This window comes from Equus caballus, chromosome 16 (assembly GCF_041296265.1).
Source record: "Equus caballus isolate H_3958 breed thoroughbred chromosome 16, TB-T2T, whole genome shotgun sequence".
NCBI classification, from domain to species: Eukaryota; Metazoa; Chordata; class Mammalia; order Perissodactyla; family Equidae; genus Equus; species Equus caballus.
In genome coordinates this window covers 91989786-92061874 of record NC_091699.1, presented here as the reverse complement: position 1 = coordinate 92061874, position 72089 = coordinate 91989786, and the positions used below count along the sequence as shown (strand labels likewise).

The following is a 72089-nucleotide window of genomic DNA, read 5'->3' as shown; positions in this document are numbered from 1 at the left end:
GAGAAGCCACTGCAGCTGCTGCAGACATGAAACAGATAAAACGGAGATGTCATGAATAAAGTTACAAATTCCTAGAAAAGTGCATTTTCTACAACATTTGACTAAAGAATGAATGGAAAATCAAAATAACCCTTTAAAGAAATTGAATCAAGTGTAAAAAAACTCTTCCCATGAGGAAAACGACAGGCCAGACAGCTTCATGACTTTAGCCAGCAGTCACTGAAGAAACAATTCCAGACTGCTATGGACTGAGTTGTGTCCCCCCAAATTTCATATGTTGAAGCCCTAACCCCTCAATGTGATGCTCTCTGGATACCTGGCCTTTGGGAAGTAATTAGGTTTAGATGAGGTCATGAGGGTGGAGAGCTCATGATAGGATTGTATGCTCTGGATTATGATGAGCTTTTCACCCGAGAAAGGGCTCTCTCTCTCTGATGTGAGGACACAGTAGAGAAGGTAGCTGTCTGCGGGCCAAGAAGAGGGTCCTCACCCCAACCCAACAATGCTGCATCCTCATCTCAGATGTCCAGCCTCAAGAATTGTGAGAAAATAAATTTCCGTTGCTTCAGCCACCCAGTCTATGGTATTTTGTTATGGCAACTTAAGTAGACTAAGACACAGACTTATATAAATTCTTCCAGAGAATTGAGAAACATGTTATACTCTTCAACTCATTTTATAATTAACTTGATACCAAACTTGAAGGACAACATGAGAAAGGAAAATTAAAAGTCAGTTTCAAGCCATACTTTGAATACAAAAATTCTTTTTAAAAAAGGTTATCAAACCAAATCCATTAACATACAAAGAGGATAATATATTATAACCAGCTTGATTTTATCCCATAATGAAATATTGGCTTAACAATTAATGTAATTTACCACTATATCAACATATAAAAGGAGACAAATATATTGTTAGCTCAATAGATGCAGAGAAAGCACTGATAAAATTCAAAATCCATTGATGATAAGAATTTATACCACACTAGAAGCAGAAGTGAGCTTTCTTAACATGACAAGGAGTACTTCCAAAAAACCACATAGCAAACATTTTATTAAATGATGAAGCTTTGAAAACTTTCCCTTTGAGTTGAGGGTAAAGATTAAAATATCTCCTGTCAGAACATCTATTCAACATTTTAAAGGAGACCCTAGCCCACAGTACAAAAAGGAAAGGAAATAGTAAGGTTCAGACTTGACAGGGAAAAAAAACCAAATTGTCATTATTAACAGATGATAAAATTCAGTGTATAGAAAATCCAAGATATTCTATAGGTTGATTATTAGAATAAAGAGGTTAGCAAAATTGCTATATTTAAACCAATATACAGAAATTAATTTAATTTTTATATATCAGTAACAAATAGAAAACAAAATATATAAACAATTTCACTTAACACAATAAAAAATATCAAGTACCTAGAAACAAATCCAACAAAACTTGTGCAAAACCTCTATAGGAAAAATTATCCAAAAAAATCAAATTTTTGATAAACAATGAAGAAAGCCTAAATAAATAGAGACATATACCATAAAACGTCCCTATTAATAAGGATGATGATGAACTAACATATATATGAAACACTTTATTCAGAGACGAGACGCTCAGTTACTAGCATTTGCTCAGCCTAACAACCCTATAGGGTAAGTAGATTATAGGATGTTCAGGAATTGCAAGACTGGGTATTGTAAAGATGTCAATTTTTTCCTAATTTCTTTGCAGCCTAAATTCAATCCCAATTAGAATTCAAACAAGTGTTGTTTGTGTTTACTTTTGGTAGACCTTGACAAATTCAGTCTAAAAGTTATATGAAAACGCAAAGGGCAAGGAATAATCATTAAACACTTGAAGAACAACTTGTGAGGACTTGCTCTACTAGATATAAGTATTTATTATGAAACTATAGTATTTAGGATTGTGTTGTTTTTATACAGGGACAGATGAATAGAAAAATGGAATAGGACAGAAAGCTCAGAATAGAACCACACATATATAGACATTTGATTTATGACAGAGGTGGTCAGCAGAGCACTGGGGAAAGATGGTGTTGTTAATTAACAGTGGTAGGAAAATTGGATAGCCATATTGAAAATAAAAATGAAATAGAACCCATGAATCATACCATACACAAAAATAAATTCCAAGTGTGTTAAAGATCTAAAGTTGATAACCAAAATTTAAAATATTTAAAATGTAAGAGAATATCTTCATGACCTCAGGGTAGGAAATAATTTCTTAAACAAAACACACAAAACATTAACCACAAAGAACAAGATTAATAAGTTTGACTTTGTTAAAATGAATATCTTCTGCTCATCTAAAAAATCAGTAAGATAGTGAAAAACTTCAGAGTGGGAGAAGATATTTGCAATGTAATTAACAGAAAAAGGCCTACAATTCTATGTCTCAGTAATTTATATTTATAAACACAATATTGAGCAAAAGAGGCAAAACAAAAGTTTCTATTTATTGATGAGGGTTATAGTTAAGTATTGCTTAATAATTATTCATTGAATATGTGTAACTGTTGAATGCACTTTTTTTAAAGTATGTTACATTTTGCAACAAAAAATATCAAAAGAAAAAAGAGAGGAAGGAGGGAAAGAATAAAAGAAGGAGGATAGGAGAAAAAGAGGAAAAGTGAAGAAATAAGATTCAATAATTCCTACTTTCACAGAATAACATAAAGTTTATAAGGAACATACAAAAATATTCCAGTACCCTTATAAAGGTAATATACAGTTAGAAATACAATTTTATGAGCTAGACACAATTACAAATATTTGATTTTCAATATTTATTACAGATGAATATTTAGTTTTCTTTTGCCATTCAAGCTGAAGCAAAATCTAAAAAGTATTTGATGAATCACTGAAACAACCAAACATAAATATTTATTGATACAAATAAATATTGTGCACTTATACCACGTGAGAAATTGTACTAGATCCTAGGAATAGAAAGAAGCAAGACATAGACCCTGTCCTTGAGAATTTTACAGTCTATTAGAGGAAATGGGTAAGAAAAATAATAGCAATAATAATATATTTTGAAAGATGGAAGTTATTGGATCATTGATAATAACTCAAGAGATTGTTGGAAGGAAGAGAGGCCTAGACTTGACTCTTCAATCTTAAGAGATAAGGTAAACGTGAGGGATAGAGAATAGGAAATTCCTCACACTCTCCACCTTCTCAAGGTGCAGAGCTTCACAGTTGAGTGCAAGCCAACCTAAGGTATGCAGCCCTCCCTGGAGGAGCAAGGACCTTAGCAGGGGCATGCTACCCCTATAAGCATACTTTGGACTCAGCACAACCGAGATGAGTCTCATAATATCTGGCTTTGCTGGCTATTAACTACAACGGGGAATACCCCAAGAAAAGCTATCAACATAAGTGGAAAAACCCAGCTCTTAGAGGGCCCATGCACAAATTCACCCATCTCAGAAAGTAACCTAAAATCACCAGAAAGAAAGGTACATAGCCCTTTGGTGAAAAGACACTCACCTGGTAGGCTCTGGGTGCGTCTCAGTAAGACGTGAGACCTCTCCAGTGACTGAGACATTGGTGACAGCCATTGTTGTAACCTAGAACAGGTGTGCTGACACAGACACTGGCAGATACAATTGGACTTCTTCCCCTCGCCCTGTTAGGCCAAGGGTCTGCCACACCCAATAGAGCACAGATTTAATCCAGCTCAGTCAGGGCAGGCAGCCCACCCTAGGGACTGACCCCACCCAACAGCAAGCCCTCAGGCTACTTGTTGGCCTGCATAGACTGGGTGCCTCGATCCTCTGCAGGCAAGCAAGTATGTCTGCCCCTGCGAGGCAGGGCCTGTATGAGGAGCAAGTGAAGTGTGGGGAGTGATGGTGAAGAGTGTGGGGGCCTCTGCAGTGGGGCAACTGGGTACATTCCAGGGGTTTGGGAAGTGTGCATGGGCCAGGACTCTGTTGATAGTGTGTGTGGACTTTTGGGGGGTGGGGCTTATCAGTAGCAGAAGACCTGTGCTTCACCAACAGCCACAAAGGGGATCAGCCCTATCTTCCAAAGCCTGAGACAATTGAGTACTCCCAAGATGGGGGCCAGCCCCACTCAGTTGCAATCCTAAGAGAGTTGACAACAGCCTTGCAGGCCTGAGGCCTATAGCAATTGTAAGCCCTTGAGCCTAGTACCCATCCACACTGGATGCCTACTCACTTCACAGAAAAACTGCAACAGGAGAGTACTGTTAGATCTTGCAGTCAAGTGTGCTGGGCTCCCCAAACCCCATTTACAAACAGCCAGTCAGGGAGGGAAAGCCTAGACTCCTTGGGTACCTGCAGTAAGAGCAACCCTGCCACAACAGAAGGACACATGTAGCCCACACGGGGTCACTCCTGGAATATTTGGACTGCTGACAAGAGAAAAGCACACTGCTGGGCCTCAAAAGGCATCTCTTATATAAGGCCACTTCTCCAAGATCAGGAGACATAGCTGACTCACCTAATACAGAGATATAAGCACAAAGAAAGAGGCAAAATGAGAGGCAAAGGAATATGTTCCAAACAAGGGAGCAGGACAAAATCCCAGAAACAGAACTAAATGAAACAGAAATAAGAAATCTACCTGACAGAGAGTACAAAAAAAACGTCATCAGGGTGTGCACTGATGTTGAGAGAAGGCTGGATGAACACAGTGAGAATGTCAACAAAGAATTGGAAAATATAAAAAAGGACCAATCAGAAATGAAGAATACAATACTGCAAATGAAAAATTCACTAGAGGGACTCAATAGCAGAGTAGATGATACAGAAGAACAGATCTGCCAGCTGGATGAAAGGCTAGAGGAAATCATCCAAGCTGAATAGATAAAAGAAAAAACAATTAAAAAGAATGAGGATAGTCTAAGGGACCTCTGTGACAACATCAAGTGCACTAACATTCATATTATAGGTGTCCCAGAAGGAGAAAAGAGAGACAAAGGGGCAGAGAATATGTTTGAAGAAATAAGAGCTGAAAAATTTCCTAACCTAAGGAAGGAAACAGATATCCAAGTACAGGAAGCACAGAGAACACCAAACAAGATAAACCCAAAAAGGCCCACACCAAGACACACTATACTTAAAATGTCCAAAATCAAAGATAAAGAGAGAATCTTAAAAGCTGCAAGAGAAAGGCAACAAGTGACATACAAAGGAAACCCCATAAGGCTATCAGCTGACTTCTCAGGCAAAACACTACAGACTAGAAGAGAGTGGCACAATATATTTAAAGTGCTGAAAGGAAAAAACCTACAGCCAAGAATATCCTACCTGGCAAGGTTATCATTCAGAATGGAAGGAGAGATGAGTTTCCCAGATAAGAAAAAACTAAAGGGGTTTATCACCAAGAAACCGGTTATACAAGAAATGCTAAAGGGACTTATCTAAGTAAGCAAGAGAAAAAGAAGACCAAAAATAAGAATAAGAAAATTATCAAAAAAAAATAACAGGCAATAAAATCACTAGTAAAGGCAAAAATATAGTAAAAGTAGCAGATCAACCACCCATGAAGATAACGTGAAGGTTGAAAGACAAAAGTACTAAAATTACCTATTTTGCTGCTAAGAGGGTAATGGATAGACACACACAAAATAAGAGATTATATATGATTTCACAAACATAAAATGTGGGAGGAGAGGAGTAAAAGAGTAGAGCTTTTAGAAAGAAGTCAAACTAAAGAGACTATCAACTCAATATAGATTGCTATGTACATAGAATATTATATATGAACCTCATGGTAATCACAAACCAGAAACCTAACATAAATACACAAATAAGTAAGAGAAAGGAAATCAAAAGTATTACTAAAGAAAGCCATCAAACCACAAAGGGAAAAGAGCAAGAGAAGAAGAAAGGGACAGAGAAGAACTACTAAAACATTCAGAAAAAAAGTAACAAAATGGCAACAAATACACATTTATCAATAGCTACTTTAAATGTCAATGGACTAAATGCTCCAATCAAAAGGCATAGGGTGAGGGGCCAGCCCGGTGGTGCAGCAGTTAAGTTTGCAGGATCCATTTCAGCAGCCTTGGGTTTGCCAGTACAGATCCCAGGTGCGGACCTATGCACCACTTGTCAAACCATGCTGTGGCAGGCATCCCACATATAAAGTAGAGGAAGATGGACACAGATGTTAGCTCAGGGCCAGTCTTCCTCAGCAAAAGAAAAAGGCACAGGATGGCCAATTCTATGAAAAAACAAGACCCATATATATGCTGCATACAAAGAGACACACTTCAGACCTGCAGACTCACAAACTGAAAGTGAAGGGATGGAAAAAGATACTCCATGCAAATGGCAAAGAAAAGAAAGCGGGGGTAGCAATACATATATCAGACAAAATAGACTTTAAAACAAAAACTGCAATAAAAGACAAAGAAGGGCACATAATGATAAAGGGAACAATCCAATAAGAGGATATAACACTTATAAATACCTATGCATGCAACATAGGAGCACCTAAATATGTAAAGCAATTATTAACAGACATAAAAGGAGAAATAGACAGTAACACAATAACAGCAGGGGACTTTAACATTCCATTTACACCAATGGGTAGATCATCCAATCAGAAGATAAATAAGGAAACATTGGCCACACATTAGACCAGATGGACTTAGTAGATATATAGAGAACATACCATCCAAAAACCACAGAATACACATTCTTTTCAAATGCTCATGGAACGCTCTCCAGGACTGATCATGTATTAGGCCACAAAACAAGTCTCAATAAATTTAAGAAGATCAAAATAATACCAGGCATCTTTTCTGATCACGAAGGTATGACACTAGAAATCAACTACAGGAAGAAAGTCAGAAAAGCCACAAATATGTGGAGATTAAACAAAATGCTACTGAACAACAACCGGGTTAATGAAGAAATCAAAGGAGAAATCAAAAAGTACCTAGAGCAAGTGAAAATGAAAATACGGCATGACAAAATCTATGAGATACGGCAAAAGTGGTTCTAAGAGGGAAGTTTATAGAAATTCAGGCATATCTCAACAAACAAGAAAAACCCCAAATAAACACTCTAACAGTGCACTTAAAGGAACTGGAAAAAGAAGAACAAACAAAGCCCAAAGTCAGAAGAAGGAAGGAAATAACAAAAATCAGAGGAGAAATAAATAAAATAGAGACTAAAAAAAAAATAGAAAAAAATCAATGAAACCAAGAGCTGTTTCTTTGAAAAGATAAACAAAATTGACAAGCCTTTAGCTAGACTCACCAAGAAAACAAGAGAGGAGGCTCAAACAAATAAAATCAGAAATGAAAGAGGAGGGGCTGGCCCGGTGGCGCAGCAGTTAAGTTCACATGTTCCACTTCTCAGCTGCCTGGGGTTTGCTGGTTCGGATCCCGGGTGCAGACATGGCACCACTTGACAAAAGCCATGCTGTGGTAGTTCCACATATAAAGTAGAGGAAGATGAGCATGGTTGTTAGCTCAGGGCCAGTCTTCCTCAGTAAAAACAGGAGGATTGGCAGTAGTCAGCTCAGGGCTAATCTTTCTCAAAAAAAAAAAAAAGAAAAAGAAAAAGAAATGAAAGAGGAGAAATTGCAACAGATACCTCAGAAATACAAAAGATTATAAGAGAATGCTGTGAAAAGGTATATGCCAATAAATTGGATAATCTAGAAGAAATGGATAAATTCTTAGAATCATACAACCTTCCAAAACTGAATCAAGAAGAAATAGAGACTTTGAATAGACCAATCACAAGTAAGGAGACCAAAACAGTAATCAAAAACCTCCCAAAAAATTAAAGTCCAAGACCAGACGGCTTCCCTGGTGAATTTTACCAAAATTCAAAGACAACCTAATACGTATCCTTCTAAAGTCTTCCAAAAAACTGAAGAGGAGGGGAAGCTTGCTAACTCATTCTATGAAGCCAACATTATCCTGATACCAAAACCAGGCAAGGATAACACAAAAAAAGAAAATTACAGATCAATATCACTGATGAACATTGATGCAAAAATCCTCAAGAAAATACTAGCAAATTGAATACAACCGTGCATTAAAAAGATCATACACTGTGATCAAGTGGGATTTATTCCCAGGGATGAAGGGATGGTTCAACATCCACAAATCAATCAATGTGGTACACCACATTAACAAAATGAAGAATAAAAATCACATGATCATCTCAATAGATGCAGAGAAAACAACTGACAAGATACAGCATCAGTTTATGATAAAAACTCTAAATAAAATGAGTATAGAAAGAAAGTACCTCAACATAATAAAGGCCATATATGACAAAGGCACAGCAAATATCATTCTCAATGGAGAAAAACTGAAAGCTATCCCTCTAAGAAAGGAACCAGACAAGGATGTCCATTTTCACCACTCTTATTCAACATAGTATTGGAAGTCCTAGCCAGAGCAATAAGGCAAGAAAAAGAAATAAAAGGGATCCAAATTGGAAAGGAAGACATGAACCTGTCACTATTTGCAGATGACATGATTTTATATACAGAAAACCCTGAAGAATCCATGAAAAAACTTTTAGAAATAATAAATGAATACAGTCAAGTGGCAGGATGCAAAATCAACATACAAAACTCAGTTGTATTTCTATACACTAACAATGAAGTAGCAGAAACAGAAATTTAGAATACAATCCTATTTACAATTGCAACAAAAAGTATAAAATATCTAGAAATAAACTTAACCAAAGAAGTGAGAGATCTGTACACCAAAAACTATAAAACACTATCAAAAGAAATTGAAAGAAATTGAAGAAAACAGAGGCAGTATGCTCTTCAACATTGGTCTAAGCAGCATTTTTTTCAAATACCATGTCTGACCAGGCAAGGGAAACAATAGAAAAAAGTAAGCAAATAGGATTACATCAAACTAAAAAGCTTCTCCACAGCAAAGGAAACCACCAACAAAACGAAAAGACAACCTAAGAATTGGGAGAAGAGATTTGCAAACTATATATCAGATAAGGGGTTAATATCCAAAATATACAAAGAACTCATACATCTCAACAACAAAAACTCTAACAATCCAATTAAAAAATTGGCAAAAGATCTGAACAGAGATGTCTCCAAAGAAGATATATAAATGGCCAACAGACACATGAAAAGATATTCAACATCATTAATTATCAGGGAAATGCAAATCAAAACTACAATGAGATATCACCTCACTCCTGTCAAAATGGCTATAATTAATGAGACAGAAAACAACAAGTGTTGGAGAGGATGTGGGGAAAAGGGAACACTCATACACTGCTGGTGGGAGTGCAAACTGGTGCAACCACTATGGAAAACTGTATGGAATTTCCTCAGAAAATTAAGAATAGAACTAACATATGATCCAGCTATTCCACTGCTGGGTATTTATCCAAAGAACTTGAAAACACAAATTCATAAAGATACCTGCACCCCTATATTCATTGCAACATTATTCACAATAGCCAAGACTTGGATGCAACCTAAGTGCCCATCAAGGGATGAATGGATAAAGAAGATATGGTATATATACACAATGGAATACTACGCAGCCATAAGAAATGATGAAATCCGGCCATTTGTGACAACATGGATGAAACTTGAGGGTATTATGCCAAGAGAAATAAGTCAGAGGGAGAAAGTCAAATACCATATGATCTCACTCATAAGTAGAAGATAAAAACCAGGACAAACAAACACATAGCAACAGTGTTTGGTCTGGTGGTTACCAGAGGGGAAGGGAGGTGGGAAGAGGGTGAAAGGGGTAATTAGGCACATATATGTAGGAATGGATTGTAATTAGTCTTTGAGGGTGAACATGATGTAATTTAGACAGAATTTGAAATATACTACAATGTACACCTGAAATTTATATAATGCTATAAACCAATGTTACTGCAATAAAAATAAAAGTACTAAACAGCTAATGATATAGTAAATAATTACCAGCCCGGATTCAAAGAGGTAATTCTGGCACTCCTATTGTCTTTGCTCTGCAAAGCACTTACCAATCCTGAAGAGGTAGAAAATCAGCTGAGCTGCTCTTTTGGTGGAACTTAGGACTAGTGACAATAGTTAGAGTCCAGGGCTCACAAAGGGTGGACATTTTAATAAACTAACTCCCACTTGGAATAGGAGTCAAAGAGCTGCACTCTAGGAGTTGCTTAAGCCAGTTCTGTAATGAACCACTGCCTAATGTTGAGTCATTTCTTCATCGCAGAATATATCAAACTCTGAATTTGGATTAAAGTAGTCATGGATTGCTAGTGCTCCCATGTGCCAAGAAAAAGCAAAGAAAATCCTCTTTGGAGGAAGATATAAACCACAAACATTTTCTGCAAATAGTTTTTCAAACACAATGATCAACATAAAATCAAAGATAACCAGACACATGTGAAGACATAAAACTGTTTGATAGGCATAACTACTATTCTTGACATCTCTAAAATTCAATGGAAAAAAGAGCACAAAAGCAGATCATAAGTCTTGCTGGTAGCTTTATTTGTTCTGAAAAATTCAATCATCATTGTCAAAGAAAACCACAAACAATATCATCTAAGGCCTCCAGATAGAATACTTAGTAGCCTCAAATAGTAAGTATAATGGTATAAGTTTCTCAGTTATGTATCAACTTTCAAAAGTCCTGGAATATGCATTCTCATCATATTTGTATCATAAACCTTCAGTCTCTATTTCCAAGCAAAATCAAGCTTCAATCCAGAATTTATGGGTTTCCAAACGAAGCAAGTTTTCCTCCACCTTTAAAAGAAACTACAATGAAATCAAAAGTTTACCTGGATGTTGTGTATATGAATAAAATCAATGGTTACCTGATAAAAGTTTTAGAGAATCTTATTTTCCCCCTCTCTTTATAAGATAATAAGATAGATATATTTAGCACAGAATTTATTTGTGGTGATAATTCTATGATTAACATTATTTCCTACTTTTGCTAAATTATGATTGCAATTTATTTTACTTTATGTTATAAATAAGTTTTGTCATCAAAAATCTATGGAAATAGCACAGAGAAATCAATATAATATAAAGTAAAACTCTCTATATAAGTTTCCATGGCAAACTATTTTCAAAGAAAAAGAAACAAAGAAGGAAAGAAAAAAGAGCCTGCATGGTTTGTTCTCTGAAAGCGACTAGGTTAGTAAAAGAAAGCCACCCATTAGTCAGACAAGAGACTGACTCAAACATTTTTATCTTCTGTTAATTCAGCTTAATTAACTTTGTGTTAATTCAGCTGATTCAAATTACATGTCAATTAATCAACTGAGATTTTACAAATCATTGATTTTCTTTTTGGCTAGTTAACTAAAGAATGCCAATCAGAAGAACCATTGATTCTATGGAGTCCCTAAGTCCTTAAATTTCTTATATCATTCCACCCATATGACACTTAACTTCCTTCCAACTCAAAGGTCTTTGTTTATAACGACCTGTTGTTTTAGTCCCATTATTAAAGCCTCTATGTCACCCTATTTTCATGCAAATCTTATAGTCAATCTTTTTGCCAAAGATATATCCTAAACAATCCAACCTCATTAGAAAGAAGTCCTATGGTATAAATAGAATAAGGTATGTTATCAACACAGAAATAATTAGTAAAAACCTCAACTGCAAAGAATTTGTAAAGTAGTTTTATCAACATAACATGAGAAATTTTCCATATAGGCCAGAAATACTAAAAGGTAAATTACTTAATAGTTTCATTAGCTCATGAATAACTATTTACCTCCAACTGATTCACTTTCATTTTAGAGTAGAATTTCTCTTCAACCTAGTTACCATTTAAAAAGAAGATGAAACAAGATCTAGAGAATTTATTAAATATTTCTCTTTCTTTCTAAAAAATTAAACAGTAATTATTTGTCTAGCATAGCTAAGTATAGAATTCTATGTCTACTCATGAAACTTTTATGTTTGCACCAGAGAAGTGAATTCTATTCATGCTAAATGACACCTACTGTAACCCTGCATTGTAGGTTACATTTATTCATAATATGAAATTGTTTAGGAAAAGTTTTTCAAAATTCTGATTCCACTTTCTGCTACGTTTAAGCATTCCAATTTTTTTAATAAGATAATGTATGTTTAATTTTGAAGCTTGCAGAGATGTAACAATTGAGAGATCTTGAGCTGAAAAACTGGGAAATCCACTACAACTTGCACTTTGCTGCAAGCTGTATATATCCTTAGAATTTACTATTATCACTGTTCTTAAAACTAGACTTTTATTAGGAGCATTTGATCAGAAACAAGCTCTACTTGTAACTTTACTCAACACATAAGCATCCTTCAAATCTAAATTCAATACTTCAACAACTTGAAATATGACTCTTCCCACAACTAGAAGGACCTGCAACTAAGATATACAACTGTGTACGGGGGGGGGGGGGGGGGGGGGGAGGGGTTGGGGAGATAAAGCAGAAAAAAAAAAAAAAAGATTGGCAACAGTTGATAACCCAGGTGCCAATCTTTAAAAAAAAAAAAAAAAAGAAATATGACTCTTTTATTTATCAAAAATAAATTCCCAAGATAAAAGAATGAATAAACAAATTTGAAAATAAAATACAGTACTTTGCTTTTGATATGAGTAGACCTTTACTGGGGACATTGTAGTAATGAAAAGAACAATCTATCAATGTCACTTTAGAAAACGAGACAAGACAATAAACTAAATTTCATAGAAACTAAAGCCAAAAAAAAAAACTAGTTGTAGTCTATTAGTTTCCCATTCAACACTACCTGTGATTAAATCATTACCCGAACAAATGGCCATACAACTAGCAACCTTTGCAGTTTAATTACCTTTTGTATCATTTGGGGGATGAAATTAATTTTTTAAATCCCATAGAAGTTTTACAAATAAAATGGCTTGCCTAACTGACAATCCCATAGGACCCCTGACAGTCAGGGTGGGAGAGAGGTGGTGAGAGTAAACGAGCCAGTGTCTTAATTCTGGTGAAATTTACTTTTATTTAATGTAGAAAATAAAGTATATATAGCTCCAACATTTAGGAAGGATTTGTTTTACAAAATTAAAATAGGTGTAGGTTTTCTGGATTTTTAAATACATGCTCATTACACAGCCCAAACAGAAGAGTAGAATAAAAGATATTAAACATCACCTGTAATCCCAGCACCAAGGAAGATTCACTCAACATTCTGGGGAACATGATTCCAAACATTTCTCAATACATAACAAACGGAATTTTTAATGGGCTTAATCTAAATGCCGCATTTAAATCTACATAGTTCACTCAAACACATTCTTAGAGAGCTTTTCTTCTCAATAAATATAAATATACAAGACCATTTCTAGTAATCAGTTTTCCATTAAATGGGTACACCACAATTTATTTGACCAATTCACGAATATTTAGGTTATTCACCAGCAATTACAATGTTGCTGTTCCAGTATTTAAATCATCTTTGTACACTTGCCCAGCCATTTCCTGAGAATAAATTTCAGCAAGTAAATTTGCTGGATCAAAGTGTGTACAAAAGTTAAATTTTGATACAGATTATCCAAAAGAAAGGTTGCACTAATTTATACACTCTGCAGCTCTGGAGAGTGCATATTTTGCTTTATCTTTGCTAATAACAGACTTTTAAAATATCTATCTTAATGTTTTTTCCAAAACTAACAGTCAAAATTTTTTTATTAATTTGATTTTTTCTTTTGTAGAAATATTGAACATCTTTTCATATGTATACATCTGCATTTCTTCTCCTGAAGTCTTAAAATAAATTTTTGAGGCACATTTTGCTAGGCAATGCTGAAATTTAATTTTTAAAAAATCCTCTAGAAGTGGTATACAGATCTGACCTCAACAGAATAACACTACACTATACTAATGAAACATATGACTGGACCATAGTTGCATCTGATTGCCCTATAAACTCTGCTTTGAATCAGTTACCTACAAATTAGCTTATTTCACTCACACTTCTTCACCACTAACTTGACAGGCAATTTTTAAAGAGAAGAAATGTGTGACTCTATTTTCAACCATTTTTTAGGTATTTCACAATTGAAGGCATCCCCCTCAGTATTTCTATAGGGGTTTTTGACTACATTTTCCTTTGCAATGCCATAGAGCTATCTTTTGTGTATGCTTCCCACTGCATGAGTAATATTAATAGCCAAACTGACATAGAGTCCTCAAAACCAGAGTGACATCTTTTCATCCATCTCAAGCTGCAGTCAGAGACCAAGAAGAGTGTATTATTTCCGTACGATCTGGGTGATCTTCAGCACAGCTCACCGTCACCCACTGTGTGCACCTCCAGGGACTTCTCAGGAACGTATTTCCTCCGTAGTACACTTGTTACTTGCTTCAAGACCAAAATAATACCATACCAGCCACTCTCCAGACAAGGTCCTGATAATTCCTGGGTGTCTTCTTCTTAACCAATACCTAGAATTTTTATATCTTTTAAAAGATAGCAACTATTCATAGTTAGGGTTTTTGAACTACTAACTTCATTTGTTTTTGTTTCAATCATTTAAAAATAATTCTGCTTCACTTGGGGAAGCAAACAAACAGCGAGCATCCTTGTGGGAGCAGAGCCCCGCACAACTTCTGTTAGTCTCCCTCTTCTAAACCAGAAGCAAGACTCAGCCTCTTCTCCAGGTTCCCAAAGATACTGCTTCTGGAAATCCCTGAGAAAATCAGAATTCACAGAGGGAATCCCATTCGCCTGCCATTGTTGTTTGTGTCGTTACCTTAAGGCTCTAACCCTGGGCTCAACTGCCTCCTGGGGCTCCTTTGTTATAGCAGGAAAAACCATGTAGAATGGTCTTCTCCTTTCCCCGAATGCCATTTTAACTAAAACATGCCTGTTTCAGCAGACATCTCTTTCTGAAACACAGTAAATACTATTCCAAAGTTGGCTCCTATTCACCTCCTTTGTGAAAAGAGAGGTAAAGAGATTCACTGTATAGTATTTAATATTTAAAATATAGTTTCCACCCTCTATGACTTTTTTCTTTGCCTTTTCTCTTTTTATTTATATTGAGACATATATCTATCTTGGTTGGGTTTATCTTACTCTCAACCTGGAAAGTTTTAGTACAATTAAGGAATGTATGTTTTAAAATATTATTCTCTTCTTTTCACTGTCAGGGAATGGAAATTTTACATGGAAAAAAATAATTTGGGGAATAAAATTGTGAATAACAAATTCCCCTCAAGTCAGAAATAAACTTTTAAAACTGATTGCTTAACTAAAATTAACTTAAAAATAAAAATCAATTAGCTTGGATTCTTCACTGAATTGTCTGGCTGCTTCACAAGAAATGATGCCCTAGAGAAAAGAGAGAAGAATAGTTTTCTGTATCGTATGAAGAAAAGCCTGATTTCTGAGTTCTTACTCCCAAGAACATGAATGCTCACTTTGACTTCATAGGATGCTGTACTGTGTCTGTTTATTCATGTGGCTTAGTTTAATTGCTAATTCAGTGTTGTTTCTGAGGTACTTAAAATTCAGTAATGAAGACTCACATAATGAAGTATTATGTAGACTAATTAATGAATATATAATGCCACATAATGCCACGTAAAGTTATTGCAAATGCCAACTGTTATCATCATACATGTCAGGCTTAATTTTGCTTCTGAACCACTGAGCTGGGTACCTAATTCTATCCTCACTACTACTGCTTTTAGCACGGCCCGCAGTCCTTCCTTAGCTCTTCCTTGACTCAGGGGCTGTGTTGTATGCACTGTTGTCTCCCAGTGCCCAGAGCAGGGATGGAACATGACACATACTCAACAAACACTTGTTGCATAGAATATTATTATCCTTATTTTAAACCTCGTGACTCTGAGTATCAAAGGAGTTAAGCAAGATCAGAGAGCTAGCAAATAGCAGAACTATCACTTAAATTAAATATATGATTTTCTTCATTCAAAATCCAGCTTGCCTCTGATTTTCTGCTAAATGGAGATTCCTAGTCTGAGAAGCGGGGGAGACCTGTGGGCCACTGCCGTAAACTAAATGAAGAAGGGAAGACAGAGCCAGGTAGCAGGTACTACACCTAATTCAACGACGAACCCTCCAGGTGGGTGCAACCAGAACAGCTGTATTGCTGTGGGAATACCAAATGGTACAACCGCTTTGGAAAACAGTTGCGCAGTTTTCATGAAGTTAAGTATACACTTGCCTCATGACCTAGCAATCCTACTCCAACGTATTTACCCCCCTGAGATGAAAACGTTTGCATGAAACCCTGAACATGAATGTTTATAGCAACTCTATTCACAATCACTAAAAATGGAAACAACCCCAATATCCTTCAACTGCTGGCTGGATAAACAAACTGCTACATCCCTATGATGGACTACTACTCAGGAATAAAAAGGAACAGACTACTAATATGTACAACGACGCAGATGAATCTCAAAGGCATTATACACTGTGAAAGAAGTCAAGTTTAAAAGACTATATACACATTATATGATTCCATTTATATGACTTTCTGGAAAATATAATACTACAGGTACGGAAACCAAAAAGAAATTGCCAGGTGGAAGGGTTGACTACAACATAGTATGAGAAAATTTGGAGAGCGATGGAACAATCTCTGCACTGTGATGATGGTTACATGACTGTGTACATTCATCGGTGATCACAGTACTGTACAATAACAAAGGTCAATTTTACGGCAGTTTTTAATTTAAAAAGAGCAAAAAGTCAAAAGAAACAAAGTAATAATAATTAGGCATACACTTACCATGAGACCCAGCAATTCCACTCCTAGGTTTTTACCCTAGAAAAATAAATATATATATCCCTGAACACCATTGTAAGGAGTGTTTAGAAGAATTCAGAATAGTAAAATAGGACCAGGGAGAGAATGAAGATAGGCTAAGTGTGAGCTAATTCTCATCTCTCATAACGGGAAGACAATTAATACTGTCCTAAGCTGATAAATCAAAAAATTCTAGGTATCTGCATATTATTTGGCATTAAGGGAGCTAAATAAGAAAAGAACTTAAACAGAAACAATTAAAAATGCTGCCTCTAGGGACTGAGATCAAAGGCAGGGAAGGGTGGTTCAGAAAACAAGTATTCTTTTATTACGTGTTCTTCACTATTTGATGTTTTTAATCCAGTCCATAAACTACCTTGACTCATAAAATGAAAAAAATGTAATATGTTTCTCAAGTGTAATATTAAATTAGATAGTGCTTTTTTCCAAACTAAATCCCATCAGTAAACCAAATCTGAGGATATATTTTTTAAATGGTAAATAAAATTATACACACTAAGTTTTCAGCTGCACCTGAGATATAAATTGGAAATCGTAATGATTTACGAGAGCCTCTGTGCATTTAAACTTGTGCTAGGCACCATACAGTGGAGTAATTGCAGAGTCAGAGGTAACCCCTTCAAGGAGCTCACTTTCTAGAAAAGAAAACATTTTAGGCAAATGTAAGAGTGAGCAACATTCTCAACCAAGGTGATTGATGTCAAGAAAGAACAAGCTTCCTCTTAACCTGGAAGGATGAGTGAGGCAAGTTTCTTTCTCCATCAAAACAAGCCAAGACCAGAAGAGAAGGAAAATGGGTTCCAGGTGAGAATACTCTTAGGGAGTTTTATATGACACAAAGGAAAGCAGAACACATTCATTTTCCTCTCCTCCCAGCTGTTCTAATGGCAAAAAATGCTGCTATCCTGCCCATACACATCTGCTTGCAGATGGCGTCTGCAGATGATTGCCTCCAGGTGTTTGCCTGAAGGAAGATCCTGAAAGTCAGTGCAAGCTGGAAACCCGGCCTCCAGGAGCAGATGCTGGTCCGCAGAAACCTGCAGACCTCTGCAGATATATTTTGAGAAATAAAGTTAAGATCAAGTTCTGAAAAACAGAGATGGCATATATTAAGAACCTGGGAAATTACCTTTAGGACATTCTATATTTACATATTCAGAACAGTTTTTATATAAAGCTTCTGCGTAGATCATGGATAAAAACCTTGGGTTCCATTTCTTCTCAAAGACAAAACAGTCTGCCATTTATGCCAGATATTTTCTATTTGCTATGACAACTGGTCTGGATGCTAAGAACTTAGAAATTCCAAAGGGGCAAGATCTATATAGGATGAAGCAACTGTGAAAAACTCACAGACTGAATGATGCTAGGGATCACAACGTATTTTCCATTAGGGACTTGCTCCTCTAGTTTAAAAAAAACTTGTCAAAAAACAAGAGGAAATATCAAAACACCATTTTACAAACACCTGAGTCAGCTTACTTCTTGAAAAATGTTTCTCCAAAGAGCACTCCTGAAATGGCTCAGATTAAGCTAGACAGAACAGAGCTCAACAGATAATTAAGTTTTCTGTTAAATAGAGATGAATGACATTTATTTGTGCATGCCGGTTGCCCCCATGAGGGTGCTCTTGTACTATCTTTCTATTCTGTCATATATTCTAGTAGAGTTAATTAATCAAAAATCACAGTGGTAGTCATATTCTTACTTTGTTGCAGAATATTAATTATATGTGTATATTCATGGTCACACACTTTTTTTAAAGAATGATAGCAAGCTATCACAAAAGAATAAGGATGTGTTTCTGGTTTTGTACCTCTTCCCAATAAACTTTAGACCTTTTTGATATTCAGTTCCAGATACTATTTATTCTTTCATTTACAGATTTACTATTTGTTGAGCGTGAATTTTGCTAGTAGTAGCAAGAAAGGAAATTCAAAACAAAATAGATACCGATCCTGACCTCGAAAATCTTAGGATCTGAGTAGAGATGATAAGACGTATAAAACCATAATGTAAGTTAGAGCACAAACAAGAGAGATTCTGAGGAAGCATTGTGGGGTGAGGAACTGGAGATGTTACTTCCAGCTAGAAGAAGCCACAGGTTTCATGGAGAAGGTAGTGTTTAGACTGGGTCTTGAAGACAGGTAGGATTTAGGGAGATGAATGTGACAGAGGAATAACATTACAGGCTGAAGGAAAAGCTTGATGCGTGGCTCCACATTTTGTTTTGTTAACAAAATGTCTGGAATAAGCTGACAGAGTAAATTACAACTTTTATGGGAATTAACCATTGGCAAAAGAGGAACCTCACATAAATGTTCTCTGAAAGTCTAATTTGCTTAAAAAAAAATGTAGCAATGTACTCATAAGCGGCATTATATTAGAGGTCCTAGCTAACACAATAAGACAAGAAGAAAAAATAAGGAGTACAAGCATTTAAAAAGAAAAATAAAATAGTCATTATTCATGCATAATGTGATTTTCATCAGGAAAAGGAAGACCAACATCCAAAGTGAATAATATCCTCTGTAACAGCAAAAACTAAGGAGTGGGAGTAACAGGAGTTGGAGCAGTGCTGATAGCTCAAACATATTAAGTACTGTATTCTAGGCAGGTATTAGCTCAATTACTCTTCATAACAACCCTACTCAATAAGTGCTATTGTTGTTCCCAAATTAGAGCTAATAAATTGAGACACATCTAGTAAGTGGTAGAGCTGGGACTTGAACTCAGGCACTGGAATCCAGAACCCAGACTTCTTAATCCCTATCTATTCTACATTAGGGAAAAAATCCCATTAACAATATCGGTATAATTAATAATGTTGTTAGGAATAAATCTAACAAGAGAAGAGTGAGGACTATACAGAGAAAATTATTAAATTTGAAGGAAGGACACAAAAAAGTCTTTAAAAACTGGAGAGATACACAATATTCAGAGTTGGAAAGACTCAACAGCACAAAGATGCCATTTTCTGCATAACTGATTTGCGGATTCAATGCAAACCCAATCAAAATACCAACAAGTTTTAATTTAACAGGCTTATCCTAAAATTCATATGAAAGAGCAAATGGCCAAGAATGACCAATACCAAAAAGTAAGACTTGCTCTAGTATGTGTTGAGACATAATGTAATAATATATTAATTAAAATGATGAGGCATTTGTGCACAAATAGATCAAAAGATCAATGAAACAGGACTGAGAGGCCAGAAACAACCCCATACATAAAGGGATTTGGCATATGGCATTACAGTGCAATGAATAAAGGATGTTCTACTCAAGGAAAAAGGCCAGGAAAATTAGTTATCCGTGTGGTATGAAATAAAATAAGATCTCTAATATGCTCCATAAACCAAAATAAATTCCAGATGGAAAAAACATAAATGCACCTCTTGCATGAGAAAAGAAAATACAGCGAAAAATTTTATGACCTCATAATATGTTGTTTGTTTAAATAAAATAAAAATATCTCATCAGAAAAGAAAGTTTGATAAATTTGTCTGCTTTAAAATTAAAACACCTATACAATAAAGGCACTATAAACATTTATAGGCAAGTGAAACAGGAAGAGGATATTGGCAGTGTGTATAACTCAGGGATTGTTTTGGTAGAAAGATGGGCAAAGAATGTGACTAGGCAATTCACAGAAGAGAAAACTCACAGGGCAAATAAACTTGTATTACTTTCTCAGTCTCACTAGAAATCAGAGACATGCAAATGTAAATTAGAATAACAATGAGATACGATTTCATACACTTCAAATTCACCAGATGTAGAGGGACACATAGAGTATAATACCATTTGTGTAAATTTTTTTTTTTTTTTTTTTTTTTTGCTGGGAAAGATTCACTGTGAACTAACATCTGTTGCCAATCTTTCTCTCTTTTTTTTCCCCTCCTCAATGCCCCAGAATATGGTTGTATATTCCAGGTGCAAGTCCTTCTGGCTCTTCTACGTGAGCCGCTGCCACAGCACGGCTATTGACAGATGAGTGGTGTGGTTCAGTGCCCAGAACCAAACCCATGCTGCCAAAGCGAAGTGTGCCAAATTCAAACCACTAGGCCACCAGGGCTGGCTCCCATTTGTGTAAATTTTAAGCATGAAAAACATTACACTATTTTGTTTACAGATTATATCTTAAAATGTATTAAAAAAACATGACAAGGTTGTAAACGCCCCAATATCAGAACAGTGATGGCCTATGCGGAGGGAGGAAGGTGAATGAGATTGAAGAAGGCAAAAAACGAATTGTAACCACTTTTAAAAGTGACTCGAAGCAACTATGGCAAACTGTCAACATCTTTTCCATCTCTGTGTTGGCTGCATGCATGTTTGTTAGATTGTTTCCATATCGTTCTGTGGCTTTGAAAATTTTTTAATATTTCTTGAAGATCAGTGATGATTTTCCAAAAACCACTATATTTCCACATTTTTTTCATGTATTCTGATTACTCCAAGGAATATACTTGCTACTTGAGGTCATACAGTCCAGGGAACATAAAGAATGAAATCCAATCCCCGCCCTCAGGAGTTCACACTGTGGTTGGAGAGTTACACATGGAAAGAAAGAAAAGACAATTAGACAGCAGGAAGTGCCTGCAGGTCATGAAAACAAAGATGAAACTTAACTTAGGAGTTAGTTTCATATATATTACCTATGTCTTTTCTACATTTGTTTGTCTTTAAATTTCTTAAAGGAACCATATTTATCTGTTATCTCTCCCCCTCACTCTAACCCCATAATTTTAAATAGTCTCTACCTCTTTTTGTACCTACAGCCTAAATTCTGACTCTTTTTGAAAGTCTAGTCCCATTGGGCGTTAAGGACATCCACATTATTTTTTGTGCACTCACATTTTTGTTTGGGCCAAACCAGACTCACCAGGAGTAAGACAGATGATTTGCAAAATTGTGAGTCATTTCCGTGTGTGAGCAATAAGGGATTACTTTCTATAATTTAACAGAAGTCTCATTTTCCATCTAGAATGATAAATGACAGCCACCATACTTCAAAGCACCACTTCCATTATTCATCGGTCATTCTCTTTTAGAGTAAGCTCAAAAGGGAGACAAATATTTTTAAAGATAATTTAATGTGCATTCGTAGGATCATAGAATTATAACTGGAGAAAGGGAAAAATAAATTATTTGAAAGACTTTTGCAAAAATATTTTATTTTTCCAAGTATGAGTGAATGTTTGTAAGAATAAAGAATTCCACAAAGAGAGAAAGAATGCAAGAAGGGAATTAAGTGAAAAGAGAAAATTGATGACAGCTGATCTAAGACTACTGAACAGGATTTTAGATATAGATGTGGACATTTGTTATAAAAGTTTGGGGTCTAAGTAAATGCATTTCTTGCATGATGGCTCTTGAGATTTCTTCTCAGAGAAACTGAAAGTTATGTTTTGAAACCATAGTATTATGGAACAGGATACATTAAGTTTTTTTGTCGACATTATCTTAATAACCATGACACGCCTCAGTATAGAGTAAGTCTATTACTTTGAAATTTAAAATATGTGTATAACAGAGTTTGGTCTTCAGCGAAGTACACACTGATGTTTTTAAAGTGCAAAATAGACCCTAGAAATTTAAAACTACTGTATAGTTACATACTAAACGACAGCTTTCACAATTTACTTTCTAAGAAAAATTCTGAGGATGTTTTTAAATATGTTAACACTAGCATCAAATTTGTACCCAGCTTTTGGTAAGAAATTACCATTACTAAAACTTCTCTGTAACTATATTTATGGATGTATGAAAGATATTCCAAAAAGTAAGATATCAAAGTATTTAAAAGAGAAACTTAGAAACTGATTCCTGATATTTCCACTTCTCAAATTAGAAGAGACCTTTGAATATTGAAAAGAAAATACATAATACAACAATATTCATGAAGAGTTGAATACTGTTTCAGCCCCTTCCCTCCCCCAGCTCACTGTGCACTGTGTTACAAAAACAACAAACAGAGTTTCTTATGCTGAAGAGACAAAGCCCATCACGACAGGTCCTCTCCCCAGGGCTCTGGCACAAGTCTCAGGGTGTGGGGAGGAAGGGAGGGGATGACTGGGCCTGAGAACACAATGACTAAAATCCCTATGCTGCACTCAAAAGTACACTTTGCAATCTCAAATGACCACTATCCTTAGATGGGGTAACACTCCCTTCTCATGAGATGTTGTAATTCCCTCAGAAAAACAAGTCCCAGGCAGTCCATCTTTCTGAAATATACAGCAGGCCCAAATACAATCGAATTTAATGGAATCTTTGCTGTGTGTTTGTAAAGAGATAAGATAGGATTAGAGGAAAGACAGGTATAGAGTTCAATCTGGGGGATGAGGAAGCAGGTAAAATATTTCAACATAAAATATTGAAATCAATCAAGTTCCTAAAATATGCAAACTTATGGAACTGCTTCAATTTTTATTTTCTTTCTGCCTAGTAAAACATATGATTTCCATAATGTTTCTATTGGCTTTTTCTCTCTTAAGTCTCTGCTTTCAAGACAGAAAAGTAGCTACTCACAAAATGGTAAGATCTATATAATAAAACGTGCTCATTAACAGCAAAAGGGGTAATATAATTTCTAATAAGAAAAACATGCCTAATAGTTCACATTCTATGTGAAATTTAGTAAACTTTTGGACAAAGGAAAAATTATATACTTTATTTAGATTTTTTAAAAAATTTTCTGTTTTTCCACCAAAGATTCTTTCTGGATTTTCGCTAACTGTGTGACCACGAGATTTGATGTAATGCAGGGTTTCTCAGCTTTGGTGCCACTGAAATTTTGGGCTGTATAATTTCTTTTTTACCAAGTGACCTAAAATCCCAGAAGGAAAAAAACAGATGGAAAAGATAGTACCTAGTGAGTTTACGTAGGAGTATGGCAGGGAGGCAAGTGGGTTGTCCTGTGCTCGTAGGATGTTTAGCAGCATCCCCGGCCTCTTCCCCTTAGTGCCAGTAGCACCCCCCAACTCCTCTATACACAACCCCTCCATTGTAAGAAGCAAAAATGTCTCCAAACTTTGCCAAATGTCCACTGAGGGGCAAAACCACCCCTGGCTGAGAATGAGTGATGTAATGCTTTGTGAAGGATAGAGAAGTAACAAATATTTACTGTGTGCCTATCCTATACAAAGCTGTGAATTATGAGCTATCAAACAGCAAACATACACTGTTTGTCTTTAAGGAAGTTACAATGCACTAGGAGTTACAAAATTTACCTGTATGACTATCTAAAGAGTAAAAAATTAGAAATTCAAAGTCAAACCTGCATATGTGTATAATATCTCATATAAACATAGATATGACGCATATATACATATATGTATAATGTCACATATATACATATATATAGTTGTCCATGGAATTATTGAGACAATCCCAAATCCAAGAGAGGACCTATAATGAAAGAATCAAGAAAGGCTTTGTGTAGTAGTACAGTTTTGGCTGCATCTTCAAGGTGCCTTTGGAGAGAAAACACTGGGTAAAAAATATTTGGGCATCTCTGTGGAGGCACAGGTGATGCAATTCTGGAGAGAAGGATTGTAACAATAATTAAAATTTGAGAAAAGATTCTTCTCTTTCCATATTTTTAAAAGAATTTATGATTAATTATATTGGGAAATAAAAAACATTTCTTTATAATTCCTGGCATTCATTTATCTTTCAAATTTTTAGTCACAAAATTTTTAAAGAGTCTGACAATATTTTGTAGTTTACAAGTTTTAAGCTTTAGAGTTTTGGGTTTAGTAAAAAGCTAACCAACAAATCAATAGTTTGGATATTTATTACAAAATAGAACATAGTGTAAAGTCTCCAGTAGTTTATTTTTTATTTCACATAAGTAGAACTCATGTTACATACACCAATTATTACTCTATTTGACTTTTCAAAATTTCTTAAACTTTCTGAACATTATTGTTCTTAATCTTATATTAAATAATCATTCGATGTTAATAATTAACATCCCAAACAAAAGTGATTCTACTACAATAGAAAGATTCTCCATAATTTAGTCTTATAGCTACCATTTATTGAGCCCTTAAGGCGAGGCACTGTGCTAAGGACTTCACAATCACTTTCTCCATCCTCTATTTTCATAGACAACAAGCGTGAAAATATGAAATTTTTGAATCAAGTGAACATAACGTGGACTTCCACATGAAGAAAAGTTATTTTGGAAAAGAAATAGCTTACTAAAATTTACTGATCTCTCTTTATGCTGGTAGCTGAATTTAGAAATAAGCATTTAAGAAAAAGTAGAAAGTTTAGGAAAATATTATCTACTAAATTTGTCAACTTTCAATAAATTTTAACACATTTCTACATTCTCTTTTGCCTCTGTCCTTCCCTACTTTATTCCATTTTCATTGAACCTCAAAATATTCGACAAAGAAATTTTAATTTGCAGGTGTCCTAAAGCAGGCTTTGTTTTACCTGAAATGATTAAGTAGCTCAAAAGTGCAATCTTTTAAAAAGAAAGAAAAAAGATTGGGACTCTAGTAACTTAAAATCCTTATCTGTTTTAAAGAACCAATATGCAAAAACCTAAACAATAGCATTTTGAGTTTAAATCTTAGATAGTTGGATTAACATATATCAAATAATGCAGTGTAGCCTACGACTATTGTCAACATTCTTATTACCTACTCAGTCTCCCAATTTGTATATGGCCAACACAACTGCCAAAAGGGAGAAAACTGTATCTGTCCTTCTAAATGCAAAACAGCTACTACAAAGAGTTGGCAGTAAGCAATAATTCTGATCAATTTACATAATAAATTCAGAAGGAGATTGGAACGTGCTAACAAACATTATCCCAATCTTATAAAATTGGATTTGTGGTTATATGTTTATTTTGTATTTGAGAATATTCCTCCTCAAAAGCAGGGGGATAGTAAAATAACCTCAGAAGGTCCAGTTTATATAGGTAACTTCAACTACTAGTTACCTGGAAGGCTTGATAAAGAATTTATTAAAAGAGAAACTAATATTTTATAATACGCCGCATTATGGAATGGATTGTCCACATCGCCATACATTTTTCAATAAGTAAAGAAGTACCATTGTTGGCAATGAAATCTTTAACCTCAGAATAAGTGACTGTGTTTATAATTATATAACTACTAAGTACTAATTATTCACTAAGAAAATTTAAAAGTTTGCTGTTGCCCAGTTTGTTTTTAATGAACAACACAGATGTCACTCCAAGAGTGAGAAAGTTTTGGATATTTGATACTAAACTCATTGATCTTCAATTATGATTTTTCAATTATAACCAGAAAGTACCAACAATTGTGCTAGACGTGGATAAAATGTTTCATGAAAATGCTGTCTTACTGTTGCATCTTTATTCAACATCAACTTCCAGATGGGAACTATTTTTCATGGTTCATAAAGCCAAATCCAGCTGCTACATTTGGACCTACATAAGGAATCCATGTTTTACTGCCTTCTCAGTGCTGATAAAACAATTGCTGTTGTTTCTTTAGCCGTGGAGCAGCTCACTCTTCTCAGTGCAAATGAGATCCCCAAAAAGGACTTGTAATGCCTTTATAGTTGATTACTTAGCAGTGCTGTGCGTAATAGGATCCTGGTTTTACAACATTTTCTAGATATCTAAGCTAGCTTAAACAAAAACAATCTTCAACGGTAACTGTAGATTGAGCGAATTACCAAAAGTGTTCATACAATTTCCTATTAAAACCCACAATGGTTATTAAATACTTCTGTAATCTTAGCTTTATTAAGAGACAGGAAGTGCACAGATTCCTTCCCCTCCTCACTCAGCTAATCTGGCGCTTTGATGGTCATGCGTTTGGAATAACCATGGGGTTGCTACCACAGCATAGTCTTCCCACAGCTAAATGGAATTAACCCTGTCAAGCCTCAAAAAAAAGAAGGAAAAAAAAAGAATGCATTTCATTGTTAGAAATACAGCTGGAACTTTGAGTGAGCAGCAGTTATATTAAAATACAGTCAATTTGTACTTAAGATATTTTTGGTAGGACCACCAATAAAAAAGAAACATCAGTTTCAGAAAATGGGAATTACGCAGCTTGCAAAATTACCCGTGGTTATGCTTTATTACTATCTATGGATGTCAGACATTTGGTATCTTCTCAATCATGTTCATTAAATACATTTTCAGATTCTGAATTAACATCTGCTGCTCTTTTTCGCCGAAAGACCTAAAATCTCAGAAGGAAAAAGAAATAGATGGAAAAGTCAGTACCTAGTGAGTTAACGCAGGAGTATGACAGAGAGGCGCGTTTTCTATGAACTGGGAAGAACAGACTATAGTAACCCGCCGGCTAATCCCTGCCCCGCTGAGTGGCTGCCCCAGAGGTCTGACACAGCGCCAAAGCCTCTTACGCGGACTGAGACAAAGCTCGTTTCAAGGCGAATTCAGCAACTGAAGCCACCATTCCTGCTCCCGGACAACCTCTACTCGCACCGCCTCTGTATTTGTGTTTCCTGCTGTTTATGTTTACTTGTTCCCAAAGCCACAATAGCTGCAAAAGCAAATACTTATTATGCAATGCTTTGTATCGATGCAGGTAAAGCGCATCCGCTCCCTTTTTTAGTTGGACACAGTTTGTGCAAACAGGTTTTTAATATCTTCTGAGATTAATTTGGTAATTATAAACCAGTTTGGAACCGCGCGTTAAACAACAGGTCATATAGTCACCATTTCTGTTCCAGAATAATTCTGTTTTGACCCTTGAGCAAAGATGAGCAAATATGTATTCAAAAAGAAATTTATTTGAATTGTCCACTTCCTTTGCCTTGTCAGGTCCCAATTGATATTCTGTTTGGATTTTTTTCTGCAATCTTTTTGACCTTTGGCAAGGGATTGTGCTGACTTATCTGATTTAAATGTTTGCAACAAGCTTTTAGGTTATTTTTTTAAATTGGACTAAATAGAATATAGGTGATTTCAGGAAGGTATTTTTACTTTTAAGTCAATTCTATTCATTGTTCATAAAAATAGGATTATGCCCATTGTGGCTGCATAAATACATAGCCTGTAGAAGTGTTTGTAGTTTCTCTGGTACAAGAATGTCACCGAAATCCTCTAATGTCATCTGACAGAGGGAACAGAGTACCTTTTCATAAAAGGAAAACAAATAGAGAAGATTAACTTAAATGTAATCATATGTAAAATGGAAAAATAGGCTTTAAGCTTTTTATTATGTAAGGCTAATATAAGCACCAAGAATGACTGGGTGGTGAATGTATTTGTTATCATTTTAAAACTCTGTACTCAAAAAACAAACTTTGGAAGCAAAAAGAAAATAATATTCCTGCTATTGTTAAGACATAGGTTCTTTCAGGGTTCGTCTTTATACCTATGCTGTAACTAGATAGATTACTTAAACCTGGAAAACATATCTTTGAATATTAATTTAACAGAAGATATTGTGTCAAATGTTAAATTATTCCCTGAGTACCTCACAGATAGAAGCTTTGAGAAGCTTTGGTTATCAGGGCATACTAGCATTCTTTTCCTTTTAGTTATTTTTTCTTTTTCCTTTACTTAGGGAGTTAATCAAATCCTATAAACTCACATATATTTTAAAATTCACCATGTTCCTTTCCGGAAGTAAATGTTTAATCCTAGGGACTCAAGACAAAAATAAACATAAATAATTAAAATAATAGTCTTGTAATATACATTTTTAGCCTTGATTGTGCTGGAAAACCCCAGTGTATTTAAAGACACTCTTTTCTAACCTATCATGGACAGCTCCATTACTCATCTTATAAAAAACAGTCCAACACCAATAAGAACGATGGAAACTATTGAGAGACAGAAAAATAGGTGTGAATTTACAACCCAAAAGAATGTAAAAATATAAACAGGCAAGGCACTGTACGCCATTCCCTTTCATTAGGATTATAGCTTTAACCAACATTTGGCAACTACTCATTTTATTTAAATGACTAACATTTGTTAATTCCAAAAAGATTACAACAACCAGTGATATTTTAAGCCACAGTTTTAGTAATTTCCTTCTTAAACATTTTAAGACGAAAAGTGAATGTTTTGCTAATATTCTTTTAAATGGAAATGGCAATCAGTTGAGGCAGAAGGATGAAAAATAAGTCAGCTAATAGGAGATTAGAAAGTGACTGAAACTGAGACTTAGAAAAATGACAGAAAACCCATTAGAGAATTGCTATTCCTCTTTAACTTATTTGCACTTTTATTGTGTTATCCACGTAAACCTATATGTATGGTGCCCTTCAATTTTCCATACCCATCTTTTAATACCAAAAGGGGGAAAAGCTACAAGAAAGGAGTAGACCAGTGGTTCTCAACTGGTGGTGATTTTGCCCTCAGGAGAAATTTGGCAACGTCTGGAGACACTTTTGGTTATCACAAGGAGGGAATGAGGTGCTGCTGGCATCTGGTGGGGATGCTGCTAAACATCCTACAGTGCACGGGGCCATCCTCCACAACAAAGAATTATCTGGCCCAAAATGTCAATAGTGTCAAGGTTGGAAGACTAAAGAAATACAAACAAAAACAAAACAAAAAAAGGATTCTCAATCGAGATTTTCTTTTTCTATTGTTTCCCTCATTCCTGGAGGAGGGGGGATGAACCCACGATAAAATAATTATCATCATTATCACTGTCGATTTTATTGATGCCTCTAATTTTTCCTCTGAAGTCATATTGCAAAGTTCCAAGGCTGTCCTTGTGGATATGGACTTTTGTTGGAGTGCTGTCTCTTTCTCTTTAAATCACAGATACTGCTTTGATTTAGTTCTCTATCCTCAGGATCAGACGCTCTTAAAAGCAAAACCAGCATTTTTCTGGACGTAGCCTGTGAGGTAATTTGCACTTTTAAAATGAAAGAAAGAAGAAAAGGAGAAGCCAGGAGCCATAGTCCCTTATCCCTAGAAATTGCCTGGCAAGCTAGCTTTACAAGAATGTCCCCAAAGGAATTGATCAAAGAAGGTGGGAATGTGGTAGAAAATTCTAAACTCATATGCCATCCCGGGGTTGGGATGAACTTTGTTTCCCCTCATTTAAAAGTGAAGATAAAAACACAATAATCTTCTGGTCCAGCACTTCCCAAAATATATTCCTAACAATAGCTCATCAAGAAAAGGATTCAGTGGCCAAATAATATTAGCACACACACTACTTCCATCCTTAGAAATTCTCAATGCACATTATATAGTAAAGATTCTGAGAAATTCTGCCATAGAAGTCTTATTTTAGAGTTTGCTTGGTCTCGTCTTTCTCAAACTTGACCAGAGGAATTATTTTGGTTGATTTTGTGTCCTCGTTGCACGTGTTAACATGTGGGAAGCACCAGCCCCGCTTTTCTAACGTAGCATAAAACCATTCCCCCCATCCCATCTTAAAGAGCATATGACCCTGCATATTTCACACCATCTTTTTCAGCTAAGATCATCAAGAATATCTCTGTCTTCAAAAGCCACCTAGCTAGTGCTGCGTGTGCGAACTACAGAGATGCTAGAGAAGCTAAACTCCGTCAGGCAACACAAAAACAGCCTCTAATTAAAGACAATATTTCCAGCCAAAGCCAGAAAGACTTTCTAAAGCCATCTCATTTTGTGTTCACCGGAGCCTATCCAAGGAACATACAAACTTGAATGATCTAAATTGCTTCTTTCAGTTAATATTTCTGTAACTGAAATGTTACTGCATAACATGTAGAACTTAAATATCGCGTGTTCACAAACATTGTGTGGTTATTCTCCTTTTCACTTCATTTTTAAAATTAAAAATTAATTTCATTTCTCTATCATTCTTGCATCTATATTAAGAACGTCCATTTGGTCTTCTTCTGAGTGAAAACAAGGATTAAGTGGACTAATCACAACAAAAAGCATTAAAATGTATCAAGAATTGCCCCACTTGTTTTATATGGAGTAGTTCCCTCCCAATGGCTCTGAGCGGTAAGCATAATTAATATTTCCCTTTGAGAGCCAAGATTCAAACCAGTGGCACACTTAGCTGCTGTGATAGATTTAATTGGAATAAGCATTTTGCATGTAGCAAATATTTACAAACATTATCTCCTTTGTTTATCACCAAAAAAAAGTTTGTAAGGTAGGTATTACTCCTCTTGTTTTGCATGTGAAAAAAATGGAGGAAGATAAGTAACTCGCCCAAGATCACAAAGCCAGAGGATAAATGCAAAAAGAACATTATCCAGGGCTGTTTCTGGGAAAGGATGCTGCTGCATCCTCTCAGGCCTTCTGGGAAACTCTTGGGGCTCTCTCCCAGCACTTCCATGGGACGGCTCAGGAGCGCTCGCTAATCTCTGGGCTGCTTGTCCTTTGTGGTTTAGCTTGGCTAAGACGTGAGAAGAGACAGTTAAGAATAACAATTCTTTGGATGCCTGGAAGTACTCAGCAGGTAAAAATGACCTGTGCAAATAATGTATTTATTAAGTAGCAAAAGGTCTTCCTGCATTTTCAGCTGGAGTTTTCTTGCAATGATTAACTTTGCTTAACTTTCTTCCTGTATTCACTGGTATCATTTCTGTGCAGCTATGATAACAATAATAATATTAAAAATAATGAGGGAAAAAAGGAAGATGAGGAAATAGAATCACAAAAATAACGCTACTAAATGTTTTCCATTGATTTTATATTAAAACAGCATAAAAATATTTGAAAATATTTGCCTACTTCTTTGCTGGTAGATGTATTTTCAATAATTAGCTTTCTAGATAGACCTGGTACAGAATTTACTGAAGAAAAATACGTGCAGTAAAAAGAAATAAAGAGAACTTTTTTTGGTTTTAGGATTTTGTGTAAGAAGCATCACAAACTGCTGAAGGAACTCTAACCGGAGATTTCATTTTTCTTACCTTAATCTAATTTCTCACAGAAATGTTATACTAGAAAAATATAACATATATTGGTTTACTTCTTAAGCTGCTTCCTCCTGTAAGTAATATTTTGGTGACCTTAAATATTTTATTTAATTATAAAACCAAGAAAATAAGATTTTTCTGCATAAAACTGAACTACCAAAGTAAGCTGACTTAAAACACAAACTTTTCCTTTCTCTGTATAAACTGGTTATGAATAGTTTAAATTCCAGCACCCACTTGCATTTTGAATGCTGTTTATCAATGGTCTTAGCTCTGTACACGTATGTTATCACAACTGTTGTATCAATTACTCTTATAATCGATAAAATGAGAAAATCTCCAGTAGTCTCTTGATTATGGCCAAATTATCTACTGAGGCTGGGGATAGAAATAGTAGCAACAACAGTACTACTAGGAGATAACATGTAGCTCGTGTTGACTCTGTGCTGGGCACTGTGTTAATTTAATTTAATCCTCACAACAATTCTATTGGAAAAGCATTATTATTGATATCATTGTGACTATTAATGAGGAAACTGAGGCTCGGTCACGCAGCCACAGGGATGCAGCTGTGAATTGCAGCCAACCACCTCAGTCAGAGCTAGAGCTTTGACCACTCTGCTGTGCTACACCCGGAAGCACCAAGGAAGGCCTTGACCTTGCTATTTCCCTCATTCTTGTCTCCCTCTTAGTGCTGTCAGAGCAGATTGGGTTGCCAGGAAAGTTTCAGAACTCACCAGACTTTCTGGAAGAACTTCAGACTAGGGATGCCTTGAGACTGTGCCACATCAAACCTAGCCCCTGAGAGTCGTTCCAGTTTAAAGTCACATCCTAGGGCTTCCCAGGAGCTGTCTTACAGGGGAAGAAAACCATCAGTCAGTCACCTGAACATCTGGAACGAGGAACAGCTATTTCAAGAGCCAGAGCTTTGCCCGGTGTGTTTTAGGCCCTCTCTTGGGAACAGAAGGTCTCCCTGCTGGTTTATAAAGTTGAAAACAAGCTCTTAGTCAAGTGATGGATGTGGCATCATTGCTCAAGGTGTTCCTAAGTAATGTCATCCTGTTCTTGGATACCTTAAAAGGAAATTAAAAGAAACAAATTCTGAGACTCAGCCTAGCAAGCAATCTGTACATTGACTATATTTATGCTGAACAGCTAAGTTTAAGGTGCATTGAAAATATCCAAAAGCCATAAACTGAAAACCTCCTGCAGTGACGGTCATCTTTTCAGTGAGCATAAGAAGAAAAGGAAGGCTAAGAGGAGTGAGAAGTGGGGAGGAAGGAAGGAAGGAATGAAGAAAAGAAGAAAAGGAGGGAGGGAGGAAAAGAGGAAGGAAGGAAGTAGTCAATTGAAAAATTTATAAAATTCAAGTCTTGTAATGTCACAATAGAACCCATTTGTATTTTTGCTATTTCTCACATGAGCTGAAAACTGTAAATATTTTGTAAGATATTCTAGTCCCAACATATTCCTGGGGTGCATAATATGTAAATGTGACCGATGTGGTGAGGTGCACTGATAATAGATGTGACTTGTTTTTTTAAGTTGACATTTTGCTGACTTATGTGAATCTGTTTTAACACATTTATAGAAACTTTGTAAATTGAATTTAGATATATGAGCTGAATTTTGACTTCTATGTGATCCCACTATTAGAAAAGTATATTTTTCTTAGAACTAAATTAAATGTGTGTGAGTGTAGATGTGTGTTTTCTACACACCATTTCCATCCCTTTATATGTTATACCCTCTGTATGTTTGTGTGTTGGCCCACATTCAACATACGAGAAGGTGTATATCTGGAATACATGTAATTAAATGTTTGTATGCTAAATTCATATTTGTAAATAAAATGACAGGTTATTTAATAAAATTCAATTTTCTTATTTTTATAAAGTGAAAAAATGGCCCCCTTGAGTATTCTGTTAGATAATGGGTATAAAAGATCATTTGTTTAATTAATTAATTAATAAATATAGCACAAATTCATCTTTTCTTATGTCATGTTTAACTGACAGAAAATACCTGGCCACTGACTGAGTTGAACACGATCTCAGGTATTCAAAATTACTGCCTCTTCCCTTCCCTCTCCGTGAACGAAGAGAGATTCAAGATGCCCATTATGATGAAAACAAAGTTCTTGTAGACGGGACTTTCAATTTTTATGAGAAAATATTGATAATTACACCAAAGAATTATTAATACATAATTTTATACTTTAAATCCTCCTTGATAAAAATTAAATGCAATTTTTAAAGGGTAATGATTTGTTTTTAGAGTTGAACATCAAACATCTAAGAAACATCCTAAATACTCTAGAACAATGTGAGGCAGGGAGAGCGATGAGGTGACGGGCAGGCAGAAGCGAGTTCACAGAGAGCCGTACAGGCCAGAGTCAGCGGTGTGGATTTTTATTCTTAGTCCAGGAGGAGGTCGTAGAATGCTTTTTACTTTTAAAGTCAGGTTTATTGAGATAGAATTTACCTCACGATATATAATTTGGGTAGAAGCTCTCACAGACGCTACAGTACACACGTACAGCTCTCAGAGTTAAAGAAAGGTAATTTATAACGGTGCATTGATTCTCTTATTTTTTTCCAGGGAAACTGCATTCTGTAGAATTGGGTCAGGAGAGAGCAAGAGAAACTCAATTCTACAGAATGCACTAAGTGCCTTTCTAGAAAAAAATAATTACATGTACTATACGTATAATTAAATATAATTATTATATATAAAATTTTTATTATATTCATAGATAGGATGGTTATATACATCCTATCTATGAATATGATAAAATTCATCCTTTTCATGTATAGCAGTTTGATGATTATAGATAAATGTATAAAGTTGTGTAACTACCATAATCAAGAAACAGATCATTTCCATCACCCTAAAAAGTTTTCCGGCATCCCGCACCCTCTAGCAACCACTGATATGATCTTTGTCCCTATAGTTGTCCAGGATGTCATGTAAACGGAGTCATGTAGCCTTTTGTGTCTTGCTCCTTTCACGTAGCATAATGCTGCAGACTCATCCATGTTGTTGTAGGTATCAGTTGCTCATTATTGCTGAAAGAATTCTATTGTATGAATGTACTATTTGTTTATCCATTCACTGGTTGATGAACATTTGGGCTGTTTCCAGTTTGGCCATTATGAATAAAGCTACGGAGGCTTCTAAAGAAGGAGTGACATGATCTGACTTAGCTTAAAAAAATCTTTCTGGCTTCTGTACAGAGAGTGAATTTTAGCGTCTAACATGGGAGGCCAGAGGCTGGGAAACCAGCACAGTAGTCCAGGCAACAGAAGACGGTGGCTGGGTTGAGTGGAGATGTAAAGAAATCAATAGAACCACCATACTTATTTTGAAAGTAGAATGTAGAGTATTTGCAGTAATGAAAAAGTGGGAAAAATCAAAGATGCCTTCTGAGTTTTTGTCTGGAGCAACTAGGTGATTGTGCCCCTCTTCATTTCCAATTGCTCATCTCTGTATCACATTAGCGTAACTACTCCATGGGTATATGAGTAAAATTAAATCAAAAATTTGAAAGTATAGAATTTTCTATGAAATCGACAATCTATCATCCAGTCTCATAAAGACAAATCTTTTGTGACAGACAGATCACTTCTAGAGCCTTACAATAAGTCTCTACAACACTATCTTTCATCAAAACACAATTTAATTTCTCTTCAGAGTTACACTTGGAACACTAAGATTGGACCAAATAATTTGGGAAATTTTAAATCCTGTCACACTCACATTTTGGGCTAAATATTAATTTTAAAAAAATATTGGAACTATGAAAGTCTTGCTTACACTGGGATGCCTGAGGCAGCATGTAATTCTGTGTGAGATTGTTCCTGGGGTGGTTCCAATTCCATAGAATGAACTGTGTCCCCCTAGAAACAGTATTCACAAAAAGTGCCTCCCTTCCACTCTGAGGATCGTACGCTGGTACCGAATAGTCTATAAGGAGCTTCTACTCAAAATCTTCTACTTCTAATTAATAGAGATTGTAGACTGGATTATTTTCACTCTATACTCAGTAATTACAGTAGTTGAACACTTTAAGTAGAGAATCATATTCTTGTTTTTTCTAATAGCTGAAAACATAACTGTATTAAAGTGGGAGTGTTACTGAGGTCACCTACATTGACATGCAGGCCATCTCTTCCCTTTGAGCTGCACAGAATAGAGTCTGTGTGCTTAAACTCTCAGAAAGCATTGAGGTGAGTCTACTTTCTCTAGAGACCCATAAATATAAAATAAATTATCAGCAATGAGGACCGACCTTTGCCTCCATCATCCCATGAGGAGATAAAAATATCCTTTTTCTTAATTTTGAAGCTATGCTATTTTTATATTTCTGAAAAGGCTTAGTTCTAAAGATTCACATTTCCCCTGATTTTCAGATTACTGACTTCTTCGTCTGTACCTCTTTTCTGCCTTTTTCTATATTAACAAAAGAATCTGTAAATTGAAAACCACATGATGATATTTCGTGAACCCTTACAGTCATTTTCACAACGTGCAGCCTCGTTTTGAGTTAGACTGTACGTGTGTGAATGATGTATTAGAAGACACACATGTGTTGGCCAATATTGTGGCTTGCTGAGTGAATATATATATAAATATGTGAATATCAGTGACCATTAGCAACAAACTCATAAAATATCTCATTTAGCTGCTTATTTTGTTAATTACAGGTCAATGTTAAACTTTAAGAAGGAAAACTATTCCCATATTTTTGTTCATATATGTGATTTTCTCATTCTGCATTTCCATACCATATTGCCTAATTCAGAACTGCAATACTGAAATAGATTAATTCTTTTAATAAAAAAAAGAAACCTCCACTGAGCTTTTAGAAGCAAGAAAATGATAACAGGTATTTATGTGTTGTTTTCCCCTGTTGTTGACATTGGCTTTTAAAGCTGATGGGAGTAAAAATCTTAGTTGTTCCTATGCTATGGATCACCCTAGTGATAAAATTGCTTTGTTAACTTTTCACTTTTTTAACTAGCATTTGGTAGGTGCTTCCATTGTACTGTACACTGTGTTAAGCATTGAGGACACAGAGATAAACAAGAAGTGGCCCTGTCCTCCAGAGCTCATTTTGTGGGAGGGAGATATTGCACCATAATGAGTGTAAGTCAGTTCAAAACTAATAGTATCAAATAACTATGCAAATATCTATGCATATGATGAGTCCATACGTACACACATGCACACACGCACACTCACACACTCACATGTATACCATCCCAAACTTTACCAAAATACATATCCTTGCCACTTCACACCCTTCCCTCACAAACATTCAAAAGACTACCCCATCGCCATATAACAACATGTGGTATATACATAAAGCAGCCATTTTATAAATTTTTAATTTAGAGTATTATACTATTTTTATTATACATCATACATTTCATGAATATAACTTGGCATACACATTATTATAATCTATTTTAATCTATGGCCAGCTTGGTGACTTGCAGTTTTTCACTCTGAGTTTCAATTTCTTATCTCTGAAGTGGGTCGATAAGACCTGCCTTGTAGGGTAATTGTCAGGATCCGGTAGGACGATGGATGTAGTGGCCAATAGCCAACATTAGAAAGAGCTGAAGAAATGGTAGTTATTACCATCGGCAGCAGTCGTGTTGTCCTTCTAATCAAACTCGGCTGCAATGTTTGTTGCCAACAATAAGACAAGTCAGCTAGCTGGGTTGCTAGAATTTGGAATTCAGCTCTACCACTTATACAGGATATTTTACTCTCAGAACATCAATATACATGTGAAAGTTTTCTATGCAATCAGTTCTGAACATTTTAATTGAAATACAGGAGAATCCCTTTATCAGACATTTATATTACAACATATGTCATTTCCTTCTAGACTTGGTATAAGGCCCTGGAAATACAAAGACATATTAAAGGAAAAGCCCTGTCAAGGAGTAAAATCTCAAAAGGAAAATATGTTCGCATACTACTAATGATGGTGCAAGGTGGCATGTACTACAGGAGAAACATGTGCAAGTTACTATGACGGGAAGAAGTGACAATATTTGAAGAAAAAAATGTTTAGAAAAGGCTCTGTAGGGCTTTATATCCAAACCTTTGTAATAGATCATTTTATAATATTGATCTAGTGTGTTCTGTATGTTATATTTGGGGAAAAAATAATATCAACAGATTTATACACATATAAGTCTGCCCATGTGTAGCAAGACATATACATATGTGCAGACTTTTCTAAATGCTAGATGCCTTCCATCTCAAATCAAGTAGGCCATTTTTCTCCCATCTTATGCTAGCTACTGTGCAAGGCACTGAAAGTAGAAAGACCTATTAAGAAACAAATGCGTATGTTAATGCAGCTGGCATGTGCGCATATTGACACGTACATCAACATGGAGACCTCCTCAGAGAAGTGTTCCTGACCAGTCTCATTGTGCCTTTTCACCACTCTCTAAATACCCACATTGTGTTCTTCATAGAACTTAACACTAACTGAAATTATATTTTTAATTCGTTTGTTTCTTTTCCTTTGCTTTTCTTGTTTTGGCAGTCTCTCAAACTTGAAGGTAAACTTCAGGAAGGCAGGAACTTCTCATGATTCTGCGCTATGTTCTCAGTGCTCAGAATCCTGCCTGACACCTCACCGGGGCCTATGCAATGTGTATTAAGTGCATAAGTCACGAATGCACACAGAAATCACGTCTATTAGCCCTACCATCCCACAAGCCATTAAAGATTTGAATTTATAGGACTTTCAGAAAATGTGTGAATTTGATTGCCAAATATAAATGACTCAGAAATGCATAACCAAATGAGTTCCATGAATTCTACTGACAAACATAAATGACTCGTCTCCTGTTTATCATGACTCTCACAGGCATCTTTTCAATCTGTAAAAACAGTTATGTCATTAGAGCCAAAGCAAATATGTCAATGGTGTATGAAACTTGAATATGGATATGAGAATATTTCTTAAACTCTACCTCACAACTAAGTATTTGAATTTATGTCTTGTTAAGTAGGGAGAAAAAATCCAGCTGAACTGAAATTATAATCGCATATTTATCTGTATCTTAATTATACTGCAATAATTTCAAAGCCTATAACACGAGTAGAATTTTTATCACGCCTCTGGTTTAGCTACATGTTTTTCTCACCCAGGCCTCAGGAAAATATTCATGAGGTAAAACTGGCAATACAAAAATAATTATTTGAAAAACATTATATGAGGTGAGTTGTTGCTTCTCTACTGGATGCCAGTTTAAATTGAGCTAATTTGTTTTACCAGTAGCTTAAGAAAACCCCAGCACAGCGGCACGACAATTATATCCAGGTGCAAGGACTTAATTCAACAAATTCTAGGTGGATCCTTCCAGTCTGCACGGTGGGCCCTACTCTCAGCTGCGGCTAAGAACAGATGCCTTGCAAAGCCTCTGTAAACATGATCCAGTCAGTCCTTGAATAGAGATGTTGAAATGTTTCCAAAAGAAAAGATGAATGTGGTATTCTTATGACCGTAATTCCAACATATACATCATTGAAGAAAATGACATGGTAGGAATTATTTTAAATATGTGAACAAAACAAGAAAGGTAATTTATGCCTTTGGATTATTTTTATTTCATATACAAGGTATACATACACACATTTAAAAATTATAAGTTTTACGAGAAATTCTCTTACATATCCATATATATATTAACTAAAACCATTAACACCCACAGACATGTAGCAAATTGTTTCTGAAGGGACTTTAGTGATGCTCCAGATAGAAAAGTATAAAGTGTCAGATGGAGAGAGCGAGCCTCTGAATGATGCGTACGCTCGCCTGAGCTCAGGAAGCAGCCTGGCTCGAGAGACGAGACCATGGTGTAAGGGTTCAAACCTCCCTTTTTTAAAGTCATGATTTTTTTTAATTATATAAATGTCAGATTTTTGCCTTATTTACTTTTTAAATAACTTTCTTTAAATGATATTGAGCAAAATAAACAAAAGCATTTCATGATTTCAGTTCTAGAAACATATAGCCATCCAATGAATGGTTTATTTTTCCAGCATACTTCTAGATAATAATTTTCTCAGAAAATGGTGTTTGTTTTTTCATTCACTACTGATTAAATAAGAATAGGAAACAATTTCTAACTGTAGCAAACTGCCTCTTTCACATTGCTAAAATACTTACAGATGTGCAGGCATATATGCTGGATTTGAACATAATTAAAATTTACTGCTAATTATTAGTATAGCAAGACTAGCAACTAAGTATTCTTTATATACATCTCTGTAACATTCAGTTTGCTGATGTGGCTAAGTCTGAATACATTAATAGATGACCATCAAGATTATTTCAGATTGAGAATTGTATCATAAGAGAGAGTTATGTTGGCTAATCTGTCATTTCTCATTTTATCCCAACCAAGAGTTTTCCAGCAAAGTCATGTTTTTAAGTCTTAAATTTCTCTTTAAAATTTCTGATAATTTCCACGTTAGTTTTATTTTAAAATATTTTATTTGTAATATAGTATTATATTTTGGTATTAAAATGAGGCCACAAAACTTTATTTTATTAAGAATGATCTGTAAACATTAACAATACTAATTAGAGGTATGTCAGACAATTTGAATTACACCATTGGGTAGTGCTTATTCAGATGTATGTGAATAGTCTGGACATTTTGAAAACCATCCAAATGGGACACAAATAAAAAACTGTCAAAAATCTAAACCAAGTTCAGCCAGGCATACAAGACCAGTTCCCATGAACTGAGAGGAAAAATTAAAAGCAGTCAGAGGTCCTGAAAAATCCTAAAGCTGCATAACAACTTTCCTCATCTTTTGCTAGTGGATCCTAAAGAAGACATTAATAAACCTTAATGGATAGACTAAAATCTCCAGGGCAGAGATTTCAGGTAATAATAATCTAGCAATTTATCTCCTCATTGTGCCCAATTTCCTCATATGTATAAAAAGTAATTTGGATACGACATTTAACTCATAAAAGCAATATCATAATTCCATCGTGATATCCATATTCAAATAAGAAACCTTAACTCAAAGAATAATGCCTTAATTGCTTCATAGTAAACCATTTCGAGTTGTCATATAGAAAGCCAACTTCCTATCTGAGGGAGACAAGATATTTGACACTGAAAACTATTTAAACAATAGCAAACTACAGAATGCCCAAAATCAAAGATATATTGACAATGATTTTTTTCTTTTAAAGATTGGCACTGGAGCTAACAACTGTTGCCAATCTTCTTTTTTTATTTTCTGCCTTTTCTCCACAAGTGCCCCGAGTACACAGTTGTATATTTTAGCTGTGGGTCCTCCTAGTTGTGGCATGTGGGATGCTGCCTCAGCATGGCCTGACGAGCGGTGCCATGTCCACGCCCAGCATCCGAACCAGCGAAACCCTGGGCCACTGAAGCGGAGCACATGAACTTAACTGCTCGGCCACGGGGCCGCCCCTCAACAAATATTTCTTGAACACCAGTACGTCCTAAGAGTCAGGTATGAAAATACATAAAAACTTAATTCTGATCCTGCAGGAACTCAAATTCTCATAAACAACAAAACACTCTAATAAACAAATCATTACACTTTATTAAATATTTTAACTAAGAATCAAATTTATCTAAATATTATTTTTAAAGTTTATTTGAAAATGTATGCATTGAAGCTAGTTACCCAAGGTTAGATGCTAGTGTCATTTTTCCTGTTCAGGCAAACAAAAATTTATTAATCCAGTACATGTCCTAAGTATTTGATGAGGCATTAGAATTAAAGAAAACTTGACTTGTAAACTGAACTCCAAATAATTAAAATCATCTAAAAATCTTAATAAGATGTTTTCACACGAGAATTTAACCAGAGAAAAGAAAAATACTACCCAGTTTCCTGTGATCCTTATTAGGAAGCTTACCGTGGAGCGCGACAGCCTGTAAGTGACTTTGGAGAGGATCTAACACAAAGCCCCCATTTCTCAGTCAGAAAACCAAGGCCCAGGGACAACTAGTGACTTGCCAGTTAATTAGTGACACAGACTTAGGTCCCAGGTCTCCTGTATTCCAGCCTGGATAACCCCAATACTGTACCATGCTAATCCTGGATTAAAGTTCATTTTTTTTTCCACATGTAAAATATATGTGTTGAACTTGTTGCTAGTCTAAAGAAGGAGGAGTTTCAAACTGTTCAACTTTACAAAATTAAACTGTATCTTATGAAAATTGGATGATCATTTACCACCACCCTCTATCCCAAGTTATAATGGGCAGTGTTACAGGAAAATGACTGTTTCGATAAATGCATACGATAAATAAAGCTTGAGCATTAAAGAGTATTGAAATTGCACAACCAGAAGGACCTGCAACCAGAATACGCAACTATGTACTGGGGGGCTTTGGGGAGAAAAAGAAGAAGAAGAGAAAAAAAGAAGAAGATTGGCAACCCATGTTAGCTCAGGTGCCAATCTTTAAAAAACAGAGTATTGAAATTGTCAGAAGTGGTAAGTGACCTGGGATTTCATAAACGTAGATCGATAGCAAGAAACCATTGGGAAAAAAATCTGCTCTTGAGAAGGAAGAAGGAAATATTGTTTTCCAGTGTAGAAAATTACTTTAACTTCTTGAAATCACGGAAAGTGATGCTGCCCATGTTAAGATAAATGTACCACAAATACCTAAAAGTCATACTTAAAAGTAAACATAATACGTGTCCTATTCTTCACGCTTTTACTTCTGTATCCCACAGGGTGAAACTGTGAAACATTGCAAAATAATGTCTCCTGTAACTTACATGAAACTAGTGGAGATGATGATAAAGTTGTGGAATATCGTTTCTCTGTTGAGTTGTTAATATGATTTTTAGCATAGTTTAACAATACGGTTTAATTTTAGCTTCAAAGAACATTGTTTTTAATTTCAATTTTTTTCTGCTTATACTTCACAATAGATAATTACAAGTGTAATCACTATTGGTCATTGGCCATTAATTTGTTTCGGCGTATGTACCTCAGTGGGCAGTAATTACTGCACAGCCTTCAATAAGATATCATTAACAAAATGAGAAGACCAGAGAAAATATGTTAATTACTGTAAGTGCGCCATTGGTTCCTCCCTGGAATAAACAAGTCTAACAATTAAGATCACACTTACTTTTTGCCAGGCTGTATTATGCAGTGCAAAAAAAGAAGGGGAAAAAAAAGGCAAGGCTAGATAATTTGAAGAAAATATATTTTGGGGGATTAATGTTATTTCCCTTTAAATTCAAATCAGCAAATCTAATGACCCAAAGATAGAAAGCAGCTCTTGCACCAAGTGGCAATGTCATAAAAGCTCATTGTTAATAATGAAGGAAAAAATTAATTGACTACTGTACTCTATTACAATTACAATGAGAAATATCTCAAAATTATGAAAATGTTTTAATATTTTTAAACTATTGTAAAGCAAGTTAAATTGATTTCCTATTAGTCTACATGTAAATAGACTGGAGAATGTTTTAAATGCTCCAGTTAAGAGCTTGCAATAGAACAAACTCACTTAGAACATAATTGGTTTTGGTGGCCAGTGTAGCTCCAAGCATTTCTGAGCATGGTATTTGCAGCATGTTGTTAACCTGAAAGTGTAATCCGAATATCTGTTGATTCAATTCTCTCTGCCTTTTGATCTTCATTCCCCAGCTCATCACTCAGAACTTTTAAGCATGTTAGTTTTTCCTAGGCATTTGTTTCCTGTGTCATCAGATACATATACACATAGATACATTTCCCATCGCTGTTCATTTAGGCTTTCTCTGCAACTGGGTTTGCCATGCATCTCAGATCCAAACCCTGCAGCTGTTCCTGCCTTTCTTTTATCGTCCTGAGCGAGGCACATCTCATTTCACCCTCATTCTTCTGCAGTTTCAGGCCTTTCCACTCTCCCTTCCAAAGGCTCCAGCTGTACCTTTTACAACCCAGCTGCTGGGAGCCTTTTCCAGGGACCTTCCCTCCTTCTGACCTCGGGCAGCTCTAACCCTAAGTCGCAGATTCTCTGGTCCTTTCTGACGTTCTCTCCGTCCAAGTCAAGTCCTTCATAGCCCCCTTGACCTGAGTCGTTTCAAGTCTATTTGGACTTGATTCTGACCACTAGTAAAATTATAAGATTGATTCTAAACAATTAAACCTTCTCACACATCATAATCATTAATATTTATTTAGTATACATTTTTCCTAAGTTTAGGAACGTGTGCACTTCAATAAGATTTGCAAATCGTATTTTCTGGAATAGTAACATCAATAATAATTGAAGTCAAAAGATGACAAGCTAAGCGGGCCACTGTGGTTCACTACGGACTGCCTCCAGTACTTTTTCTTGCGCTTATTCAGAAACTCGAACAGCTAGACGCATTCCTCTTTGAATGATGAGAAGAGCCTTTGGCAATGGTGATAACTCACTTAGAAGCCTTCAAAACTAACAAATTATCAAATGCTTCAAAATACAACTAGTATCAATACAAATATAAAACGGTCTCTGATCTTCTCCTTTGGGACTCCTTCTTGGGTATTCTAGACTCAGCCTTTTTCTTATGTTCCCAGAGAACCCAGGACTCCCTCTTTAGGAGCCCTTATCGTTTTGAATCATGGTTCTGTTTGCTTGTCTGCCCCAGCAGGCCAGGAAGTCTTCAGGAAAGTGGACCAAGTACCTCACACAAGGGATGGTTGATGAATTAATTGAGTCAATGGCCCTGATCAGGTAAGCATAAGTTAAAAAAAGTCTTTCAAGTTAACAAGTATTTGTGAGACAAGTTTAGACATTGAGAATTTTGTTTTAGATATTTTAAAAGGAAGAGTATTCATTTTTATTTGTTTGTTGTTTATAATTATTTCAACTCCAAGCACATGTGCCTATTAGTTTTTAAAACTATTCTAGTATTCTTTGAACTTCGTCAGGGCCATTCTGAGCATTTAGAGACTAGAGTATCTATCTGGAAAGTTTCAGTTTTCTACACAGCCTGCATCGATGTATCTGTTCATAGGAATGCTTACACATCATAGAGGTACAGAGATACATAGCTATAACTCAGGTATCTAATAATAAAGACTATATTTCCATTTTGTAGAAATAACATTCTGTGGACGCTACATCTCAGGAGACACAAGGTCTGACTTTCACTAAAACTTTATAGAGCTTACAACAGAAAAACAAACAAGAATCTAATTAACTAATTTTGTAATAAATTATTTCCATTTAACGCACACATAAACAGGGCAACAAATCTAAATCTGAGAAATACATCACTTTAAAACAAAAGTTAAACCCAAATATAATTTTAAATAATAAAAGGGAAGATAGTTATCATTGGAATAAAATCAATCTTTACGGTTTCAGAGTATATCCAAACAGTGAAATAAAATCAATCTTTATGGTTTCAGAGTATATCCAAAATTATGTTTTTAAATGAGCATATAATGATCATTAGCTATGTGGAAAATGATCATCAGAATAATGAGAAAAAGTTAAAAAGCTCAGAAGATGCCTCAAATCTTACACCTCTTTGTAAGTATCAATGTTTAAAATTAAACAAAATTTAAGGTTGTCTTGGGCTACTATTGGCCATGGGAATGCATAATTTACAATTACAACAGTAATCTAATTATATATCCTGTTTCTTCCCCAAGAAATGCATGAAGCCAAAGCTGAGGCATGATTCTGAGGTCTTCTCTAGTCACTCCTCAGATTTGTGTTGCCTTTACCTGATTTTGTGTCCTGTGCTCACCCGTACCCAGAAGTCATTTTGAACTCCTTATCACAGTAAGAATAAATTTAAGTACTTTAATTTTTCATTTGAATTTGTTACAAAGTGCCTCATCCTTTATAATTTTAAGAAACACCCTTACCTCTCTCTACTCCCTTCTGTAGCCAGAGTAAAAACCGCAGCATCAGTGACTGAATTGGGGAGAGGCAGGCACCTGAGCCTCCCTTTTAGTGTTAAACACATAGAACAGAGTACTATTTCCCAAGAAAATCAATCTTAAATACTTTTCCTGAATTCCTTATAGCGCAGTCCAGTCATTTAGTAGATGCTCAATAAGTACTTGATGAGTGGTTCTTTAATTCACACTAAAATAAAAAGAATACTGTAACTGCAATTTTCAGCTTCCACCTACAGACCTCACTACCTAAGAGAAAAATGTCAACACTCATCAATGGTAGAAATATAAATTTCTGGAGGAAATTCGCCAAAGTGTCAAAAGTCTTTTTGTTTTAACTGCATACTCTTTGACTCAGCAACTCTACTGGGGATTTTTTAAGGAAACAACCAGGCTAGTAAGCCATGGTACAAGAATATTAGCAAACTGGTGCACACATTCATGACAACTGGTAATAACCAAAATGTTTAACAAGAAATTAACCTAAGTGAAATACATTGTAGTGCAATCAAATAGTGATAATATAAATAACAAGGAAAGACGTTTGAGATATATCGCTAAGTAAATAAACAATATTGCACAGGAGAACGCATAGTACTCGAGTCTGTTTACGTACATACTTGCACACATTGAAGCTGCTTCCCCTCCAGACCGGGCACATAGCTAGACTACATTTCCTAGTGTAAGCAGAAATGTGGGTCACATTTTGTGGTCTGAAACTTATAAACATCTCACTTGCCATCCTGTCTTCCCCATGACTGGAGGTCGATCGCTGGCCAGGAATCTCCAGGCATTAACGATGGGAATGCCCTGAGTGACTGCATGGAGCAGAGCAGCACTGCGCTGCCCCCCACTGCTGGCACGCCCCTCCACAGTAAGAAGTAACCTGTTGTGCTAAGCCACCAATATTTTGAGGGTATCCATTTCAGCAGTTGAGATATCCTGACTAATATCCATGGAAAAGTATAAAAAAAACTGTATATACCAAAATATTAACAGTAGTAGCAGTTGATTTTTTCGTATTTTCTATTTTTCTTGCTTAAACACCTATTTTGTAAGAAAAACCTTACAAATGGGATTTTTGACCCCTAAAGCTAGGATTCCAAAATACGGAAAAATGAATTCCTGTCTTTCATTAGCATAATACGTTTATGAAATATAAAGGAAGTATAGAATTTCACTAACGCTTCCTAAATTATGTAATGTTCTGGTGTGATCATATTCTTCAGAAAATAATTTAAGCATAATATAAATAGTTGCTTTATCAGGGTATTTTTGCCTTGGTTAAAGTCCTTAACAAAAGCTATAAGTTATCCTCTTAACCATTGCTAATATGGAGCAAAAGCTCTACGATGAGTCCATTTCCACCCATTTCCACCCCTCAAACCCTGAACGATTTAAATACCATCCCACACAATCCCTCCAACATGTCCACACTTGACTGGCTCATCTTGACTAAACGTCGCAGACCTGACAAATTCTTGAGCTCTTAGAATGACTTTAATGCAGTTTTTAAGCCCTCTGACATACCCTTCAAAACTCCGTTAATGTGATTTACAGTTAAAATAAACATAAAAACATCATTAAAATAATGATAAAAGGTTAAGGCCTTGAGCTACCAATGCAGAAAACAGAAGGCCACGCTGTGCTCGGGGGTTCAGAGGGTCTTCAGTCGGGGGCACCCAAGGTAGAACCAAGCACCCATTTGAGCATTTCAGAGCATTCATGGTCTGTGCAGAAAAGGATGCTAAAAATTGTCTTGCTTTGCCAAAAAAAAAAAAAAAAAACAGCATTTTTTATCTGATTCTTCCTTTGCCTTTCACAAAGATTGTGTACTTATTCATTCTTTCTTTATACCCACTTTACAGATGAGGAAACTGAGGCTTAGTTCAGGTCAGTGTCACGAGCTTGTAGGAAACAAAGGTGTGACCCTTCCACGTCCACCACCACAATTCATCTCAGGCACCTTTTTTCATTATTTTCCTTCTCTTTCTTCCCTGAAAGTGCTTCCCAGCAAAATTAATCATGCAAGTCTGAGCTCCTGCCCACCTTGCTGCCTTCTGAGAATTTCCAGCTTGCTACCTTCTCCCATCCTGCTTCTGCCATCCATGCTGGTTCAGTCTGTAGATATGACTTAAGTTGGCTGTTTCTCCTTGAAGATTTTTCTGCATTTTCTAGGCCTAGTTCTCATCACTCAAAATCTTTCATCCCCGTAGGCTTGCCTGCAAGCCATAATATTGCCTTTGACCAGACTGTGAACCCTCAGAGGCATGTGCCGTTTTCAGCCTCGCTTCCCCAGAGCCTTACATAGGGCTTGGCTCATTCTAAGTTCTCAAAAATAAATACATGAAAGAATAACAGAAGCTACTCTATTTTTAAAGAGATATTACATGAAATGAAATTCACAATTTATGAATGACACATTGCAGTATGTCCCAGCTTTTCTGGTTCTGTTAGAATAGTCATTTCAATGTTTCCCACCTTCTGAGAATGTCTTTCTTACCTTGGCTTTGCCTAGCCAGCAATTAAAGGCTTTTGACTGAAGACCACAAGTATTGCAAAGCTGGGAGCAAAAACATTTTTCTTTATAAATGGCCCAAGTCAATTTTTCCTACAGGTAGATGTACAGCTTGCTGAAGAAACTTCAGTCATTCATTCTTTCTAAATTATCTGCTGAACATCTACTCAGTTCCAGGAACACGTTTTAAATACTCATTCAATCCAGTTTCCGCAGTCACACAAGTCAGAGACTAGTTAAGAATAAAGACATAGGAAAAATGCAATGGAGAAGTTCAGTGAGTATTAAGGGTGCACATGGATGGGCCAAGTGGAGGTGAGGACATCAAGGAAGGCTTCCTAGAGGAGGCAACCCTTGATCTGTGCCTCAATTATGAGACAAACTTTAAATGGGCTGAAGTTCCGAGTACAGAAGAGATGATATGCAAAGCCACAGAGATGAGAAAAAAACCGAGTAGGAATGCATGGAGAATAACAGGATCTTCACTGCTAATGAACAAACACGGGTGAGCAGGATGATGTAAAAGGAGACCAGCAAGGGAGGAAAACGGGCACAGGCAAGGGATCGCCGTATACACCACGTTAGAGTTTAGTCTTTGACTTCAAAGAATTATCATGTACACAAAAATCTATTTTTGAGACAAAGATTTACCATTAAAAATTTATCTACTGCCTAGTCTCCGAGGATTTGATTATTTTATGCATAGTAGTAAAATACTTTTCTTAAATAATCTTGGAAGGGAGTAAGAATCACCTCATTTAAATCTTTTCTTAAGTTCTTGGTTTTCTTTCGAGGAAGAATTAAGGGACTTCTTAGATCCTCTCGGAAGGTGACTATGATGTCTAAAGAATTGCTCCTCCATCTTGGGGCTGCTCTTGCTGTTCTCTCACGCGCTGGCTTGCTTTCGCTCTCGCTCTCGCTATTGCTGTTCCCTGTTTCTTTTCTTTATCAATCATTTTGCCTTCGATGCCGTTTTCACAAAGGGGCTTAGTAAGCCTCTTTTTTTTCCTCCTGAAATGGTTTCTTAAGCAAACAGTGTGGAACGTTGGGTTAGAATACCGCTCTCTACTGACCATCCTCATATGTCAGGCCAGATCTTTTCCACTTGTCATGTTGGCACTCATAAAACACATCTGGGACCTCAGGCTACCCTGAATCTCGCAAAAGTAGGGCATAAACCAAATTCTGGAGTCCTCTGTTGATAATAATCCATTCAGTGCAGCACCTGGAGTGTTTTTTTATTGGAGAGAGTCAGTGCTGTGCTGAGCGACGGTGACGCGGTTTGATGGAGCTGCCCCTGGAATGTAATAAAGAGCAGGGAACCCGCTCCTCTGAGTGTGTTCTTGAATTAAAAGCCAATGGTTTAAGAGTTCACTGGAGAACCCAGACAGAGAGAGGTGCTTACTCCACGGCTGTTGGTGACACCGAGCACATCATTAGTCTATTCTAGTTAGCTACTTACTTCCAGGTGCAACTTAAAGTGTAGCACAAAAAAAAGAAAAAAAAAGAAAAACTTTACATTATGCTTGGTCCGGACTAACTTAGAAAACAGGCTCGAGCCTCTGTACCCCTCCAGCAGTGAAAATGAAGTTTTACTGCTAATGGAGTTGGAACATAAGACCCATGCAACTGGAAGCTGTGTGCTTTGTAAGTTCCATTTCTCCTTACCCTTTGGAGATATAGTACAAAATCCTGTCTTTTCTATTTGAAAACATATAGTATTAGTGGGGGAAGATCTGAAATACTAATTTTTATTACTTTATTTGCAATTGCTATTAAAAATAAGTATCAAAAATAGAGATTTTTCTTATCATTTTTACATGAAATTAGTGGCTCTACTATTACTTTTTCAGAATGAGAGAAAATCCAAGAATATTTTAATCTAAACAGTCAGGGGGAAATTGTTTGATGGCAATACTAAATTCTAGGTTCAAATGATTTAATTAACAGTGATTTATTTGCAAACAAGAAGTCTTCCAATAATCACTTCTTTGATAGTCCCTTTAGTAACTTAAGGCTGAAACTCTCCCACCTTTGTGCGAGAGCATATTTTGCAAAAGCGATTATAAATAACTTGGCTATTCGTATTATCTCTGAAAAATTCAAATGACTTTTTACCAGAAAGAATCAACATGTCCATTAAATCACTCATCACATAAAATGAAATTCTGTTTTACAAGCATCTGGACTAATGTTTTCCTATCATAGTCAGGATCCTATTTTGAAAGTTTCTTAGTTATATGACTACTACTGACCTTTCCTCATTGAAAAGCATGAAAATAAGTGAAATAAGCTCTCAAATAGTGATGTTATCAATTATCGATATAAACCATAATATATTTATGATAAGAGGAAACCTAAAGAGCTTAAGTTTGCAAACATAAAAAATGATTAGATGTTTTCTTAAAGACTAAAACCTCAAGTCATAATTTTTAAAAGATTTAAATGCTTTGGCTATGTCTGTATCACCCAGACAACAGAGCTCAATTTCTCCTGATGCAGTCTGACATTGCAGAACTCCTAAAACTTAATCCAAGCCAAATCCTATTTTAATTGATTAAAATAAACAGATATTTTCAGATTTAAAAAAGTACACAATATCTGCATTATAACTTATTTCCACTTGATGATAAATGTTTATAATAAGGCAAAATGATACACCTGTCTGCACTATTTGGGAACTTCCATGATTTTTAGAAAAGTTTTGTTTTTAATTAAAGCGTATTATACAGCATCAGAATTTTTCTTCTTTATTATGCCAAGGAAGCATATGGAAATTTGAACTGTGAGATGTTACTGATTTATTCTGATGCTAGAGAATTTTGCTCCCATGTAAACATTTCCTGTGAGATGAATATGGATAGCTTTGTACCCTAGAAAAGTCCATTATTATAAGTAGCATATGGTTTTGACTCCTGAGCCATGAGGAATATAAGAAAATGCTGTTTGCCATACAAGTGATTGTAAACATTTGGTGCACCCCTAAGCTAAAGACAGAGATGATTACTGAATCTGTTTTTTTGAAGTAGCCAGCTCAATTGTAGTCTTTTCTTCATTGTGCATTTACTTTTTCAGCAGTTGAGTTAAAGTTTCCCTGCAAGATTCATAGATAGAGACCAAATATTCTGGTCCCGCAGCCTCCTAACTCTGAGCAAACAGATGTCAACATCAAGGCAAATGGGAAATGAGTTAATGATACATTCCACACCAATGCTCATGCCAAGAGTATGTGCTTTCTTAATTTGATCTTGCATAATCATAAAAATCTCCACTTTCACAAATTACGTGGACTATATCTTTTAATTTGTATATTTGAAAAAACCTAAAAAGTGAGTCCAAAATGAATTCTTATGACTTTTCAAAGGGCTTTGGACTCTTCTGAATTATAAAATACTGAATATAGAGTTTCCAAATACTAAATTTAGAATCAACTCTAAATTTATATTAAAAACACAACTAAAAATATTAAATATTAATTTTAATATTATGTAAGTTTCTTTTTTTCTAAGAGGAGAATAATTTATACATGCACTAACTCATTGATTTCAATGATTCCCAAACATACTTGATCCATAAGAATCACCTTAGGAGCTTATTAAAATACAAATTCCAGGACACAGTGGCTCAGATGGATCTTATGATCAGAAAGTTTTAAAATGATAGATTCAGATCTACAGTGGAGACCAGGGGCTGGATTGATGTGTGTAATAAAGTTTCTTTCAGTTTTAATATTCTATTGTCTATGAATTGACTGAAGAAACCACAAGTTTATTCTTTTGATATAGAATGATATATATGTAGATATAAACATAAACATTGGCATAGACTTAAATACTATAAGGCAAACTTTTTAGAAGAGATGGATAGATAGATCTAGATAGATATTATAACACAGGACCTTTTATCAAACTAGTTCTATAAGGTTATCAACTGGAATTCACTCTCCTTTTTCAGCAGACATGTCTAAAATGTAATGAACTCATGGCGAAAACAAATACAAACTAGCCACTGAAATTATTCTCTACATACATTACACTAATCATATAACTACTCAACAGTCTTTCTGCCCACAGCTATATAGGCAGACTGCGTGTGTGTGTGTGTTTATACAGATTTTTAGCTGTTACTTGCTTAAGTTAATTACAAGACAACTTTGGATTTAGTAAAATTAAATATTTTTTAAAGCACAATTTGAAAACTTTGACCTACTTTCTTCAGAAAATCCTGGAGAAGTGAAACTAGAGAACCAGTAAATCTAAATGTTGAATTAGAGTCACTATTCCATATTTCTAAAATTATCCTACTCCTAAAACCAGTCAGCATCAGCCTGCAAAAAGTGGTCTGAATAAATGCTTCTCAAATTTTAATGCATATACAAATCACCTGCAAATCTTGTTAAACTGAAAACTAATTTAGTAGATGGATGGTAGGACACAAGAATATTCATTTCTAACCACTTAGACTCCACCAAGAAACTCTTAGAACTAATAAATGAATTCAGTGAAGTTTCAGGATACAAAAATCAGTTCCTCTTCTATACGCTAACAATGAGCTGTCCAAAAAAGAAATTCAGAGAACAATCCCACTTACAATAGCATCAAAAAGAACAAAATATTTAGGAATAAATTTAGACAAGGAAGTGAAAGACCTATACACTGAAATCTATAAAACATTAATGAAAGAAACTGAAGAAGACACAAATAAATGGAAAAGTATCCCAAGTTCTTGATTTGGAAGAATTGCCCTTGTAAAAATGTCCATACTACTCAAAGCTATCTATAGATTCAAAGCAATCTCTATCAAAATTCCAACGGCATTTTGGCATGTTTTTGCAGAAATAGAAAAAACAATCCCCAAATTCATATGGAACCACAAAAGGCCCCAAACGGCTAAAGCAATATTGAGAAAGAAGAACAAAGCTAGAGGTATCACATTTCCTGATTTCAAACTATATTACAAAGATATAGTAATCAAAATAATATGGTACTGGCATAAAAACAGACTCATAGACCAGTGGAACAGAAAGAAGAGCCAAGAAATAAACTCACACATATATAGTCGATAACCTACAACAAGGGTGCCAAGAATACACAATGGGGAAAGAGAGTCTCTTCAGTAAACGATGTTGATGAAAGTGAATACCCACATGCAAAAGAATGGAATTGGACCTCTATCTTACACCATATACAAAATTTGACTCAAAAGGGATTAAGACTTAAATGTAAGACTCAAAAAGTAAAACTTCTAGAAGAAAACATAAGAGAAAAACTCCTTGGCATTGGTCTTGTTGATGATTTTTTTTAGATATGACAACAAAGTACGGACAACGAGAGCAAAAATAAACAAGTATGACTACATCAAACTAAAAAGTTTCTGCAGAGCAAAGGAAAGAATCAAAAACATGAAAAGACAACCTAGGGAATGGGATAAAATATTCACAAACTGTATATTCGATAAGGGGTTAATATCCAAAATAAATAAGGACCTCATACAACTCAATAGCAAAAAAAATAAATAAATAAAATAACAACCCAATTGAAAAATGGGCGAGGAACCTGAATTCACATTTTCCCGGAGATGATATACATTTGGCCAACAGGTATATGAAAAGGTGCTCAACATCACTAATTATCAGAGAAATCCAAGTCAAAACCAAAATGAAACATCACCTTACACCTAGTTAAGATGGCTACTATCAAAAAGATAAAAGATAAGTGTGGTGAGGATACGGAGAAAAAGGAACCCTTGTATGCTGTTAGTGGGAATGGAAATTGGTACAGCCGTTGTGGAAAACAGTATGGTAGTTCCTCAAAAATTAAAAACAGAACCACCATATGATCCAGCTTTCCTACCACCGGATATATATATACATCCAAAGGAATTTAAATCAGTATCTTAAAGAGATATCTGCGCTCCCATTTTCATTGCAGCATTAGTCACAATAGTCAAGATATGGAAGCAATCTCACTGTCCATTAACAGATGAATGGATAAAGAAAATGTGGTATACACACATACATACACACACACACGAACACACACACGCACTCTGGAATATTATTCAGTCTTAAAAAGAAGGAAATCTTACGATTTGTGACAACATGGATGAAACTGGAGAACATTATGCTGAGTAAAATAAACCAGAGAAAGACAAACACTGTGTGGTATCGCTTATATGTGGAATCTAAAAAAATCATACTCATAGAACCAGAGAGTATAATGGTAGTTACCAGGGGTTGAGCGTAGGGAAACTGGGGAGACGATCAAATGATACAAACTTTCATTTATAAGATGAATAGGTTTTGGGGATCTAATGTACAGCATGGTGACTGTAGTTACTAATACTGTATTATACACTTGAAATGTCCTCAGAGAGTAAATCTTCTGTTCCTACCACACAAATACAAAAAATAACAGCTATGTGAGGTGAGGGATGTGTTAATTGAATTGATTGTGGTAATCATTTCACAATGTATACATATATCGTGTTGAATATCTTAAACATATACAATTTTTATTTGTCAGTTATACCTCAATAAAGCTGGAAAAAACTGTAAACAATGAATAGGCCCAACAATGGAGGTAGGTAAGTAAATGATGGTACATCCACTAAATAAGATTTCATGTAACCAGTAAAAAAGTCATAAATACTATCTAGCTTCATAGAGATATCATTTTTGTTATAATGTTGAAAGACAAAAACAAGTAATAAAATTGAAACATCACTATAATTACAACTTTTTAACAATAATAAATATATAGAAGAAAGTGTAAGAAAAATACTTTGAAATGCTATCAGGGGCTGCATTAATGTTGTGGTAGTCTCATACCTTTTCTTTTTTTCTGTGATGTGATATTGACAAATTTATAACATTTTTAAATGTACATAAATTATTTAAACATAGTTTTCTATTTTTTTCTTTACTACCTCCACACAGAGATGCCACAGTCAAACGCAATAAGTATGACAAATCTTTCTGGGGGTCAGTCCCTTCCTGGGCTTGCAGGAGGATTAAGCTTCCTTGCCTCTTGAAGTTTGTTGTAACCATATGGCTTGAGTCAGCAAACGAAATGTGAGGAAAAGTGATATGTCACACTTATGGAGCTATTTAAAAACTGATGATGATTCTCCATGATTACAGTGGCAAACCTGGAAGCCTCATGTGGAGATGCAGGCATCATAACATGACAGCGACTCTGTCAGCCTAGGTCCCTGAGTGATGACGAGCAGATCCCCTCCACACCCCAGCAACCTGCACTGGTATGTAGAGATACAAATCTTTGTTGTTTTAAACTGTTGATGTTTAGAGGTTGCTAATTACTAAGCATAAGCTAACCTATCCTAATATAATAGGTCATTATTGTCTTGTATCATTATGGTAAAAATTTTCCAAAAGCCCAACCAAAATCATATACCTGCCTGCCTTAGTCAAATATGTATAATTAGAAAATTTTATATCTTAGTCTAAAATTCTATATTAGTTATTCTATAACTAAGACATTTCAGAGATACCAGGAATCCTGAGGAGCACAAGAAGGTTAAAGGTCTTATAAAACTCTCAAAGTAATACATTCAAGGATCACAATCTTGACTCCCTTACTATGAGTGAAACCAAGTGAAACAAGACCTGGAATCTAATGAATTGATCTTGCAGGCAATCAATGTGGCTAATTTAGAATGAAAGCTCACAAGTCCATAGACGCTGGTAGATTCTTATCTTCCATTTGTTGCTAACACATAGCTAGGCATTGAGTTATTTAGCAATAAAAATAACATAAGAAATGGTTAAAAGGAATTTAAATAAGTTTAGAGAAACAAACACTGTGAGAAATAATAATCAAGTACTTGTCTTATCGGTAAAGTGCTAAGAATTAGAAAATGGAGCAAAATTAAAACATTAATTATGACTCTGTTTTGGTGTTGCACAGCAATTCTGTTGACACATTGTAGTCACAGTTAAGCTGCGGTTTGTAAATAATTCACTTTTCATATAAATGAGAGCAGATTCAAGATTATCCTTAAAATAATGTCACCCTCACTTGTATTTCCATCTGCTTTCTTGAATGGAGAAGAGAGGGGTAGGTTGATACGCCAAAAAATGATACATAATCCACAGGCATAATATCAGAGCAATTGCCTGTGCTTAGCATGTTGTTAACGGAACAGCATTGCGACGTATGTTGCAGTGGATAAAAAGCTGAGTTTAAGGAACATTAGAACACAAGGTTAACCACACGGTAGAATAAGTTGCTGAGATATTCCTATATGGTTTCAAGAATAAAAGCTTTAAGTTACTATCTTAGATAGTTTAGAGTTTTAAAACGTCACTGTCATAAAATATTCTAGAGATTTTTCATTTTCTTTAAGTTCTTTTTAACTTTTTATAAAATTAATTATACACTGTATCATTTTTGGTGGTTTTTGAGTTTGCAAGCTGGAAAAGTCAGAGGCTATGTTTACATTTATATTAATGCTTATAATATCCCACAGTGCCTAACACATAGTCTGTACTCAAAAAGCATTGAATGAGTTTAACTGGATTCTGTATCTTCAACATGGTCACTCTCCGCGGTATCTTTACCTAGACTTCAGATCCTCTTCTATCAAAGGACGCATTGTACAGCATATAATGTCTCTTGAAAAAAAGTATAGAAGATAAAAGATAGAAGAAGGATTAAATTCTGTTCTCTTTATAAAGGTTTTACTCATTTATTGACAGGAATTGAAATAGTTGAAATGAATAACATGAAAAATACACTTAAGAAATTAGAAAACCAGAAACAAAGAGAGGAGAAAAACTAAACATTTTAGCCAAAAACATTATATGGTTCATATGACAAAATATCCAATTTAACTCAGCTTTGTAAAAGCAAGTGCAAAAAGAAACTCATAAAGGTGTGTCGTGTTTATTAATTGAAAGTAGAAAACATATCGATTCCTCACAGATGAAAATTCTAATACTTAGGCTCTAAACTATAAAAGAAATTCTCCTGTGAGATTTAACCTGGGGCTTCTGAAAAAGAAGTAGACTGAATGTTGCTGCTTTTTGTGACCTCTTTCAATGAAAGCTGGAGGCAGGGGGAGTAACTCCACTAGGCCTAAGCTAATGTAGATGGACCTTATTGCCATTCTGACTTCAAGCTGGATCCAATGAGAAAACACAGCAGTGTCCAGAGATTGACGGAGGACAGGCCCTTGGACTAATGCGTCTCAAAAAATCGCTTCTCACGCTCAGACTGTGGATGAATGGTAGCGCACGAGTAAGATCACAGCCTTTGGAACCAAGGAGATCTGGATTGGACAATCTGTTTCATCTCGGACAACTTATTTCACTTCCCTGAGCCTCAGTTTCCTTAGTGGAAATATGCAGGCGACGAATAGAGGCAGGACATAAAAATCATCTGACACCTGCCCTGGGAAAGACATTACTTGCTGCAGAAAAATAAGGAGGGATATTAGATTCCAGACGAGCAGGTAAAACTGTTACAGCTTTCGAGATGCCTGAAAAGCCTGTCCAAGGTTCTCATCCTACAGAAGGTCCGTCTACCCACTCGTGGAAGAGGGGCAAAGCCAGGGGTCTCCTCGAGGAACAGCTGGCATTCGCCTTCAGTAATTAGACAAACATTCATCTGAGATCCCAGATTTTCACACCGTAGAATTAGTCTAATATCAACCCGGGAACTGTACAAAGCAGACTCTTCCAGTTGCCTACATCAGCAACAGAAAAACCCCAGTAACGCTTCCAAGGCTTAGATGATTCTGAGCCACCTGGCTTTTCCACGATGATGCCAGAGTTAGTTAGCTGCACGTATATGCCCAGATCACTGAACACATGGACCAGATACGTGGAGACATTTAGTGTTCACTGTTCTCATTTAGGAGCATGTCTCTGTCGGATAATGTTTCACTTTTCCTAGTTAATGCTGTCAGTCTTCCTGGCAGTAAATTCTAGGGCCATTTGCCTCATGGAGCCATCAAACCAGGTCATCAGACTGTGGAAGGATACCTTTTCCACTCTGGATGAGGTGTGAAGTTATTTCATATAAAAATGCCAAAATCCCGGCATATACACTAAACAAAAGTTGAACAGAGGTGATCCCTGTTTCCCACCACTTAATATTATTATCTAATATGTAAGTCATGGAATTACATCCCTTCCAGTCATGAGAAGCGTGAATCACAACAAATCAAGTGATATCACTGATTTCATGCAAAACTGTTTTCATAAAATAATGTTTCTTATGATCAACTCTAAATTCTCTCATTTCTCTATTGATACAGAACGTTCTTCCGTAACACCTCGTGATCCTTCTTCTGTTTAAGTCCAACTGAATTCAATGTGTTTGATAGTACTTTGTTTCAGAATAAACCCAACAACAAGAAATGCAAGCAAGGGACAAACAAGGCCACATTTTTTACGTTAATATTATTTTTATATTTATTTCTTTATACTAGTTTTCCTGTTTGTCACTCTGTGTGTTTTAATCTGAAATTAATCTCACTTCTAACCTCCCCCTCTACTGCTATCACCCCCACCCCACCAAAAAAAAAAAAAAAAAAGAAAAGAAAAGCTTAAGTGGAGTAAATGGCCCAAATGGCCCAAAAGATATCTTTTCCACTTTAATCCATGTAGAGAAAAAAAAGTGCACATCATCTGCTGGTGGCTCAGCAGCCTGAAACTATGTTTTGGTGTGCTTAGTTCTGTTGCTAGTGGCAGAAATAATCATGCTTTGTATTTCTGTAATACCTTTCTTCTGTGGAGCTCGCAGGATATTATGTGTCTTGCATTGCTAATCTTCATAACATCCCCATATTTACAGGAATCAATGGAAGTAATGGCCGTATTTTAACCTGGAGGATCACAAAGTGGGCAAAATTGATAAAGAAAGATGCTAAACACAGCTGATCTTGGTAAGGGTGTATGGAAATGTCATGGGGCCAGACCCCCATTGCCCGTCACACTATCTGCACCATTTTCCATAAGCGAATCTTTCTTTCAATCTAGAGAGAGAGCCATGACTGAAAGCTGAAAAGAAGAAAGATTCAGTGACTAAGCAGCAGAGTGGAACCTCAGGGCCTCTGCGTTTTCTTTTTAATTCCGTTCCTAATTTGTGATGTGACCCCAAGAAACCTTTTGCCCTCTTTAAGCCTCAATTGTTTTACTTACAAAATAGTATTGTGAAAGCATGTTGCTCCGCATCCTGGCTCTGGCTTCCAACACTCTATCTTTTGTAGTGTCCTTTAATTAATTTGTTCATCTATTCAACAGATATATAGTGAGCATCATCCATGTTTAAAGCACTGAGACAGTTTCTCTGGGACTTTAAAGGAAATTAAGACATTATCTGGAGCTTAAAAAATAGAAGCAGGAGCTCTTACATGTATAAAAATAATTATGTAATAAATCACTGAATGTTAAGTGCCATCAAATGATGCAAATGATCCACTAAGAAAATTCTGAGGATTTGACCCATCTGGCGGGATGGGTTAGCAGGAAAAGGACTGAACAAGAAGAAAAACCTCATCTATAGATCCAGTGCTACTACACTAGCTCTCTTTAAAATGGATGAAACAACAGCGGAATTCACAAGGTTGTTGTGACAATAAAATTAAATATTGTAGGAGAAAGCAACTTGTAAGTGTAAAGTTATTTTTTTATGTTGTAACTGAAGAGATAAGAGAATGCTTCAGGTAAATGACATTTGGAAGGATCCTTGGATGATGAAGAATATTTCAAAAGGTGGATAATATTCTGAACAGAAATAATGGTATAAGCTAAGGCATAGAGCAGGAACAATTTAAGAGACAATCAAGAAATCAAAGGATTAAAAGTTACAATCAGAGGAGTGAACACCTTCAGGTGGTATAGGATGGTGGAAGTGAAAGATATGAAATCAAGGAAATTAGAGTGAGGGGATTTGTTAGTTTAAGGTAGTCAGATGTTTCAAATGTTGGCATCATCTAAGGGAGGATGGTGGTTGAGCCATGGCTTAAACGAACTGAATATTTAACTCAGCAAAATTGAAGTAATTCAGGAAATTTGAGTCCATTGTTGCATGAGCCAAGCACAGAGATAGAGATGAGAATGCAGAGTAGAGAAGAAAATTCTGACTCCTGTGCAGAAGTCATCAAAGTAGTGAGAGATGGAGATGAAAGCCAATAAATGGTAGAAATAAGGCAGATGAAAAACAGAAAATTCAGGTTACAATGAATTGGAAGAAATAGCAGAAAAGGTTGAAGATACACAAAAATTCCATAGTTTGCTTATAGTGATGCTTTATTTAGGATTCTCCTAAAATAGTGTTCTTAGCAAGTAACTCCAATCTCCCCATTAATCTAGAAAACTTAAAGGTCAACATCCGGGTCATGACTACACACCATTCTTCACAGCTCAGATTCGGAACAGCGCCACCGGCAGCCATACCCTTCTCTGTGATCAATGACTTTCCTGTCAGGACATTTTCCCAATATCCCATTTCTCCTCACCTCCTCCCACAGCACACACTCGTATATCCACTTTGAATGAGTCAGAAGTAACTCAAGCTGAGGAATAAATTAGGATGTCTAGCCTCAAGGTCAAAACTGTGTGCTGCTTGCTTGAACAGCGTCTACCACGGCGTTGGGTACATGTACAAAATTTTAAAGTTAGTGCTCAATTATTTCATCCATGCTGCATGAACATATACTAGCAATTAGAAAATATCCTGATTTATAAATTCTGGGTAGATTGGAGTGCCAAGGTTAACTCCTTTCCACCAATACAAAGTATGCTTTCCATTTAACTGTCAGATTTAAAAATCATTGTCTACAATGTAGACCATCATAAATTCTGTTCTTGGGTCTAAATTGAGGAAAACTAGCATAATCTATGGTATCTTACAATTAATAAAACATTTAAAATATTTATTTTAAAACCCACATGATTAACTAATGAGCTGGGAATGAGAGATACTTTCTTTTACTTTATTCCTCATTTTGTTTTTCACCTTTTGACCTAGTTTTTCTTTCTTCTTTTGATAACTGATTTGCCTTTGATCAACAAGAGTGAATGTTTAATGATCAGAATGCAAGTCTTACTTCAAAGATCAGAACAATTTCTTGCTGGCCAGTCTTATGAGTAAGTCAGCATTAACTGGCCCATCTAGCTAGAGTATGTAGCTGTATGTATTTCTCATATACAGTTTTCCCTATTAAAAAAAGAAAAGAAAAATTACTTACAAATATGTCATCTAGGTATAAGTAGACATTCTACAGACTATCAAAATATAAGTGAAATGATGATCATTGTGTTCAACATATGTCATTTAGAATCACCAGACTTCGTATTTCAGGTTTTTATGATCTAATTTCTAATCTAAGGCAATGTCTTATTTTCAAAAGCATTCCCACATTTATGATACCTTTATTAATGTGGTTTACTTTTTCTCAAGTTTTCAACTTTTTGCTGAAACATCAAACTGATATGATTTTCTCATTATTTATATTAATTTCTCATGATAAATTTTCTTATAGCTGGCTCTGAACCAATCACTGAATAAAAACAGAAGTTCTTAACAAGCTAATGACTATTTATAAAGTTATTTAGGGATAAGATAGCTCCCTTAAAACAACTCCAAAGAAACAGATGCACTAGCTCCTCCATAATAGCCATATAATTTAATCATGCATGTTGATTCACAGTTTAAAAATTGCGTTCAGATATTTTATTTCATTTGATCCTCACAACATCCCAGTAAATTGGGTTTGCAAATATTTTTATTATCCCTATTCTCAGAAGAAAAAACTGAGACTCAGTTAAATAAATTACTTGCTCAAGGTTATACAGATAATAAGCAGCACCGATTAGAATTCATGTCTTCAAAAGACAGCACATTATATGCTTGTTTGATCCGAAATGAACACTAAGGAAAGGACTTCAATAATTTCTAGCCTCAAAAAAGCATTTAATTTCAATGCAATACAATATGAAAGAGAAATAAGAGGTATAGGATTCGAAAGGATGAAAAAAAATGCCATTTACAGACAAAATGATTGCCTACATAGAAAATATAGATAAAACAATGAAAAAAATGAGTTTATCAAGGAGGCTAGATAAGATAGTGTTGTGATAAACAATCAACAATATTTTTAAAATATATGAAAATATTATTTAAAAAATTATATTCACAATAACAAAAAACTTTCAAAATACCTAAAACTAGAGTAACAAAAATATACCAGAACTGCATACAAAAATTACAAAACATCATTAAAGCCATAAAAAGAAGACCTAAAAATAACATTATCTTTACCCCAGGAGTTGTTGTTTTAACTGGAAAACCCTGAAATATAACTGTTCATAACATTATCAAATATTTTAAAATGACAATATTATATGATCAAGGAAAGCTTCATCCTTTTGACGGTTTTTGCCTAATATTACCCTAGTTTGAAAATTGTCAGCACCCCAAAAAAATGATTATTTAACTTCTTAATATCATTTAAAAATGGTAGGTACATCAGAATGGCTCAAATTAAAAAGATTGACCTTTCCACGTGTAGTGGAGAATATTAAAAACTGGAACACTCATGTACTGTTGGTAGGAATGTAAAATGGTACAATTTTGTTAAACAGTTTGGTAATTTCTTAAAAAGTTAAGTGTACACTAAAATATGATCCAGCCATTCCACTCAGGTATTTGCCCAAGAGAAAAGAAAGAGCACGTCCATACAGCAAATTGTCCATGAATATTCAGAGCAGCTTTATTTGAATAGCCAAACATTAGAAGCAACCTAAATATCTATCAACAGGAGAATGATAAACAAATTGTGATAAATACATACAAAGGAATACTACCCAGCAATGAAAAGGAATGGACTTTTGGTACACACCAAACAAAGGATGAATTTCAAATAATTACGCTAAAAGAATCCAGACAATAAAAGGATGTGTACTATATAATTCCATTTCTATAAAACTCTGGAAAATACAAACTAATCTATTCTATAGTGACAGAAAACAGTCAGTGGTTGCTTATGGGGTATGGGGACAAGGGGAAAGGGTGAGAGGGGCCTTATATAAAGGCCTGAAACCTGTGGGGTGATTGACACATGGTGATGGCTTCATGTGTATATGCATACGTCAGACTTAGCAAAGCGTATACTTTTAAAATGTGCAGTTGATTGTATTTCAAGTATACCTCAATAAAACTGTTTTTTAAGTGATAGATAAACCAGAATAGTTTAGCAGAGGGTAAATTTCCAAGCTACAATGTTCAGAACACTACACTCTTATTTTTTAAAAAATAGTTTCCTTCTATAAAAGATATTTGTGTCATGCATTCATAAAACAATAAATCTACAGCCTTTACTATGATAGGTCTCTGAGTTTAGCTAGTCAGAGACTTTAATTTCATCCATTACAGTCTTTTAATTGCATCTAATCTTTTGTGAAACTGTTGAGATGAGAAACTAAAGTTTGTTCATCCCCTTGCACTGATCAAAAGTCAAATGATTTTGGAATTAACTATGTATTGATTCACATTCAGCTACTCACTAGCTGTGTGAACCTGTGCAGATCACTTCACACGTTCTGTTTCTCTAAGCCTTTATTTCCTCATCTGTAAAATTGAGATAATTATGCATCTCTTTCTTGGCTGTTGTTGTTGTAAAGAGAATTTACATCTGTATGGTACTATATACAACAATAGGTACATAATAAATGATTATTATTATTATATAACATTATGAGGTAAAAAAATCCTGCTGAAGACTTTGGTAATTTTTCTGGTCTCTTTCAAGCCAATTGAGTCAATTATTGGTGTTCACACATCTAGATATAAAGTATTATCTATGTACATATATGCATGCTCATTTTTTCAACAAATAATTTGTTAAACCCCTGTAGAGCTGTATGGCAAACTATGAATTTCTGTCATATTTTGTATGTTTAATTTCAGAGTGGTAGTCATTCCTTTAGAATTCTAACCATTGAATTCTGACCTTCACAATAATTATTATCTGACTAAATACTCTTCCATAATCACTATTTTAAAATTTCAAAGCTTTGTTTAAAGATTGGTAAAATTAAAATATAATGTATAATAAAAATTGTGTGTGTGTGTGTCCAAAGAAGGAAATTCAACGAAAGGTTGATTTTTTTAATTTAGATGATTAGACAATTATTTTTTAATTATTCTTCTTTCTCATTTTACTATAATGCCAATTTTTTGAAAGCATATATCCTCTTTAAAATGAAAAAGAAATCTGAAGTAATGAATAAAATATTTACCACCTAAATTTAGCAGTGTCCACAATTGCTATATATAGAAGCATCACTTGGATTCTCACTCCTGCTCATTCCCCCGTCACACAACATGCACCAACTTTCATAAGTAAATCTGTCTTTCAATCTAAAGGGAGAATCATGACTGAAGGGTGACTAAGCAACAGACTGGAACCTCAGTGCTTGTGAATTTCATTCTAAGTCTGTCCCTAGTTTGTGATGTACTCTAAGGAATTTCTCAGCCAGTCTCTGCCTCTCTTACTTGGCTTGTGAAATGGTGGCATTCACAGTTACTCTCCACCTGGACTCTGTCTGGTTTCTGAGCAAGCATTGTGTATGTAATTAAATCCTGTATTGGTTGTTCACAGTTATGCCTAGTAGAGATCATATTCTCTACTCAGAGCTAGGCAAACAAATATGTAAATAACCACCAAATAGTCACCCTTTCAGACTGAAAAACACATTAATCAATATCACATCATCATTTAGTTTTCATTGGGAAAGAGTTCACTGTTGGTTGACTCATCCTCATACCACTCTCAACATCCCACAAGGATCTGGCCGTATTTATAAGCCCCCAGAGCATTTCTATCAACACTCAGTACTAGTTCATCATATCTCTTTATCCCTTAAACATATTAAGACTTAAGGAAAATGAAAAGTAGCTCTTCCTCCAAGAAAATGAGATATCCTGTCTTGGAGATGGGGAGCTTTATTTCACATGTTTACCTACCACATGTTTAACAAAATTCTATTGGAAGATTAAACAAGTTAATGTAGCCCAAAGTAAGGGATCTTAAATTAAAATCTCAGGATGACTCAACGTGTATATCACCTCTTCAATCCTCATACCAGGTTGAAATTTATATATGCATTTTACCACAGTAGTAAGAAATTTCTCCCAAACTTCAAACTCTGATATTGAGGAATAAACATTCAACGTTCCAAGAAAGTCATATAGCGCAACTATAGCTGCTACCTGCCCAGATTTAAGATGCAGTCTTTTACTTTTACTTAGCCAGAAATCTATTTTATATATGTATACATATACACACATACACACATAGAGAAATTCCTCCCCATTCCTACTCCCCTAAATATGCACACCACATCCATTCATAGAACATCTGGAAGGATGAGCAATGGCAAATTGCATCCTGATACCTGTGCAAGATAAGGCCAGGTGGTAGTGCATGCTGGGATTTGTAGTTTTTTGTACATTCCATTAGTTCAGGCTGTCGAGATCAAATGGAAGATGGATAGAAAGGCACCCTAAGGAGAACATGATTGTATAGAGAAAATTCCTGCTAGAAATTGGAATAGAAGGCCAATTTGCCTTCTGACTTCAAATCTGGAAAAAAAATTCAACTGCTATTAACATAGACAAGAGCAGGGCTAGGACTATCTCTGTTTAAAAATATTAAGTGTCCCTAGATCTTGCCACATAATAAACAAAAACATGCAAAAGTTCAAGCTATTGTCTCTGAAAAACATAATATAGAATAAGGGAAAGATAGAGATAATTCTAAAACCATTTAGTCTTTGTTCAAAAAATATTTTTTGAACCTGTTCTATGCAATTGGCACTGTGTGAGGCACTGGACATAGAAGAGAAAATAAATCAGACATGGGCACTCTGCATTAAGTTTAAAGTCAAATAGGCAAAACAGATATTACTTAAAAAGTTATACACAGGGGCTGGCCCCGTGGCCGAGTGGTTAAGTTCGCGCGCTCGGCTGCAGGCAGCCCGGTGTTTCGTTGGTTCGAATCCTGGGCACGGACATGGCACTGCTCGTCAAGCCACGCTGAGGCAGCGTCCCGCATGCCACAACTGGAAGGACCCACAGCGGAGAATGTACAGCTGTGTACCGGGGGGCTTTGGGGAGAAAAAGGAAAAGATAAAATCTTTAAAAAAAAAAGTTATACACATATATTTAAAACTACTGTAAATATAAAGAGAGGTACAGACAGAAATAGAAAGTTGTATTATAGTATTCAAGACAAAACTTTATGAAATTGCTTGACATTCTCATGCATGTCAATGTATGTAAATACATTTTGTGTTTTTGTATTTGCAATGCAATGTAAATAGATGTAGCCTCTACGAAAAATAAACAGAAAACCATAATAAGAGAAGAAGCCAGAAAGAAGGTCAATAAGTGTAATAAGGACTGAATACAAGGAAATTAAAGATGTAATGACACAATAAAAATCCATACTGGGGAAAGAACAGAACTGAACCAATATTGAGAAAATAGAATCAGTAATATGTAGAATAAAATTAAGAAAGCCCTCTAGAACGAAGAGGATATGGACATAGAGATGAAAACATAGAAATGAAGATTGTAGTTTTGAAAGCACGGAACAGAGAACTAACATGTGAATAGCTTGAGTTTCTAAGAAGAGACTACGTAAAATAGAACCAAAAGAATAGTCATTCTCCAGTAAGGACATTTCGATCAATGACAAACCACGTATATGAAGGTGGTCCCATAATATTAGTACCATATAGCCTAGATGTGTAGTAGGCTATACCATCTAGGTCTGTGTAAGTACACTCTGATGTTTGCACAACAACAAAATTGCCTAACAATGCATTTCTCAGAACGTATCCCCATTGTTAAGCAACACATGACTGCAGTCAAAGAGTGTCAGGAGGAAGTGGATGGAATATTCTAAACTGCAAACAATTTGTGTAGCTAATATCTTACTCAATGACAAAAGACTGAAAATGCTTCCCTAAGGTCAGAAACAAGATAAGCATACCCATTTTCACTACTCCTATTTGACATAGTCCTAGAAAGTCTAATCAGAGTAATTAGGCAAGAAAAAGAAATAAAAAGCATCCAAATTAAAGAGAAGAAGCAAAACTAAATCCGTTCACAGATAGCATGTACTTACATGTAGAAAAACCCAGCAAATCTGCACACACACAAAAAAACACTTAGAGCTAATCAGTGAATTTGGCAAAGTTGCAGGATACAGATCAACATATGAAAATTATTTGTATTTCTACACACTTACAACAAATGCCTTTCAAAGGAAATTAAGAAAATAATTTGCAATAAAGTAAAAAGAAGAAAAGACTTGGGAATAAATTTAACCAAAGAGGCACAAGACTCATCTATTGTAAACTACAAACATTGCTGAAAGAAATTAAAGAAGACTAAAATGGAAGGACATCCCATGTTCACAGACTGGAAGACCTAATATTTACAAAATGGTAATACTACCCAAAGCCATATACAGATTCAATGCAATCCCTATCAAAATCCCAACAGTGTTTTCTGCAGAAATTGGAAAGCCCATCATAAAATTCATACAGAATTTCAAGGAACCCAGAATAGCAAAATCAATCTTGAAAAAGAACAGAGATGGAGGACTCACACTCCTCAATTTAAAACTTACCACAAAATCTGCAGTAATCAAAACAGGGTGGTGCTGACTTAAGAACAGACATATAGACCAATGGAATAGAACTGAGAGCTGAGAAACAAACCCTCACATCTATGGTAAATTAATTTCAACAAGGGTGCCAAGACCATCCATATGGGGAAAGAACAGCCTCTTCAACAAATGGTGCTGAGAAAACTGGACAACCTCATGCAAAAGAATAAAGTTGGACCCTTACATTACATAATACACAAAAATTAACTCAAAATGCGTCAAAGACCTAAGTTTAAGAGAAAAAACTGTAGAGATCTTAGAAGAAAACATAGGGGCAAATCTCTATGATCTCGGATTTTGCAGTGATTGCTTAAGTATGACACCAAAAATAAAGGCAACAAAAGAAAAAATAGATAATATGGACTTCATTAAAATTAAAATTTTTGTGCATCAAAGGACACTATCAAGAGGGTGAAGAGACAACCAACAAAATGGGAGAAAATATTTGAAAATCGTGTATCTCATAAGGATTTAATCTTCAGAAAAATAAAGAACTCCTACAACTCAACAACAAAAAGCCTGATTAAAACATGGGCAAAGAACTAGAACATACATTTCTCCAAAGGGAAAATATACAAATGGCCAATAAAACGTGAAAAGATTCTCAACATAATTAGTCATTAGGGAAATGCACGTCAAAACCACAATGAAATACCACTTCACACACATTAGAATGGCTATTAGCAATAAATCAAAAAATATCCGTTTTATCCTCGCTGCAGCTCTCTCAAGCAGAGACTGTTTTTGCTCCCATGTTCCTCACTTGGCTGCAGCTGGAGTATGTCTTCTTACTTTTTGCTCCCTATTCCCACTTCCAAACCACTCTCCTTTCCTTGTTCCTCCCTAAAATCCCAAAGCTTGTCGTGGGTCATCTGTCAAGCCCACACCATCCCTCATTCTTCTCTTATAATTCCTGAGTCTTGGCCACTCTCTACAACACATCCATCATAAATCTTGGTGGTTTCACTATCCAATTGGATGAGTCTTCTCATATCCTGGCCTCTCTGTTTCTTGATCCCACCTTCTCCAATGATCTTGCCATCTACCATATTTCAGCCACTCGGTCCAATGGTCACACCCTAGACCTGCACTGTCCAATAACGTAGGCACTAGCTGTGTGTGCTGTTGAGCTCTTGAAATGTGGTTAACACGACTGGGTGATTGAATTTTCAATTTTATTTAACCTTAATTAATTTAAATGCAGATTTTAAAAATGATATGTGATTTAGTAAGTGAAAAACTTTTAAGAATGTTTGGATCCATTTGGATACATATATTCACTTTTTTCAATTGTAAATGTTCTGAAATCCAAACACCTATCAAATATTTCTGATAAAAATTTAGCTTCCTAATTGGGCTGTACTATAAATATAAAATATATACCACATTCCAAAGACTTAGGATAAAAAAAAGAATGTAATATATTTTATTAATAATTTTTATATTGATTACATGTTGAAATGATAGTATCTTGAAATATTTGGTTAAATAAAATATATTATTAAAATTATTTTTATCCCTTTCTTTTTACTTTTTGTGTAGCTACTAGAACATTTAAAATTGCATATGTGGTTTGCATTGTATTTCCGTTGGTCATTGTTACCTTAGACCTTGTCATTACCAATAATTGCACCCCAATATCAATTTCAAAGGTCCCATTTCTTGATCACAAACTATCTTTCCAACTGGTACCCTAACCCCAATAATTATTTAGCTCCCCAGGACAATCAATCCGTTGATCCGACCACCTTAAACTGTCCTTCCTCCATGTCATCAGTTCCTTTTCAGTCAACTTAGACTCCATGCTCCATTGTTATAATCAGTGAGTGAATGAATGAAAAATGTAATATTAGATATGCAGCAAGAAAACATTTATAGCTAGTTTTTATCATGTTCTCTGAGTGTCTTCCATTGTTTTACTTGAATCTCTCAACGATACCGTGAGGTGATACTAATTTTATTCTCATTTTCTGATGAGGAAACAGAGACTTGGGGAGTTGAACTTGCCAATATCCTACAGCCAGTAGTGGCAGACCTGGAACTCTAACCAGGGTCCGTCAGCCAGCAGGGAAAATGCTCTTATTCACTCTCTCCTAGTGTCTTTTATATGCTACAACATCATGACGGAGAAGGAAATAAGTGATAGATAAGCTTGCTCCTTAAAGAACTTGCTGCCTCAGGGGTCCCTAGGTCTCTTGTCTTCTGCCTGAATTTGGCCCACTCTTTTGATCTTATATATGATTCAAAGCTGTGCTTAGATCTCTTCACAGCCCATTCTCCACGATCTATTCCCTCCAACAGCCCCAGCAGTAATTCACTTATTTATCCGTTCAACAAATGTTTTAAGGACCTTCTTTATTCCAGACACTGCCATGGGTGTTGATCGTACAGCTATGAACTAAACCCAGAAGTCAGCAAACTGACAAAGGCCAAATAGTAAATATTTTAGGCATTGTGGGCCAAGGGGCAAAATTGGTGATGTAGTACTTACATAACAAAAGAGAAAATAAATTTCCCAAATTTGTATGGATGAAAGTAAAAACACAATAATAAAAAATGAGTACAATTTTTTTTGTAATACAGGTTTACTAATGAGAAGAATGGAATTCTTTTTCTAGAGAGAATGAAATTTTGCTTGATTTAGGTTCAGAGTTAGCATTCCTATAATAAAATCAATTGCAAATGTTCATGTGTATGTTCTAAGCTCGCAGCCCATACCAAAATGGGAGGATGAATATGGCCCATGGGCTGCAGTGTGCCAAGCACTGACTTAAACAAAAAAAATCTTTGTGCACATGAGGCTTATATTTTGGTGGATAAGTGGGGAATATAGGCAATAAAAAAACGATAATATGTCTGTTGGTGATAAATGCTATAAATAAAAATAAAGCAGGGAGCAAGGAATAGAGAGTGACTAACGCAAGATGGTGGAAGCAGTGATTTGGTGTAGGATTGTCAGAGGAGACTTCTTCGACTGAAACAAAGACCTGAGCAAAGCTGGTTAGTAGGCCAAGGCAGAAAGTGAGGCAAGAGTTTTCCAAGCTGAGGGAACTCGGTGAGGGTCCCTGAGTAGATGCGTATACCAGCGATTGGAGTGAACAAGGGGGATGGTGGTGGGAAATAGAGAGGCAGTGGTTTAGATTATAGAGGCCCTCATCAGTGCAGAGTGAAGTGTGAAATCATTGAAGAGTAGCAGGAAGGAGGAGAATTGAATGAAAACTGAGGGTTGAAAACATAAATGAGACAGGACACAGGTTAATCACAATCTCTACTCTCAGTAAACAGGACTGCACAAAGGAGTTGACATTCAGATGTTTTTGATTCACTCCTCCCATCTTTTTATTTACTTATTTTTTTACTGAATAAACAAGCGAATATTTGGTGAACATAAGTTCTGAGAAACGTAAAGATAATATCTTATTGAAATTAATTCAACAGATGTATACAGATAACTATAATATGTCTAGAAATTTTCCAGTTATTGTGGAAGAAATGAGAGGAGCACAAGGCCTTATAATCACAGTAGAGAGTCAGGAGATGCATGAACAATGGACAAAACCCCCTCTGGAGAATCCTCTATTGTGTGTAGTGTTTAAGGTGGTGACCCCCTCCCCCTGTGGAAGTCCAGGGAAGCAGAATGGCCCTCTCCCTACCCTTGTCCTGCCAGTGCTGGTGCGGTTGACTCAGGTTCCCCAACCAGAAAGACAGCCCACAATTGGGACTTCAAATCTGGAACAAGCGATTTAGCAACGTAGAGATTATTGGAGTTCACGTTTCCCTGCAGCGTAGGGAGAGCATGGGAAGGACCATTCCTCTAACTTAATATTTGATGTCCTTTGGTGTAAGCTGCCTAAACTGTGTTTTTCATTCACTTTCCAGCCTAGTCCTCAGCCTTTCCATCGTTCTATGAATCCCTGATTTTTATCCAGATCGCTGGAGTCAATTTCTGTCACTAGTGACCAAGAAGTCTGTAAGCAGATAAGAAGGCAGGACAAGTTACAGAGAACCAAGGTTGTTACAAGGACAGGTAAGAAAATATCTTTGGGGCCAGCCCAGTGGCACAACAATTAAGTTCACACGTTCCACTTCTCAGTGGCCTAGGATTCGCCAGTTCAGATCCCAGGTGCGGACATGGCACCACTTGGCATGCCATGCTGTGGTAGGCGTCCCACTTATAAAGTAGAGGAAGTTGGGCACGGATGTTAGTTCAGGGCCAGTCTTCCTCAGTGAAAAGAGGAGGATTGGCAGCAGTTAGCTCAGGGAT

The 72089-nt window shown here is 35.6% G+C and overlaps 1 long non-coding RNA gene across 1 annotated transcript; it reads left to right on the top strand.

Annotated features, from left to right (window-relative positions):
* Positions 1-44330: 44330 nt before the first annotated feature.
* LOC138918274 (uncharacterized) lies at positions 44331-71841 on the top strand. The gene is made up of 3 exons (XR_011427395.1): positions 44331-44419; positions 55257-55375; positions 71705-71841. It is a non-coding gene; the product is annotated as an uncharacterized lncRNA (long non-coding RNA).
* Positions 71842-72089: the final 248 nt, after the last annotated feature.